Source organism: Moschus berezovskii, chromosome 4 (genome assembly GCF_049115385.1).
Source record: "Moschus berezovskii isolate FMDL1 chromosome 4, NW_MosBer_1.0, whole genome shotgun sequence".
Taxonomy (NCBI): domain Eukaryota; kingdom Metazoa; phylum Chordata; class Mammalia; order Artiodactyla; family Moschidae; genus Moschus; species Moschus berezovskii.
The window spans coordinates 14,635,917-14,696,864 of record NC_142463.1 but is presented as its reverse complement, the minus strand read 5'-3'; the positions used below and the strand labels follow the sequence as shown (position 1 = coordinate 14,696,864).

The window sequence follows — 60,948 nt, the reverse complement described above, 5'->3', positions numbered from 1 at the left end:
TTTGCCTCCTGAATTCCTTCCTACTTATCTGAAACTGGTTTGATTTTCCTAAGGAACAGTAATTTGAGGCTGTTATTTTTCTATGACTTATAAGCTGGTTTGAAGGAGAGGAGGGGGCAGAACCCCGGGGAGGTAGGCTGCAGTCTTTGTTAGAATACAAATATTCTGCAATCACTTCTGAGGTTTCAAGGGTCTATTTCAGAATTCACTCTACGATGGGAAAGAGCCTCCCCTGATTCACTAGGCTTTCCTGAAGTCTTCACTGCCACCTAAAGACTTGGTCTATTCTTCACTTCTCACTCCACCTTCTTCTCCCCAGCAACCATTTTCACATCTCCGGAGAGAAGAGATAAAAGATCAGGAAGCCGCTTACTTTTCTCTCAGGATATATGTGCATAGGACTTTGAGCTTTAACAGTATGAGTATTGAGGAATGCTCCAGACCAGAATCTTCTACATCTTTCCTTGACTGCCACTTGCTGACATTTAAGATATTAAGCTGTTACTCTTTGTGGAAACAGAGTCTATGAGAAAGCTTTATTTCATTGCCTTACCCGAGAAATACAATAATTTTTAATGTACATATATCTTTTAGTGATTATAAAACTTACGTATCTATTATACATATTCATTATGTTGTATACCTCAAACTAATACAATATTATAGCTATATTTCAATAAAACTCGGGGGGAAATAAGTTATGTATCCTTCCTATAAAAGTTAAAATCAGAACGGCGAAGGGCAGAGCGACAACATGGCAGCACCCGGAGCTGGAGACCCCGTGGATGCCAAAAGCGGAAAGGCCCCCCTAGCTCAGCGCATCGACCCGACTCGGGAGAAGCTGGCTCCTGCACAACTACAATTCATGCGGCAGGCGCAGCTCACCCAGTGGCAGAAGATGCTGCCACAACGGCGGACCCGGAACATCGTGACTGGCCTGGGCATTGGGGCCCTGGTATTAGCAATTTATAGTTACACTTTCTACTGGGTGTCCCAGGAGCGTTTCCTGGATGAGCTGGAAGATGAGGCCAAAGCTGCTCGAGCCCGAGCTCTGGAAAGGGCATCAGGACACTGATCCAGATGGGCATGGTGCATCTCTAACCTGCTGGAGTCCCTTCACATGATGGATGATGCTCCATGATCCTGTAGAAATTGAAGCCTGCGTTGCTGGCCTTCTTACTAACTTTGGACCATGATAGGGGTACAAGTAGTTGCGGGTTTGTGCATCTGGCAATTGTCAAGGCAACACCACCCACCTAGTGTTGATTGTGTGTGGCCACTGACCCCTTTTCCTAGTTGTTTCCTTGTTTGAAGTATTCACCTTGGCTTTTCCCAAGCTTTGACTTCATGGTTTAATCCTCTTTAACTCCCCTGGGGGCTGGTTTGGAGGGTGGAGGACAAGAGGTGGGCTATTATGGGGTTGGATGTGGCAGCTCTGTGCAGTGTTGGAGCCTAAAGTGGGAAAGATGGGGTCAGCTTGAAAATAATAAACTGAATCATTTCTCTTCAAGTCCAAAAGAAAAAAAAAAGTTAAAATCATACAGAGGCGTATAAAACACAAAATGAAAGTGTCTTATAATTGGCAACTAAAAACTGTCGCTCGTCATGCGGTACTACAATAATGAAGTCACTAGCCACTGCAGTCGTTGACCTTCAACATCCCCTAAAGGGAGTTCAGGGTGGAGATCAGGAATGAAGCACTGTGGGCTCTGGAAACAACAGGCAGAACAGGCCTCCAGGTAGTCATGAAGAAGGAATTCATAGGGCCTGGACTCCATCTTAGGCCTGTTCATGCTGATCATGCTCAGCCACCTTTCCAATGGACTCTGAACTCTGTGTTTAGTGCCTATGAAAACGACAACAGAAGGATAAGACTCCCTCCAGACAGGGGAACCTTGAAGATCATATCTAGGTTACTCATCGCCTAAGAGAAAACATACACTAATCACCCCTTCCTCCAGACAGGCCGTAAATTTTTCTGTATCTATCGGAGTGTAACCTCGGGCTTATTGATTATTGGCTGTTTGACTGTTTGAGCACATGAGCATGTGAACGATGGGGTTACAGGGGTTGTATTTTCCTTGGTTTATGTAAGTCTCAAGGAATTTGGAGTGGTGGGTTCGGACACGTACACATGGGGTATAAAAGATTTTCACAAATGCTGGTCGGGGTCCTTGGCTCAGAGGAGACTCTGCCTTGGGCCCGCCGGTGTGATAAACTGCCCTTCACTATCTGCACTGTCCTTCTGAGTGAGTTTGTTTCCCGGAACACATGGCTACAACAGTCAGAGATTTTCAGAAGATTTTATGAGCCCAAATTCTTGCATCTTCTCACGCCCAGGAAAGCACTAAAATCATTAACAGAAGCATCTGCTCCTCCAGACTAGCAGCTACCTTATACTGATAAGCAGCGACGTACTTGACTGCAGGTCTCTCGCTTCACCAAAATCACATTATACACTGTCGTCCCCTCCTTAACCTCTTTGGAGCAGACCCTCAGAGCTCTCTGAGAGGTTATCTCTGGGCTACAGTCCTCACTTTGCCCCAAAGAAAACTTACATCACATTTCTCATGTTGTGCACTTTTTTTCGGTTGACATAATAACACAGTCCCCCAAATGTCACTTTTAACAGCTTCCTGATCTTTTTATATATTTATTTTCTTTCTTTTTGCTCGCCAATGCTTCAGCCTTTCAGTCAAAATCAGTAGAAATATGTGAATATACAGATGTAGAAAGAACAGCTTTATTAAGCTAGGTTTTACATACCATAAAATTCACCAATTTCATGTGGACAACCCAATAATTTTCAGTAAACATAGAGTGGTATATCCATCACAATATATATACTTCTTTTAAAAAAAAACTTACTATTTATTTATTTTTGACTGCACTGGGTCTTCGTTGCTGCTGGTGGCTTTCTCTATTTGCCCTGAGTGTTCCCACGGCTTCTCTGGTTGCAGAGCATGGGACTCAGTAGTTGCCCCTCAGAACAACATACATATTTCCTGTAAAAATACAGTTCCTAGTTTTTCCTTTAAAATAGATGAAAAACATTTTCCCAAGTCACTATATACAACTTTGGGTTTCCCAGGTGGTGCTAGTTGTAAAGAACCTTCCTGCCAATGCAAGAGAGGTCGGTTCGCTGAGTGGGGAAGATCCCCTGGAGGAGGGTATGGCAACCCACTCCCCTATTCCTGCCTGGAGAACCCCATGGACAGAGGAGGCTGGCAGGCTGCAGTCCATAGGGTCGCAAAATAGTCAGACATGACTTAAGAGACTAAACAACCACCACCAAATTTACCTATCCTTTATAAAATCCACCTCACAATCTTCCATTATATAATGGATACACTTTAATTCGCTTAAACTCTCCATTTAAACAATTTCAATGTTTTGCTGAAAAAAATCATGTTTTTCTTTTGCGGGCAAGGATTGAGATTATTAACCTGGAGGCAAATGAAAAGCTGGAAATGGTGGATGAGAGGTTCCTACCATAATTCAGCTTTTAAATTATACCAGAAAGTGGCAGTGACTTTTTCCACCATGCTTACACCCATCAGACGCTTTTGTCAGTCTGGAAGCTGTGACACTTCTAGAAAACATGTACCTTCCCTATCTATCTTAGCTTACACCAGTCCTTCTCTGGCATTTTATCTTTACCTTTTGAAGTTCTATCTTTCCTTCACGATAGCGAATACCACACTGCCATGATTAGCCCTGATTAGGAGAATAGGGCTGAATAGTCCTCCTGCCATGATTAGGAGAGGAAATTATAACTCTCCTTCAATTTCGGATAAACAGCTGAGTCAGCTCTCTTTCCCTTCCTCCTTCCCTCTTGCTTCTCTTCCACAAAGTACTTTTCTTCCAACGGCAGGGCGATGCAAGGGTAAGAGCAAAGCCTTTGGATCCCTGAGACCTTGGTTCCTAACCCACATTCTCAGTGCCAAGTGTCCTGACCTGTAAAATGGGGAGAAGTGTATTCGGGCGTGACGGGGATTAAAGCAGTTAACAGATGCAAAGCGCTTAGAACAGTGCTTGATGCACAGGAAGCACGGAGTCTATGTTGGCACGCGTTTGATTTCCGGTGGCGCGCAGTCTACTGGGGCAACGAGCCGGAGAGACGCCGGTCGGCCGGGCAGCCCAGGCGGCGGGGCTGCGGCGGCGAGGCGCCCACGCCGGCACACAGGCCGGGGCCGGGCAGCGCGGTCACGTGACAGAGGCAAGATGGCGCCGTCCAGCTGCGGGTGGCTCTCGGCTCTCGCTCTCCTGCTGGGTTCCTGCACTTCCCTGGCGCTGGGACATCTCGACCCGCCGGCTCCCCTGCCGCTGGTGATCTGGCATGGGATGGGTGAGTGAAGGAGGGAGTGAGAAGACAGTCAAAAGGGTTCGGCGACCCTTTCCCTCTCCAAGCCTGGGTTCGCGTCTGCAAAGTGCAAGTGTGGAGGGCGAGGACCGTGGTCACACAGCACCGGACTGGCTCCACGTTTTAGGATTTAGGGGTTACCCTGCATTGGAAAGGGAGATGATGAGGAAGGAGCTGTCTCTTGGTAAGCGCTCACAGAGGGCTGTGCACTGCGGTAGGGTTTTACGCGGTGTCCTGGTTTAATCTCATTACGGCAGTGGCGTCAGGGTGCAGCATCCGCCTCTCGCTCAGGAAGGCAGGGTTGTGCCTGCGTGACCGCGGCGTCTCCATCCTTTTGTTCATTCGTGCATTGAACAGAGATTTCTTAGGCACCTGTAATTCGTTTATATTTTTGACGCGTGGCTATTGACTACTACTGGATCCTGAGGATACAGTAAACTAAACAGACTAAATTCTTTGCTCTTTTAGAACTTCCCAGTGGAAGAGACAATCGATAAATAAATAAAACGTATGTCAAATGGTGATTCTTGCAATGGAGGAAAATAAAGCAGGGGAGGGGGAGGATAGAGAGTGTAAGTGGGGGCTTGCAGTTTCATAGAGCAAAGTCAGGATTTACTGAAAAAGTGATTATCTGAGCAAAGGCCTGAAGTCCATGAGAGAAGATGTCATTTGAGTATATGGTGGAAAGATCAGCAAATGCAAAGCCATGAGGCAGAAGTATATCTAGTATGTCTGCTGTGTTCAAGGAGCGACACTCAGGTCAGTGGAGCTGAAAGGGAGTGAGTCAGAAGAAAATAGGGGCAGGAGGATGGCCTGTATATGTTGTTGGGGCTGCTAAGGCTACTGGAGGAACTTTGGCTAGAAGAGATGGGACATTGTTGTGAGTTTTGAGCAAATGAGTGACATGATCTGATTTGCATTTTAAAAGCACTCTAGTTCCTATATTCCCTGCTCCTGGGAAAGATTGAAGGCAGGAGGAGAAGGAGACGACAGGGTGAGATGGTTGGATGGCATCACTGACTCAATGGACATGAGTTTGAACAAGCTCCGGGAGGTGGTGAAGGATAGGGAAGCCTGGCATGCTGCAGTCCATGGGGTCAAAAAGAGTCGGACACAACTGAGTGACTGAACGACAAGTTGCTATATTGAGACTAGATTGTAGGAGGTCATGGACCTTTGCAGGGAAAAAAGTTAGAAAGCTTTTGCGATAATCTAAACAAGATGCTGGGAAAGATCGAAGGTGGGAGAAGGGGACGACAGAGGATGAGATGGTTGGATGGCATCACTGACTCAATGGACGCGAGTTTGAGTAAACTCCAGGAGTTGGTGATGGACAGGGACGCCTGGTGTGCTGCAGTCCATGGGGTCACAAAGAGTCAGACACGAATGAGCCACTGAACTGAAACAAGGTGACGGTGACTTGAAAAAGTATAGTAAAAGGGGAGATGTTGAGAAGTAGTCAACATTTGGATACAGTTTGAAGATAGAACCAGTAGGATTTGCTAACAAATTATATATGGGATGAGAAAGGAGTCAAGGATAATTCCATGGTTTTTGGCCTGGACAATGAGAAGGATGAGGTTGTCATTTTACCAAAATGGGGAAGCCTGTAGGGTGAACAAATTTGGGGTGAAAATCAAGAATGTGTTTTGGGACTTACTAAATTTGAGATGTTTGTTACGTATTCAGGAGATGTAGAGGCATTTGGAGTGCGGAGTCTTGAGACAGATACAGGCTGGAGGGTTAAGTTGGGAACCTTTGGCTTATGGCTAGTATTTAAAGCTGTGAGACTGAACAAGATCACCTAGGGAGTGACGATTTATATAAGAGGAAAGAGGTCTAAAGACCAAGCTCTGAGGCATTCCCAGCATCTGGAGGATGAAGAGATGGAATGCATGTGTGCTAAGTCGCCTCAGTCATGTCTGACTCTTTTGAGCCTGTGGACTGTAGCCCGCCATGCTCCTCTGTCCATGGGATTCTCCAGGCAAGAATACTGGAGTGGGTTGCCATTTCCTTCTCCAGGGGTTCTTCCCAACCCAGGGATCAAACCCAGTGTCACAGATTCTTTACCCTTAAGCCACCAGGGAAGCCCCTGAGGGAGAGGAATTACAAAGGAGACAGAGATAGAACAGCTAGGGAGAAGGTGGAGTCAGCAGAGTGCAATGTCCTGGAAACCATGTGAAAATGTTTCAAGAGGAAGGGGTAGCAAACTGTGAAATGTTGGTGATAGGTCAACTAAGATGAGGGCTAAGAATTGGTTATTGGATTTAGCAATGGGAAGATCACTGATGACCTTGATTAAATCACTTTTAGGGGAGTGGTGAGAGAGAACTTTATTGGAATAGGTGAAAGGAAAATGTTCAGAGAGAAATTAGAGTCAGCAGGTAGATATGGTTCTCTCAAGGGTCTGTGCCAGGGCCTCGGGCTTCTGCAGCGGAGTTAAAAGAGAACATGAGAGCTCCGTGTCCTCCCAGAGCACAGTCAGTCTATTTGGAAGCCACCTAAGCAACCCATGACTATAGTTCAGTGCGAGAAATAGAACATGCTCGAGCTCTTTTCCTTCTTTAAAAACGAATTTTTAAGTTTAACTCTCAGGTTGAAAATGGAATGACTAAGTTCAAAATGGAAAATGATCTTAGCCCACTTATCCTACTCAGCAGTCAGCCACTCTGCTTCCTGTTCTTAGTTCTTGGTTCCTTGAAACAGGAAGAAAAAAAAAGTGCAGAATGTAAGTTCAATGTCAGCACTTACATGAGCTTTCTTTACTTGTCTTGCTCTACTCCTGGCCCTAAAGAGAGATAGGATTTCAAGGTGCTTTGGGGCCTGTGAACCGCAGATGTTCTAGATGATAAGAGAACATGCACCTCTGCTTGTTTTCAATTGTGAATTTGGGGCCCCCATGGTACCGTGTTGGGCTTTTGAAGTTATTACTTGTTAACATGAGCTGAGCAAAAACTGTTGTTCTTTTTGTTGTTGTTGAGGTGAAATTCATGTAACATACACTTAACAATGTTAAAGTACACACTTCAGTGGCCTTAAGTGTATCCATGTTGTGCAACCACCACTTCTCTCCAGTTTCAAAACTTTTTCATCACCGCAGAAAATATGTGTACCCCATTTGAAGGAATCACTCTTCACCCCGTCTTCCCATCACCCCAGGAAATGTTCAGTCTGCTTTCTGTTTCAATGGATTTGCCTATTCTGGATGTGTCATATAAAAGGAACTATACAGTATGTAACCTTTCATTTCTGGCTTATTTCACTTAAAACAACGTTTTTGAGGTTCATCCATGTTGTAGCATGTTTCAATACTTTGTTCCTTTTTATGGCGGAATAATATTTTCCTGTATATATCTACCCTAATTTGTTTATCCAGTCATCCACTGATGGACTTTTGAGTGTTTTCCACCTTGTAGCTATTACAGATAACGCTGCTTTAGATAGTCTTGTACAGGTCTCTGTAGGGACATATGTTTTCACTTTTCTTGGTTATGTATTTAGAATTGAAATTAATGGGTCAAATGGTCATTGCGTCTTTAACTTTTTGAGGAACCATCAAGTTTTTTCACAGTGGCTGCACCATATTACATTTCCACCAGCAATGTCAAGGGTTCCTGTTTCTCCCTATCTTTGCCAACGCTTGTGATTTTCTCTTGAAAATTTTTTAAATTCATTTTTTATGTTTGCGCTAGGTCTTCGTTGCTGTGTGCGGGCTTTCTCTAGTTGCAGTGCGTGGGCCTCTCGGGGAGGTGGCTTCTCCTGTGGTGGTACACGGGCTCTAGGGCGAGTGGGCTCAGTAGTTGTGGCACACAGGCTTAGTTGCCCTGTGGCATGTGGAATCTTCTAGGACCACATCCCCTGCTTTGGCAGGAGGATTCTTAACTACTGGACCACCAGGTAAGTCTGTTATTTTACATTTTTAAATAAGTTGATTTAAAAAAAATTGAAGGCTTTAAAGGCATCTTAGTAGGTTTGCATTGGTACCTCATTGTGATTTTGATTTGCATTTCCTTAATGACAAGTGATGTTGAACATAGTTTCGTGTGCTTGTTGGCCATTTGTATATCTTCTTTGAAGACATATCTGTTCAAGTCCTTTTCCCATTTTAATTAGATTATCTTCTTGCTGACTCGTAGAGTTCTTTGCATATTCCAGATATTAAACTCTTATTAAGTATGTTTTGCAAATATTTTCTTCTGTGTGTTGTCTTTGCATATTTTCATTAATGCCTTTGAAGTACAAAGTTTTAAAAAGTTAAATAATGTTGTTTTCACTCATAAGTTTCCATGATTGTCTTTGTTGTCTAGGAGACAGCTGTTGTAATCCCTTAAGTATGGGTGCTATTAAAAAAATGGTTGAGAAGAAAATACCTGGAATTCACGTCTTATCTTTAGAGATTGGGAAGACTCTCAGAGAGGTGAGGCGCTTCACAGTTCTGTTCCTTTGAAGGTTTGCTGACTGATTTCATAGAATGTACTATTAAAATGCTTTACCTTGCATTTTTAGCAGAAGACCATACAATGGTACTTAAGTTCTTGAGTGGCTTATGAGGGTACCAACCTAAACAAGTTTGCCTCTTAGAGGAGGTGCCAGAGCTTGTGTTCAGCCCCGTCCTTTGATTTCTCTATGGCTTCTCTTTTAGGATGTGGAGAACAGCTTCTTTTTGAATGTCAACTCCCAGGTAACAACAGTGTGTCAGATTCTTGCTAAGGATCCTAAATTGCAGCAAGGCTACAATGCTATGGGATTCTCCCAGGGAGGCCAATTTCTGTAAGTCCCTTTCTGTTACATCATACCACTTATATATTGTATCACATGAAACTGACTCTTTGCCCTTTGATGCAGACAGATCTATCCGTTTAGTGTTTTTGGAATCTTCACCTACCTTGGATGGGAAACTTCTAAAATAGCCCCTTGGAAGAAGCTCTGTGGAACTTAATTTATTTTCTATGAAGGAATAAAGATTTGTGTTTGGCTGTATCAGAGGAAAATAAATCCTGAGACTTTGTGGCTTTGGGGAACCACACATTAAATAACTTAATCTGGGAATTTTGTTTTTTAATTTTAATTTTGTATTGAGGTATAGTTGATTAGCAGATAATGTTGTGAGTTTCAGGTGAACAGTGAAGGGAGTCAGCCATACATATATATGTACCCATTCTCCTCCAGACTCCCCTGGGAAGTTGATTATTGATGATCTGTTTCCATCTGACAGTGGAAACTGGTAATACTTTTTTTTCCTCCAGGCGGGCAGTGGCTCAGAGATGCCCATCACCTCCCATGGTCAATCTCATCTCAGTTGGGGGACAACACCAAGGTAATTTTGTCCTCTTTACCTAAAATATTTTAGCATCTCTATTTGTACAAGAAGTCAGCCATCCTCCCCAAAATCCTGTTTTTCTAAGTTATAACAAATTAGCCAGCAGTGATGACAAAATAGGATTCCAGAGACCTGGAACACAGGGGAGTCATTACATTACCACATACTTTTCTCTAATATAATTGACATGATTTCCTGCAGTTGACATGGTTGCAGCCATGTAGCAGGCAGCGGTTGAGGAATTTGAAAAGTCCAACAACCTTTCCTGAACTGAACTGAACTGAACTGAGGCTTTTTTTGTCTGTAAAATTAACAGCAGAGATTAAATCTTTCAAAAAAAAACCTGACAGGTTTACTATTTAGACAGAATTATTAACCTTTGGGGAAGATGTGTCTTGGGGTAGAATTTTATTTCTGTTCTGATGGATTTAGCTGTTAAGCTGGTTGAGTGTAGGAGCAGGATTCCCTTTATAATCAGGAAATTGGATTCATCTAATTAAGTGTTAATTGGGCAAGTAATTTGGTATCCTAGGATCCCTTTCACAGAGAGAAGCTAAAATAAGACACGGCCCATCTTACGGGAATTTTTCAGAGGATGAAATAAAATAATAGGAAAATACTTTTTAAAAGTATATGTCTTATTCAGATGCAAATTGGTAGAAACAGCTTCATTGATTCCACGAATGTTTATTGAAAACCTCAAAACAAGACAGATAAGGTTTCTGCCTTCATGAAACTTCCATCCTAGTAGGGGGACACTAGACACAAAACAAGTAAGCAAACAAAATAAATGCAGATAGTAGTAACTATGATAAAGAAAAAATATGGTAATGGAAGAATAGTGGTTATATTTGTGAAAGGCGTGGGCACTGGAACCAAACTGCTCATGTTCATATCTTGGCTCCATCACTTACTGTCTAACCTCAACAAAGTATCTAACCTCTCTATTTAAAAGTTTCCTATCTGTAATATGGTGTAAATAATGATTTCTACTCTGCAGGGTGGTTGTAAGGATTAAATTAATTATTGCCAATATATGCTTAGAATTGGTATGTCTGGTACCCCCCAAAATGTTATTGATGAGGACGCAGGTATAACTGGGTGGGGGGAGGAACAGGGGTTGAGCACTGCTTGAGTTAGGGTTCTCAGATATGAATTCTCTAAACCAAGACCCAAGAGATGAGAATGAGGCCCCCCACTGAAGCAGTAAGAGAAGTACAGCCTCCGGAGGCAATAGGTACAAAGGGCCTGAGGCAGAAAAGAAAAGGCACACTAGGAGGAAGCTGGTTAAAGTATTAATTCCAAATACGTTATTTCCTTAAGAAATGAATGAACGAAATCAGGATCTGTTGCTGGTTTTTGTTTCTCTCAATGCCCTGTACATAGTGGGTATTCAGGACATGATTATTAAAGGCATGGATATTTGTCTCCTACTGCTGTAGGTGTTTTTGGACTCCCTCGGTGCCCAGGAGAAAGCTCACACATCTGTGACTTCATCAGAAAAACACTGAATGCTGGGGCTTACAACAAAGCTATACAGGAACGGTACGTATGGTTAGCTGAAAAGGATGCAGAGCTGTCACTGCGTGATAATATCATGCGGACTTTGATGCCAACCGTGATTCTAGGAGTAGTTGCTAGTGATATGATATTCAAATGATTGTAAATATGTTTATACTATCTGCTTCATTTTATTGTAAACCTAAAACTGCTCTAATAGTAATTTAAAGAAAAGGAGGACATTTTTCTATATAAGAAGAATATAATTACAACAATACATTTTCATCTTTAAAAAACAAAAAAGCCTATAGAAATTACTCAGGCTAAGAAACTACTGTTAATATTTGAAGGACAGATTCTTTATATGGTCAGCAGCAAAGGGTTAACCTCTTACATCAGTGTCCTCAACTACATATGTTTGGGTATTTTAAAATATTCAGAATTACTTGTGGAGTATGTTGTCCTTCAGTTGTTCCCAAACCTAAATTATATGTCAGACCCCCTGGGAAATTCATTAAAAATGAATTTAGAAATTTGGATTTAGTAGGTCTGGAATATTCTGGGTGATAGCTGAGATTTGGGATCAACTGGTATGGTTATGGGGCATCCCAGGTGGCGCTAGTGGTAAAGAGCCTGCCTGCCAATTCAGGAGACAGACTGGGTTTGATCCCTGGGTCAGGGAGATTCCCCTGGAGGAGGGCATGGCAACCCACTCCAGTATTCTTGCCTGGAGAATCCCTTGGACAGAGGAGCCTGGCAGGCTGTAGTCCATGGGGTCACAAAAGAATCGGACATGACTTAGCAACTGAACAACAACAAAGCAAAAGAATAAACTCTGATAAACTCACAAGGACAGAGAGAACAGGAGAGGAGAGAAGAGACAATAAAAAAGACGCCAACATGTTTTTTGAAAGAAAGCAGATGAATGAGTGATAATTGTTTTAGCAGCGCAGAAAATTCTGAAACCTTTATGTCTGTTGAAGGAAACACTGACAAGAAGGGACCAGTTCACTTTTTATAATCTCAGAAAGACTCAGGAATTTAACGTCTAAGATACTTTGGTAGAGTAAGTGCATGAGACTCTTCATTGAAAATCTGTAGAAACGATGATCAGACTCCCCGAATCCCTTAAGTGTACGTCCAAGTGACTGCTCATCCCCAACCCTAACAAGAGAAGCCAAATTTATTTTCTGGAGCAGTTTAACTCAAGAAGTACCAGACTTTGGGATAATAAGCACAGGATGGTGATAAGACATCGTATTGAAAATCTACCCTCTCCTGTTTGATTCCCAGAATGATAGCAGCCAGGTTATTACCTCCTTGGCAGAAGTTTGATGGATCCCTCCCTGAAAAAATTGATTGGTCCCAGAGATCTGCAGGTTGATGTTTTGCAATCCTCCAGCAAATCAGGACTCCTTCTGACTACCACATAGTGAAAACACCAGGAGATGAGCTGTGTCTAAATTAAAAGATGCCTACTCCTTGGAAGGAAAGTTATGACCAACCTAGATAGCATATTAAAAAGAGGAGACATTACTTTGTCAACAAAGGTCCATCTAGTCAAGACTATGGTTTTTCCAGTAGTCATGTATAGATGTGAGAGTTGGACTATAAGGAAAGCTGAGCACCGAAGAATTGATACTTTTGAACTGTGGTGTTGGAAAAAACTCTTGAGAGTCCTTTGGACAGCAAGGAGATCCAACCAGTCCATCCTAAAGGAGATCAGTCCTGAATGTTCATTGGAAGGACTGATGTTGAAGCTGAAACTCCAGTACTTTGGCCACCTGATGCGAAGAGCTGACTCATTTGAAAAGACCCTGATGCTGGGAAAGATTGAGGGCAGGAGGAGAAGGAGACAACAGAGGACAAGATGGTTGGATGGCATCACCGACTCAATGGACATGGGTTTGGGTAGACTCTGGGAGTTGGTGATGGACAGGGAGGCCTGGCATGCTGCGGTTCATGGGGTCGCAAAGAGTAGGACACAACTGAGCGACTGAACTGAACTGTGTGAAGAACTTCCATTAAGCTCAGTGAAAGTGGCTCAGTTGTGTCCAACTCTTTGTGACCCCATGAACAATACAGTCCATGGAATTCTCCAGGCCAGAATACTGGAGTGGGTACCCTTTCCTGTCTCCAGGGGATCTTCCCAACCCAGGGATTGAACCTAGGTCTCCCGCATTGCAGGTGGATTCTTAACCAGCTGAACCACAAGGGAAGCCCAAGAAATCTGAAATGGGTAGTCTATCCCTTCTCCAGTGGATCTTCCCCACCCAGGAATTGAACCAGGGTCTCCTGCATTGCAGGCGGATTCTTTACCAACTGAGCTATCAGGGAAGCCCTTGTTTAAATATGAACAGTGAGCCAAGGACCGCCACCCCACCCCTCCATCAGACATCTGAGGAAAGCTTCTAAAATAGAAGACAGATCAAAAGAACAAAAAGTAAAAAGGGACTTGGAAGAAACAGATGGCAATTCAAGAAGCTGAAGGAAACCTTATAACAAAAAAAAAAAGCCTATATTATTATCTTCAGAGATAAAGAGATCTTCCATGACTCTAGAAAATAATTCAAATAAAACCAGTCATTAGAGAGGAAGAGAGAGATCCTGGAAGTTAAAAATAAGATAACCTGGGGACTTCCCTGGTGGTCTAGTGGTTAAGACTCTTGAGTTCCCAGTGCAGGGGAGCCTGGGTTCAATCCCTGATCAGGGAACTAAATCCCCCTTAGCACCAGCTAAGGCTGTGGCAGAAAGAAACAAGATGCAGTGATGGACAGTAATGGAGGAGGTGCCTAGTTTGGCCAGAATGGTCTTTGAAGAAAAGATATTTAAGCTAGGTCTCAAGGACAAGAAGGAAGGAGCATAGGAGATGCTAAGAAAAAAGGGATCAGGCAGCGGGAACAGAAGGCTCTGGTCTTTTGTCCCTTCGAAGTCTCTTGGTGACCTGTGCCCAGGGCCATGCCTCAGGCATACTGACTAATGTGCAGCTTGGTCACCTTCATTTCTTTTTCTCCCACAGCCTGGTGCAAGCAGAATACTGGCACGACCCCATCAAGGAGGACATATACCGCAACCACAGCATCTTCCTGGCAGATATTAATCAAGAGAGAGTAAGCACCCAACCCAGGCTACCATAATTGTGCATTCCCTTTCCTGTTAGGGACATTATAAACAGATGAGCAGTGACTGTCCAAAATATCCCAGGCAGAACCCAGGAAACTGGAAGTTCTATGTTGTGGGAGGTGGTGCTTATGAGGTTCAGTTCCTTCTAAAGAGGCTGAAATTCATTTGCCTTTCTTCCTGTGGGTTCTTCCTGTTGCCTAGTGTTGAAGCAGTAGGGTGAGCTCAATAGGTGCTGGCTGGCAGGAACCTCAACTGCTGCCTTACTGAGGGAAGCCTTTCCAGTGGATGGCTTTGGGGTCACATTTTTTCAGAAGAGTGATTTACTTAAGAAGAGAGACTGTGCAGGGGATTGAGTGTCCCAGAGATGAACATGGGTTGGGAGATTCTGGCTCAATTTTTATTGGCTTATCTGGAGGTTTAAAACAAACAAACAAAAACAGAATTTGAAGAGGGGGGCGATGGGAACCGAATAGTATGGCAGAACCACTCAGAGTTTGCAGTTTCTTATTTTGCCTTGGCTTTCTCTGGCTAGAAGCCTTTAACCTATGTGATGGAGACCTGTGGAGTGCGGTGACAGGTTCATGGTGGCCATTCATGGTGGCCATCTGTATGCCATGGTTGCTGGGAGCATTGTCAATCAGATGGCATGTTAAGACTGTACCTGGTGTATTCTGGGCAGGAAGTGAGAAAAGCAGCCCATTATCATGGAGAAGAAACCCAGGGTCAGGGAGACCAGAGCACTGAAAGGTTTTAATTCCCTTGCTAGAATCTGATGGTCATGTCCCCAAGGTTCTTACTACTAACTTTTCCTCCAGGGTGTCAATGAGTCCTATAAGAAAAACCTGATGGCCCTCAAGAAGTTTGTGATGGTGAAATTTCTCAATGATTCCATTGTGGACCCTGTGGATTCTGAGGTGAGATGCTTCTTAGGCCACAACATGCCAGGAGACCGGCAGAGAAAATGGCATTAAAACACAGCTGCCTGGGGTCTTCCCTGGTGGTTCAGTGGTTAAAACTCTGTTCTCCCAATGCAGGGGACGCAGGTTCAGTCCCTGGTTAGGGAACTAAAATCCCACATGCTGCAACTAAGACCCAATGTAGCCAAATAAATAAATCAATTTAAAAAAACAAAAAACAAACCCCACAGCTGCCTGCTGGGAAAAATTGTCAGTCCCTTCCACCCACATTTGTGTAGAGCGGGGGTTCTGAGGTCTATAAATGGGACACTTAGGGTTGTAACCCCCCACCACCCAAAAGTGTTCGCAAACTTATATACAGTTGACCCTTGAATAGCATAGGGGTTACGGACACTGATGCTTTGCACAGTCAGAAATCTACATATAACTTATAGTTGTCCCTCAGCATCCAGTGTTGAAAAAAATCCACATATGGACACAGTGGACACAGTGGACTCGAGCAGTTCACACCCATGTTGTTCAAGGGTAAGCTGAAGTTGCATTGTCTGAGGAAGGGTCTAGACATTTTTTATCAGATTTTCAGAGATCTGTGATCCAGAAAAGGTTCAGCAGCACCAGTCCAAAATCTGTAACTCCCTGAGGTTCACATTCACGTTCAGCCTTGACTTGGCTTTGATTTCTTTCCAACCTAATCTTACTTCGTTGATCACTTCATCCCCTCTGACCAAGTCATATTGCACTGCTTGAAATGCCCTGGTCCTGGCACATGTTCCTTCTTTTGTGTTCCTTTGTTCATGCTTTAGTCTCTAAAATGCCCTTCCCTGGACTTCTCCACCTGACAAGCTCCTGTTCAGCTCAGATGTCATTTCCTCCATCCAGCAAGCCACCCCTCTTCTAGGCAGAATTTGCTCCCTCTTCAGAATCATCAGCCTCTGTCATATCACTGTTCATCACAGTCAGAGCACCAGGGAATAGCACACCACAGCCTGTGGGCCGAATCCACCCTGCACCTGCTTCTGTATGGCCCACAAAGGAAAATGGCTTTTGTTTTTAAATGGTAGGAAAAAGTAAAAAATGTTGATGATGTGAAAATTACATGAATTACCAATGTCAATGTCTATAAATAGTTTCATTAGAATGAGCCATATTGAGACTTTCCTGGCAGTCCAGTGGTTAAGACTCTGAGCTTCCACTGCAGGGGACGTGGGTTTGATCCCTGGTCAGGATCCCGCATGCAGTGCTGGGATGCAGCTGGGGGCTGGTGGGGAAAGACAGAGGAAAAAAAGAATGCAGCCATACTCATTTTAAAAAATATTGTCTCATGGCTTCTTTTGCATTACAATGTCAGTATTTAGTAGTTGCAACCACGTGGTCCCTTAAAGCCTAAATTATTTTGTGTTTATTATGGAAAAGTTTGCTGACCCCCATGCTAAACAATTAGTTGTGTCTCTGCATTGGACCAGAGCTGCTTACAGGGACTGTATACATAAATTCATCTTTGAATGTTTATACTGCACAAGGATTTTCACAGAGTAGGTGCTCAGTAACTGTAGGAAGCAGCAATTCTAGGGACTCGGAAAGCTCTTCGGAATGATTAACTCATACCTCAGGATCCACCCTTAAGAAGAAATGACTCAAGACATGCTTTGTTGTCCCTCGCTGCAGCGTTAGGGAGTCGTCTGTCAGTAATCTTAGCTACTAGCCAGTCTTGAAATAGTTTGGCAATGTGCGCCGTGTCTGATCTGACCTCCTTTCTTCCTCCTCTCCTGTAGTGGTTTGGATTTTACAGAAGTGGCCAAGCCAAGGAGACCATTCCCTTACAGGAGAGCACCCTATACACACAGGTAACTAGGGAGGAGGGGTACAGTCCTTGTCAGCTCAATTCTGGGAGCTGCTCGATGCTTTGGTGACATACCTGGGCCTGTACCCTGCAGCACAGCAGGTGCTGTGGGCAAGGCTCGTTAGGCAGCTGATTGTGGCACCAGCTTATCAGGCACTGGTTTACTGAAGGTTGAAGGACCTGTTCCTTGTGTTTTCAGGCCTGGGCAAGGGACATATCTCTAACTCCTTCTGATAACAGAGTTAGAACTGGCTTCCTTTGCTGAGGCGCAGTCCATCAGAAATCCAGAGCCCCCACATGACAAAAACATGGAGGGCTGTTACTTTAAAACACTAATATCAATAGATGCTGATGTCCTGTTTTTAAACCAGGCAGTGACAGGGGAAAGCTCCTCCTGCAGGAGACTGGGAGGAACAGAGCTATGAATTTTGTTGAGCAGTAGGCCTTTTTCTCAAGCAGCATTTCACCACTCCCAGTTCTGCAGTCTCGCACACTCAGGCTTTTACCTTGGAGATACTCTCCCTAAAGTGCAGAGACGGTGCATCTGAACCACTTGCCTTCCATTCAGATCCCAGGTAATTTCAGAGGCCAGTTGTCATCTCTTGGCTTTTCTCCTGCCTCTGGTGCCCCGCCGCGGGTGAGATAAAAGGAAGCTAGGGTCTGTTAAGAGTTTTGCAAGTTACAACTAAGAACTTGTCGTGAAACTCAAATTGGCGGTTTGATGCTTTTGAATTGTGGTGCTGGAGAAGACTCATGAGAGTTCCTTGGACAGCAAGGAGATCCAACCAGTCCATCCTAAAGATCAGTCCTGAGTGTTCATTGGAAGGACTGATATTGAAGCTGAAACTGCAATACTTTGGCCACCTGATGCGAAGAGCTGACTCATTTGAAAAGACCCTGATGTTGGAAAGGATAGAGTGCAGGAGGAGAAGGGGACAGAGGATGAGATGGCTGGATGGTATCACCGACTCAACGGACGAGTTTGGGTGGACTCCGGGAGTTGGTGATAAACAGGGAGGCCTGGCGTGCTGCAGTCCATGGGGTCGCAGAGTCGGACACGACTGAGCAACTGAACTGAACAGCAGGAGCAGCATCCTGGTGCCATCCTAACTGCTCATCTTCCCAACCACACTTGTTCTTCAGCACCTCCGTTGTCATGGCTTGTTCAGCTGCAGAATGTAGAAGTGTCTGTTTTGTTATCTAAGAGTTGGGTATGTTTTAAGTTCTCTAGCTAATGTTCTCCCATCTTTGGCTCAGTCCCACTTGACATTTTGAGGCAGTTTTGTCCATGGCTTGCCCACTTGTAGGTGGTCCTCCAGAAGCTCTGGGACTTTCCAGAAAGCAGAGTATAAAACTGTATAGAACAACCTCAATGGCACATAACTTTTTTTTTTCTAATTGTTTGACTCCATAAAAATCAGAAGACACTAATGGACCACCAACCCATCCCCATGGTATCCTAAGAGAAGACAAGTCAGCTTAGATATATGGTGGACTAAAACCCTACCACCTAAGGCTTCAGGCAATGAGAGGAACAGCTATCAAAAACACATTTTTAATATTTAGGGGAAAAAAATGGGAGGGAAGTATCCTTGCTGACATTTCATTTACCTAAATTTTAATACTCAAGAGAAAATACTGCATTTTTGAGACTGTCTCAAGTTAACATTATTTGTGATTTTACTGTGAAACCTTTAAGATTATGGCCTTTTTCTCTGCAGGACCGCCTGGGGCTAAAGGCAATGGACAAGGCCGGACAGCTGGTGTTCCTGGCTCTTGAAGGTGACCATCTTCAACTGTCTGAAGAATGGTTTTACGCCCACATCATACCCTTCCTTGAGTGAAACCCTTGTAGTCTGAACCAGCTCAGGGAACCCCTCCCACTTCCAAACCAGTTCCCTGTATGCCCAAGCCTGAGCTCAGATCCAGCTAGCAACTAATCCTTTTCGCTAGTCATCATCGAACATGCCCCGGTTGGAAAGATCCAAGATACGAATCTTATCCTTTGCCTCATCCTATCAGCAGATGGTGTTGAATGCCAGTTTAATTAGCTAATAGCCATGGAGCTTGTTTTACAACCTTTGACATGGTCAGACTTTTAGGAATCAGGAGTTTGCTGCAGGTCAGTGCCAGAGCTTTGCCCAGGCCTGGAAGAGACTGAACAAACTAAACCAATGAGATAGTCTAAGATGAATGACTTTCTCAGGAATATCTAGCCACATCTCAAGCCAAGGGGCCAGTACCTAGGCCTGAGGTATTCACATAAAATGCTTTCTTAACTGTTCTGGTGGTTTGACTAGTGCTTGGAAAAGTATTGCTTGGCTAACGCATCCATGTAATTTCTTTAAGGCTGCCCTCCTCTGAGTATGTTGCTTTCTGTGTGTCTTAGATATTATTTTACAAATTCTGGCAGCCCATGATCTTGCCTTGATAGCACTGTCTCCTTAGGTAGTGATGAATTAGTTGCTCTGTCACAAAAGGAGGGAAGTATCACCCAACTGGATTGCTTAAGGCAGGAAGTATACACATTGCTTAACTTGGATGGGGACGGGAGGGAGGTTTAAAGAAAAATGTAAAAATTTAAAAAGGAGGAGGTAGCTGGTTCTTTCCATTTCACCCTTGATAAACCTGTCTCTTCTGAAGATGACTGGTGGTCTGGATTCCAGTTACTCTATTGCTGGCATTAGTAAAGAATGGGAGGGGAAAAAATGTGAAGAGATCAGGCTAACTTCCATCTCAAAATTATGTGTATTACCAGCACACTCCGAACTGCTTCTGATGTGTTCTGTGAAGAAAAAAAAAAAAAGATTCCTCAAGAAAGCTTAGGGAACATTACATAACCCTTTTCTCGTGGAGATCAACCCACTTTAGAATATTAAGGACTCTTTTGAGAGTTTCTGCTAAAGACAACATCTTAGCCCCTGACTCCCTTACCCCATGAAATCCTAGCACCACTTTTGGAAGACTGTTCTGCAGAATGCCCCATCTGTGGAAATGGTTAGCTGTGTTTGAGGGAAGCACTTTATTAACTGCTACAAAGTTTACCTTCTGGTTTTCCTTCACCTCTTTCAAGACTTTTCAATTAAAACAAGGGGATGAAAGGCAAGAAGTGGGGATGGGCGAAAACAGTTTTATGAAGTTGTCTAAAATAAAGAGTAGTTTCTTATCCTTGGTGTTATTTTTCTTTTCAAAGTTCTTAACATCTCTGTTCGGCAAATATCATACATAAATACTAAGCGAGTTTGGTATTAATTTTATTCTATTTTCTGTATAACTTTAAGTACATAAAGGTTTATTTCCACAGGCCTCAGGAAATGGGTAGAAATCACAGGACAATCTCTCTTCCCACCAAAAAAAAGTTGCATATTTTGGTAAAGTGTTTGTCCTAGAGGAAAAACTGAAATTTGCATTAGCAAGGCTGTGCAAGATTTTTACACAAGACCTAAAAACAGCCTGCAGTGGAGATTTTAGTCCTTTGTTCAGGTGCCCAGACAGAAGCCAAAAGTGAGTATGACAGAGCCATGGAAGCAGTGAAGATGGACAGTGGGCACCTAGAATGGAAGGAGAAAGGGGAGCCAGATTTCTGGGGATGGTGTGGTTTTCCTTTTTTTTTTTTTCCACTCTTTTTAAGTCATCTCTGTAGGAAGGTGCTGGGCAGGGGCCCGAGAGAGAAAGGGTCCAAGACTCCTTGAGCTGGCCTGGGTGCAGGGCACCACCACAGCAGCTAACACAGGACAACCTACTGTCATGTTTGGGCAGGTGCAAGATGGAATGCAGAAGAGGAATGCTTGTAGGAAATCATTTTGCTAGGAATGCTAGATGGCCAAGCTTCAGCCTTTGGTCCCGTGCAACCCTTGCCTCACTTGTCAATAGTGAAAATTAGTTTAAGTTAGAAGAACTAACTAGGATCAGCTTCTGTTACCTGCACACTCGTTGTTAGAAAACGCTTAACTTGTGTGAACATTCTGACCTGTTAATTCCTGGGACTGCTACAGTCTTCCCAAAAGACTGTTTGTTGGTCAAATAACCCCAAAGGCTGAAAGCTAAAACACACCTGTCCTGGTTTGCAGTTGCTTAAGAATGGACTGGCGGTGTGGTTGAGCTGATATGAAAGAGCTGCACCTTCCTGCGGAAGATCAACTGACCTGCTGTCCCACCCCAAATCTCAGCCTGAGGTATATTTCAGTGAAGGCAGGTAGCTGTGCTTCTCAAAGCAGAGAAGCAGTTTAAGAGCAGAAAGGTAGAGGAAATCTAAAAAAGAACCATCTTGATACAGATTTAACCCATGGTGTGAGGGAGAGGGCAAGGAACCCAGTGGCACTTCGCTTATCCAGCAATTTCTGTCACTGTGGTGACCAACTTCTGCCCATTCCATAGGGTCTTGAACTGCTCAGGGACTGGGAACTCATTCTGCAAATAGAGAAACAAGAAGTTTAAACCTGAGCTAGGCAACATGGGGTTAATTAAATCTTAACACTTTTCTCCCAATGCCTGTTTGCACTAAACTGTGAGAGCAAGTAGGATGCAATGAGAGAAATGGAATCCACTTATGAAAGCATGGCTATGGGGGCTATGGAACTGGCAACACCACATCTTAGAGACCACCTCCCCCACCACTGACACAGTGAAGAAGCAGTGCAGTGCAGGAATGAGAAGAGCCTCCAAAGCTAGACAGAAGGAAGTCTGAGTCTGTTTCCTACTGACCGGTGACCTTGGACAGCTGTTAAGCCTGTGAGGTACAGATGGGAAGGTGAATGGCTTCATGGCACCAGTTCAGCAGGGTGCTATGACTCAACCCCAGTCCTTTCTACTACCCTGAGCATCTGTTCAGCCTAAGGAAGCCGGAAACCACCCTCCTTAGGGGGTCTACTTTGTGGGACCATCACAGGCTTCCATGTGCTGAGGTGTGCACAGCGGGGCTGGACCCCCTTGGTGCAGAACATCCATCAACTAGCTTTCTCCAACACTAGCCTTCAGGCCCTTCTGTTTTCACATCATACTGCTAAAGGGATCAAGAAACTTACGAAGTCCCCGCCTTCTGTAGGAATGAGGACATTCATCTCAGAAGATTTGGCACTGACTATCTCACAATCCAGGGAGTTCTTGCTCAGGTAAACGTGGCAGCCATCTGTTTTGTTGATGGAAATGGTTGGCACTTTACCCATTACCTGCAGAGGAAACCAAGAGCACCGAGTGCTGGCCTCGGAAGAACAACAGTTAACTGTGGGAGAAGCTTTCCCTGTCTCCGGCAGCACATGAACAACTCACAGGTGTGCAGCAGACACTGGACACTAGGGGTGGGCGGGGACGGTGCTGGAAAGAGCTCACGGTAAGGGCCAGCTCCTTTCCCGCCACATCCAGAGCAGCTCAGCTTACAGACCCTAGAGTCAGGTTTCTACCACGGCAGCATCTGTGGGTCGGCTGCGTCTCTTTCAATTAATTCCCCCCAGACCAAAGGAAGGAGCCAAGGTATTCAGTTACCTGAACTTTGACATCCTTACTATTGATTATCTCCACAATGCCCACCACATCATCAAACACCAGACCGAGTTTCTTACAGTTATCTAGGAGAAGAAGGGAGCAGGTTAACAGTATAACCTTAAAGGAAAGCATTCTATGAAGAATCTCTAGAAATAGGGAGGCAGGGTGCCAGCCCTCTTGAGCTTTAAAACACAGCTTCCCGGGGCCAAGAAGAACTCACCTACTGTAATGGAGTTAATTTTGCCCTTGATTTGCAATGTCGAATTCACACACTTGAATATGTAAGCCACCTGTTTCAGCTCTGTATCCTCTATCACCAGGTTGGAAACATTCTCCTGATTTTCCTGTTAAAGAGATCCCCTTTTTAGGAACCTCATCACTAAGCACACCCCAAAAACCAGACTATGCCAAACTTTCTTTCTTGTAATCAAAAGCCTGCACTCGATTGGCTGCGCCCCGTTTAGTCTCTTTGCCCCCACTTCTTGTTCCCCCACTCTGGGCATTTTTAACTCACCACTCTCCACTTCTTGCCCTCTAGTTCAAGTAGAGCTGGCTCCTTCTTTGTGACTGGTTTGGGGGGATCTGGTTTAGATGCAGAGAAGGGTTTGGGGCCAGTTCGTATCGGACCACTCTGAGACTTCAAGGCAGGGTTCTTGTGAGTCTTCATGTCATCGGATACGTGTTTCAGGGCTGTAAGAACAACAGCTGCTTTGTTCCTGTCCTACATACCAGGGCTTTGAGCTAAGGCAATAACCAACTTCTGTCATCAGAAGTTACACTGATCCTTAACCAAAAATTCAAAGCCAAAACCCAGAGGCTCTGAGATGTTCTCTCACACACCTTTGGAGAAGTACTTTTTTAATTTTCTTCTACCTCAAGGTTAAATTATAAAATTCCACTAAAAAATAAAATGCACAATGTGTATATATGGGGGGGATGGGTATAAAAACACAAGAAAAACATCTAGAAAGACACTATATACTCACAAAATATGTAGATTTTTTAAAGCAACAGAGGAAGAAAAAGTACTATGTGATAATAAAGAAAATTTGGTAAAAGGAAAAATAACCTCATTCACAGCTAACTTACTACCCACCCCCATATCAGTGCTGGCATTTGAAACTTCCCTTCCGATAATTTTCTATTCATAGTTGTTTTTTATTTAGATGTAAGCATACACACTTAGACCAAAAAAATTTGGTTTAACCAATTAACACAGTAAAATTTTTCTCAAGTTAGCCTACAGTTTCTAAAAATATCTTTATTTTTTCAAGGGAAAAAAATTCCATAATCACCCTCAATAGGCTGACACATGCCTTGCTTATGAACAGAGCCCAATCTACATAAGCAATACTAGCTTTTTAGCATCACCACTCCGTGTGGTTTTTTTTTTCTTTAAACACGGCATGGTTCATGGCAGAAAAAAGACTTAATGGTTGCATAATATTCCATCATGAGGAACAACATACCACAGTTAACTATTTCTCTTAAAGTTGGATATATAGATTGTTATACCATTCTTAGCTACTATAAATAATAATGTCTAAAACTTGTCCTTTCAATATTTTTATAGGTAGATTCCTAGGCTAGTGTTGTATAATTTAGACTTCAACCTACTGTATATAAGAGTGTCTACCTTTTCTATGCCAACATTAGGCCATTCTTATGCAAGTTTTCCGTATGACTATATACATCCTCAGAGGAAGTTAACCACCCCCTTCCATGATGACTTCCCAAAGAGACCATGTGGTAACATGGAAAAAGTTCTAGGGAAAATCAGTGGCACTATGCCTTGGCACAATACAGTAGGTACACTGTACATGCCCCTTAAATCACTTTCCAATGGGAAAAGAGATTCCCACAACTATAATGACCCATTTTCAATTTCCATTTAAGCCAGCTCTGCTGTCCCTTTAGGCAACCTGAAAGAATATAACACTCCAAATGAATCTTCCATAAACAAACCATGATTCTGGTTTACAGACTGCCAGGTTTCTAGCTGGTAAGTTCTTGCCAAAACAAGTTGTTTACTGACTCCTCTTGCCAAAGCGTTCACTTACCATGTGTGATGCTCTCCCCCTGATTAATCTGCGCAAACAGTGCTGAGCGTGAAGCAGAGTCATCTGAGCCTGAACTGGTGGGGACTGGCGGGGGAGGTGGGCCTGGTGGGGGAGGAGGAGGACCAGATCCAGCAGAGGGTCCAGATGGCAAGCCACTCAGTTCTTTTGCCACAGGCCCCTGGAACAGTAAGTGCAGGGAACACAGTCAACTTTTCTTCCCCTCAGTACCGGCCCCAACAGGGCCTTACATGTGTCCAAGATACATGGGATTTTCACTGTAGCCCTTGATGCAATTGATTAATGCTCCCGACCCACACCCAACTCAGCTCCATTTTTCCGCTCTAAACCTAGAGTTCTAAAAATCTTAGTGTATCAGCAATATACCTCAGACTTACAAAATCCAAGTCTGATTTCACCATCCCCTGCCTGCTCCCCTTCCTGTATAATCACCCCATTTCTATTTTAGTGAAAGGATTACCTTCCAAGCTTGACTGCTCAATCATCGTCTCATTAACTCATTCTATTATATCGGTTGTATCTCCCTAAGTTTGCATCAGCCCTTTGCACCATGAGTACTTACAGTCTGAGCATAAGCCCTTGCCCCTAATCTATAGAATAAGACTCTTTTAAAGACAAATCTGATCATTACCACTATTTTGCTCAAATACCTATTACAGTTTCTTATCCTCAATTAAAAAAAAAAATGTATTTATTTGGCTGTGCCAGGTCTTTGCTGTGGCATGTTGGGATCTAGTTCCCTGACAGGGCTTGAACCCAGGTCCCCTGCTTTAGAGTGCAGAGTCTTAGCCACTGAACCACCAAGGAAGTCCCCTTATCACTTGTTGCTGCTGCTGCTAAGTCACTTCAGTCGTGTCCGACGCTGTGTGACCCCATAGACGGAAGTCCACCAGGCTCCCCCATCCCTGGGATTCTCCAGGCAAGAACACTGGAGTGGGTTGCCATTTCCTTCTCCAATGTGTGAAAGTGAAAAGTGAAAGTGAAGTTGCTCAGTCGTATCCGACCCTTAGCGACCCCACGGACTGCAGCCTACCAGGCTAAAGTCTAAATGTCTCAACTACTTCCTTTTCAGCCTTTCCTCCTAAAAATTTGACTCTTTCTTCTTACTGAAGGCAGATGATCAATCTCTACATTTATTCTGCACTTACTTTAAGCTCTGCTGTTACCCATCTCTCCCACTTCCATCCTATACCTGAAAAGTCTCAGATGAGAATGACTCCTGAAAGTACAGTCTCTACCAGTTGAGAATCACTCTTTCTCATACTCTGTAGTGCGTACCTTTATAATAGCACTTGGCTTGGTGATTGGTACTGGGGTTTCGTATCTCTATTTTTAAGCTTCCTGAGGGTTGGGATGATGTTATTTATTCATCTATCTCCCCTCCAGCCCAACCGTGTCTCTGACCCATGTTTACCGACATTGAATAGATCTGAGTATTCTTTCCCTTACACTTGCTTTCTTTACTGTTTTACCCCTTTTCCTTCTCTACTTCCTGGAGGAATGACAGGAGGGTAGGAGAACTCACCGTTCTGCTCCAGGCCAGTCCCGTGGTATGGAATTCCTTAATGTAAGCCTGCAGCTCTGTCCATATACTCAAGTAAGCTTTGACCCAGTCCACGTGCTTTTTATCCCTGGGAGAATTAAAGAAAAACTCACTGCAGGCAGTCAAGGAACATTACAACAGTGATTCCAGATCCTTCCTATCTATCTATGAGCTCACATTTTCCTGCCTGTGATGCTCCTTAGACTCTGCTCAATGGCAGCTTTTCTATCATAACTGAGCTTCTCTTTTCTTTTTTTAAACCTATTCTCTTACCCTAATTAGACCAAAGTGCATACCGATAGGGACTCTATATCTCTACCTCTTATAGCAATATGCCTGAAGCTTTTTAAAGTAACAAACTGTTTTTTCAAAGCATAATAAGACCTTAGGCATAATCTTATATAAAAAACCGAAAAGAGCAAATATTCTGTGCCAGAGGAAATGGTCAAGAGGGCTCTCAAGCATCACTATGGATCTTCAGGACTCCAAGAAACTCAACTGCCTTGTAACACAATGCCTTAGGTCAAAAATATGCCTTCCTCCAAAAAATTAAAAATAAAACACTTCCCTCTAGGAGGAAATAATCAGTATTAAATTACAGAAATAGCAATGCACTGTAGTTCAAGTCTCCTCGCTTACATATTATTAGCTGGAAGACTTTATGATTATTGAGCGCCAAAGAATTGATGCTTTGAACTGTGGTGTTGGAGACTCTTGAGAGTCCCTTGGACTGCGAGGAGATCAACCCAGTCCATCCTAAAGGAAATCAGTCCTGAGTATTCAATGGAAGGTCTGATGTTGAAGCTTCCAAAACTCTGTCCACCTAATGCAAAGAACTGACTCACTGGAAAAGACCTTGACACTGGAGAAGACTGAAGGCAGGAGAAGGGGACGCCAGAGGATGGGATGGTCGGATGATATCACTGACCCAATGGAGATGAGTTTGAGTAAGCTCCGGGAGTTGGTGATAGACAGGGAAGCCGGGCGTGCTACAGACCATGGGGTCACAAAGAGTTGGACATGACTGAGCGACTGAACTGAACTGAGCATAAAACCCAATTTCCTCAACTGTAAATTGTAGAGTATAATAGTGGGATATAATCAAAACACTGTGATACTTAATTCCAGATTACTGGAAGGATCAAGGAGCTGCCTGGTGTTCTGGGAGATATTTCAGACCCACATGAAGGCTCACTCCTTCAGAGTAGTCACTCAACATATGCAGATTACTGAGGACAAACGGAGGGAAGAAAAGAAGGGTTTGCAGAGTTATGCAGCCAAGTAACAGGTGCCTGTAGTCACTCCCAGCTCAAAACCAGTAATGGAGAAGTTCACACTGGTGGACACACGTGGTTGGACGTACAATAACTCCCTTTATGCAATACCTGCAGTGGTCAGGCAGCCTTCCTCTCAGTTTACCTGACTATAAGAATAGTCAGGGTCACTTTATAGTAAATCTTGTAACTTTCGCCATTAGAAGCCAGTTAGACGTTTTCAACAAAGGAACAAAATCTTATCCACACAGGCAAAAAAAAGGGCATTAATTTGTTTTCATATCCAGCAAAAGCTCCAAAACCTGTAAGGGCAAGGATGAGAAAACTCAAAAGCCCTCTACAAACCCCGGAGAAAAAGCAGAAGAGGAAGAAGAAACACTTCCTGCTTGCAAATGCAGCTTCTATGAGTCAACATCTATCACACTTTCCAAAAAGCAGCCCTGAGATAAGAGAATCAACACAGCAGCCACGGCCAGCCTTAACTTAACCCAAAGCCCTGCTCTAGCAAGTCAAGTAACCAGCTGGGTTTGTTCTTTACCCCTTGAGGACAAGCTGGACTTACACATCTTTGTACTCCTTGAGGACTCGATTTGTATAAAACATGGCAGCATCATTCATTTCCTTCACATAAGGACCAGGCTTGGGAGACTAGAAAAAGAAAAAGCTGTCAGTGACTCAGGGCCTTTCCAGCCACATCTCCTGACCTCTGTTCCTTCCCTCCAATAGAAGCTGTGCAGCTCACCATAGCCACCCAGCCCAGGGCCTGGATACTTTCGCTGACAGCTGACAGGTGATTGAACAACTTGCTGCCTCGGTTCTTCTCCCGGAAGGTCACCACTTCTTGGATCTGCTCGGAGATGGGTGCCAACAAGTCAGAAAGCTTGTTCTAGAAATAAAAGGCAGGAAAAGACAGAGGTTAGAGTCCTTTTATGTTTTATCTTGCTCAACTCTGATACTGCAAGGCAAGAATTCTTCATGAACTACAATAAGCATGCAAATAAACTCTGTATTTATCTCCAAAGATTCACACTACTACTCAACACCTCACTCCTCAAGAGTTCAACTCCTCAGGCAGGATTTTGTGGTTCTTCATGATCAGGATCCATACCCCAGCTGTACCACAAAATTCTACCATTTCTGTCATTTGGCTCTTTTCGTCCCACTAACAAGAGCTCATAGCTCATTTCTGGGCCCTCACTCACGATGGGCTCTTCTCTTTCCATCTACCCACAGGCTCCTCTGCTTCATGAGGAACAGCCCTCCAGCCCCAGCCACACTGGCCTCCTACAGCATCTCTCATCAGCAGAGCTGGTTCTGGCACCCTACCACGCAACATTTATTAATGGACCCACGTGAACATGCGTTTCTTTCTCATTAATTCTTCAAACACATGGGCTTTGTTTTAGCCCTATTTTATCATCTGCACAGCCCTCAACACAGTGCTAGCCATATAGCAGCTGCTGAGAAGAGATTTGCTGAATTAAATGCAATTAGAGGACTTGGCATTTGAGCAGGAAGCTTAGCATAATGGACAAATCTTGTGTTTCTGTGTTTTCATCCTTCCCACAAAGCTTGGTTTCCTGAACATCTCGATTCTCAGATCTCAATATGAGAACAGTCTAAAGCAGGAGTTGGTAAACTTTCTGTAAAGAGCAGACTGTAAATATTTCAGTCTTTGCAGGCCATACGGGCTCTGTTGCTATTTCTTAACTCCGCTGTTGTAGTGCACAGAGCAACAACAGACAATACTTAAAAGAATGGACATGGCTGTGTTTCAAAAAAACTTCACTTAAAATAGGTGGTGGGCCAGATTTGGCCTGCAGACTACAGTCTGCCAATCCTTGATTTAAAGTAAGGGACATATAATAATGTCTCAGCTGCCTGAATTGTTGTGAAAAGTGTGGGGCTGGAAAAAAAGGTTTAGACAAAATGCTTTAACCTTTTGTCTTTTAATTTTTAAGATTAAAAATTAGAGCCTAACATAGTTAACATTACTTCTGCTACTTTTACATTATTTAGGCATGTTGAGGGTTCACAGGTTTTAATACAGCATTAGCATGAAAACTTATTTTATTACCCCTCTACCTAGGAGAGCCAAAAGCAAAAAAGAAACAAAACAAAACTAAAACGTGTGGCTCTGAGAAAAATCTAAGTTTTCTCTAATTTATTTTCATACTTTGGCAGCATAAAATGTTGAGGTAGGAATAAAGTTAAAGAGAGATGTCCAACCACTTAGGGTGAGGGGAGAAGCAATACTTTTACGATCTCCCCAGCAGTCTTATTAATTAGCACATCCACAGTGGAGCAAGAGAATCACTCTCTAGGGCCTAATGAACTTAGGAGACAATATGATGAATTTGGGCTAAGCCAAGAGGAGAAAAGACTGTCAAATGGCACATTCCCATAGTGGGGCTTAAAATCGGACTCTCCTGGGACTTGGTGCCTGGTAGGTCTATCTTAACATGTTGTGATAGCTCAGCAGAAAGTCCTCAACCTGTCCTGAGCATCAAACCATAACAAAACCAACTAGTAGTGAACTTACGCCTGCTGGCTGCTGGCACTGAGAGGCTGTAACCAGGAGAGCTCGCTCTAACTTCAGACCTGTATGGACCATCTCCGCCTGAAAACAGGAGGACAGGAGAAGAATCAGCTATCAGCAACACTTCACAACTGGACAGGTTATAAGAATAACCTGAAACCTCAACGTTCATGTATTCTGGCAGCAACCCAGGCACTTTATGTTGATTTCTTTAAGTAATCCAGATTTCAGGGACTGATAGCAGAATTACATACACCATTGCTTCTGTTGGAACTAGTCAGGGTTGTATATCCAGAGTTGGAAATGAAGATACTTAGGACTTTCAATGAAGTCAAGTTTGCAACTGTACATGTGTGATATGAAGTGCACTGAAAAATCTCTTCTACCTTTCATCACCAAAAAAAAATTGTTTTCAAAAACCAGAGGTAGGAGTAAGAGCAAAAGCCTAAGCTTATGCCTCAAATTCTCAAGGTATTTACTCCATAAGGTTAAAGCTATTTTCAAGTGTTGGACCATGACCTATCACAGATAATTAAATCAACTTTGTGACACATAATGAGCACTCTATTAAGTGAAGTATAGTAGAACAATGAATGCAATACATCAATTAGAAATTATTTTTTTTTAAAGGTGCAATACAAGTAGCATAAACATTATTTTGTGAAACATCTATCTTAACTGGTCTTCCCAGGTGGTGCTAGTGGTAAAGAACCTGCCTGCCAACAAAGGAGATGTAAGAGACATGGTTTCGATCCCTGGGTCGGGAAGATCCCTGGATGAGGGCATGGGCAACCCACTATAGTATCTAGTATCCTTGCCTGGAGAATTCCATGGACAGAGGAGCCTGGCGGGCTACAGTCCATAGGGTCGCAAAGAGTTGGACACAACTAAAGAGACTTAGCACACATGCATATCTTGGTTACAAATATGTACTTCTTACTGAGGGCCATGGACAAATGAATTTTACAAAGCATGAAGCTATAAGCACTACCACATACAAAAATTCAAAGTCAAGTCATATTTTTTTTCCTGGGTTTGTATTTTTTAAATGTAGAACTGATACGTTTTAAACTTTTTCAATGTTATCTACTGTATAAAGTGAAAATGCAAGCCCCAACTCCTAAGTCCCAGTCCCACTCTCTAGAGTTAACAACACTGCCAACAGATGGTATCTAAGAGGCTTCAAATAGATCTTCCAAAGATCAGGCAAACAGTTTTACTGAAGGGTCAGGCTGATCCTAAACATGGTTACTGCTTACAAAGGATCATTCAAAGACTAGCAGGAAGGTTCTGGGTCCCAAAGAGAAAGACAGAATGGGGGTGGTGGTGACAACGTGGGTAGCAGCACATGAAGGGAGGTGGGTGGAGAGGCACCTGTCATTGCCTACTTCATATTCTTACTGTGGGCTAAGTGTGAAAGTAACTCACATTAGCATAGTTTTAGCATAACTACCAAGCACAGTTTCATAAATGCTAAGTCATGCCGATGAGTCCTTTGAATAAGCCACCCCAGGCTTGGTTATATAACGTGGTGGGGTAGCATATTCTCACTACCAAGATGAGCAAAGCAAGCTATCTATATAAAAGAAGCCCATCAGAGCATGTGATAAAAGCAGAGGGCCTGAAAAAAATCTGAAAAACTGTTTCAGTGCATAGACTGAGTTCCTCAGGGCAGGTGGAAGAAGCCAGGAGCCTCTCAAGGAGCTCTTAAAGCAAGGATAACTAGGATTTGAAGAAAGCCACCAGTCCTTAAAAGACGGAAACAAGGGCCAAACCTCCGTACATGTTTCTGCACATCTCCCCCAATCTCTTTACTGATCTTGAGGTACTCTGCCACAGGACCGGCCAGCAGTGAGTCAAACGCTTGCACATATGGAGTTGTTCCTGCTGAAGACAGACACACCACCAAGAATGGTCACACATGAGAAAGAGGGTTTGTTAAAGGCACTTCCATATGAAAGGGGAGAGGCAAGGTAACACAGTAAATAAAAGGCTGGAGTATAAATCAGGAGCTTGCATTCCAGATCCAGAATCACCATTAACTTCTTGTGTGATCCTAGCTAAGTCCCCTTTCCTAACTAAGCTTGATTTTTTTAATCAACAGAATGAAAATAAACAAAATTACCGCCCACCAAAGTTCCTTTTAGCCTAACATTCTATAATTCAACGGGTACACATGCAAAATGGTCAATCTGCCAATAATTTGGAGAGAGGAAATTTTAATATCACTTGTCCTTTGACTTATACTAGAGTCATTTTGCTAAAAAAAAAAAAAAAAAAGAACAGGAAATAGCATGCAAGCAGGAAGTTCTCGTGTTAAAATAACTTAACCACAGGCCTCCCTGCATACAAGTCACTTCCTCCCTTATCTTACAGGCGATGAACTTTCTAGATCAAATGTTTCAGGAAGTTAGCTCCAAAGGAGGGAATATATCAAGACAGAAAATTTTCAGGCCAGGACACCAAGTTTCACTCAAAGCATTCTACTGGCAGGTATACCTCTTACCTTTTGCAGTGCTGTCTCCATACCCACAGTGCGTGTCAGAGGCATGGGAGACTGCCTCCAGGCGGCCCACCACCCTCTCCAATCTTTCTACCAGATTTCGCATGTCAGCCATAATGCACCACCTGCTGAAACAGACCAAATGTTGTTTGTTGCTTTAATATGACACAGAACGTAGGGAGGAAAAAGAAAAGAGAATGTCCTGGAGATGAAGAAGATGCAAATTCTGAGGAACAGAATCATTTTATAGTAAAATAAGACAGAAGATAGTCTAGCATATTTGCAGAAGCATAGAGACTTCATTAAGCAAAAGAACTACCCAGGAGACAGTGTTAACTGAAAGCAAATACTTACTCATCCAAATACTTACTGAATATTTACTATGATATCATCAACTAAGTATTTGTGTAAGAATTTAGAATTTACAAGGAACAATCACATACGTTCTCTCAGTTTATTAAGACGCTCAACAACTACTTATGAATGGAAAGATAATTACTATATTCTTAAAGATAGGAAACAATTTCAATGAAGGTAAATGACTTGCCTGTAGTCACAAAGTTAGTTAGTTGGGAAGCCAGTACTCAAATCAAGTCTTCTGGCTCTAAGTTCAGTGTTTTTTCCTACAACATCCTGCTGCCTGCATGCAGAATGCCCAAGGCCAAGATGAACAGGATATTGATCCTATCCACAATAACTTATAATCTAACAGAGGACTATACACTGTGCATTTTACATGTGCACTAAAACTATTAAAAACAAATAGAAAAAAATTTAAGGTGACGTAAGTTGCAGGCAAAATAACATAGGATTTCAGAGAAGAGAAGACTATATCAGCTGGAAGGGTCAGATAAGGCTATCAAGGAGAAGCTGCCAATTGAGCCAGGCTTCAAAGGAGGATGTGCAGGATCTAGATATGCAGTAGAGAATAAAAACAAGACATATCCAGAAGGGCTTGTTATAGATCTTTTCACAAATACCAACTTACTGAACTAGCCTCATTCAATGTCTAATATCCTAAAGAAAGGAAGCTCCTTTCTTCTCAAAAGAGAAGGGGCATTTTCTGGTTTGTTTCCTAAACAAGTTTATCCTCTACCATCTAGACCACTACCTGGCAGGTAGAAAGTGTTCAATAAATATTTATGAAGTCAATGAACCTGAAGTATAGAATCTCAGAACTCCAGAGGGACAAGGGTTCTGAAAGTTGCCCACAAACACATAAAAGTAAGTGTTAACGTTATCAATATACAGCAATATAAAGTGACTGAGACTGTAAGTGATCTTGTAAAAACGAATGAACTCAACTCCCTTGAAGCCACCTAAAATGACAGTAGAATCACAATTCCTTCAAAGATGACGACATGACAGAATACCTCAATTTAACACATTGTCTTCCCTGTGGAAGAGAGAAGCAACTCACAAGATAAACTAAGATCATCCCTGCCCACTCTTTACTGTGTACAGGCTCTGATCTCTCAGAGGCTGGTGATTTGTCAAAGCGTGTTGTTTAAAAGCTAATCAAAAAGAAAGATGAGAATGTAAACCAAATAAATCTTTCCATTCCCTGGCTTGGAGAGGCAGCAGAAGCCTCCAAATCCTTACTGAAAATGAACAGACTATGGAGCAGACTAGAAGCATCCATAACTCTCCCTTATGTTACAGCATGATCACTGAGTATCCCAATTGCTGCCCTGTTTGTTCTGGGTACTAACCAGGGACAGACTGATATATAATCCATCACACTATGTAAATACCATGGGGAAAGGCAGTGAATGCAATAAACTCCCAAGTTTCCTTCCATTAATAGATACCACTCATTCTGTTATAAAACATGATCCTGCATACATAATGGATGCTACAGGTTGAGGCCATTGTTAACATGGTAACAAAGTACAAATGTCTCTACAGGCTGCCAGGGTTGAACACTTACCAGTCTTAACAGCTGAATAATACAGCTTCATGGGATTTTGGTTTCTTCTTTTCCATTTTTCATTTGTACTTGTAAGTTTTTAATTCTAAACAAGCTATCGTTCTGCTGTTTAACTTTAGCAGAATGAGAAAGGGCAAAACGGCTACCATTAAAGCTAATCTCATTCCACCACTAATCAAATATAGGAAAACAGTACCTAGTTTTTTGTTTTTGGTAGGGGTGGACTGAAATTTGACATGTCACGGGAAAGAATCTTTAGAATTGAAGGAACCAAAAGACATACCTTGTCTTATGCTCTATGATGTATATATACCAATCTTTAGGTGCTCATGTCCACTCCAAAGCTGTCAACTAGTATTATCATAATACTATTCAGTCCACTCACCAAGTGATACCACCACAACCACCTACAGACTAACAATTCCCAGAGCAGTGTATCCAGCTCAGGCCATCCTTCTGGAATTTAGAATTTTAGATCAAGCTCCCACCTAGACATCAACTAGATGCCCTAAAGGAAATGTCCAAAACAGAACTCATCATTTTCCCTAACACTGCTCCTCCAGACCCCACCCTCACTGTTTCAGTAATACAGCACTTACAGCACAGCCACCACTTGAGATAATCAAGATAGTAACCTGCACCCCAATACTCACTGCAGCACTATTTACAACAGCCAGGACATGGACGCAACCTATATGTCCATCAAGAGAGGAATGGATAAAGACAATATAACATACACACAACGAAATATTATTCAGCCATAAAAAGGAATAAAAACAGTGCCATCTGAAGACACGGACAGACCTAGAGACTATAATACAGAGTGAAGTCAGAAAAACAAGCATCATACAATATCATTTATATGTGGAATCTAGAAAAATCGTACAGAAGAACTTATCTGCAAAGCAGAAATAGAGACACAGATGTAGAGAATAAACTTATGGATACCGGGGAGGGGGGGCAGGAAGGGGGATGGGATGAATTTGGAGACTGGGATTCATATACATACACTGCTGCTGCTGCTGCTAAGTCACTTCAGTCGTGTCCGACTCTGTGTGACCCCATAGACGGAAGCCCACCAGGATCCCCCATCCCTGGGATTCTCCAGGCAAGAACACTGGAGTGGGTTGCCATTTCCTTCTCCAATGTGTGAAAGTGAAAAGTGAAAATGAAGTCGCTCAGTCGTGTCCGACCCTTAGCGACCCCACGGACTGCAGCCTACCAGGCTCCTCCATCCATGGGATTTTCTAGGCAATAGTACTGGAGTGGCTTGCCATTGCCTTCTCCAATACATACACTACTATATATAAAACACATAGGCTGTATATTGTTAACCTGCTTCTTTAACTTATATCCAGAGTTCAGTTCAGTTCAGTTCAGTCGCTCAGTAGTGTCCGACTCTCCACGACCCCATGGCACGCCAGGCCTCCCTGTCCATCACCAACTCCCGGAGTATACTCAAACTCATGTCCACAGAGTCGGTGATGCCATCCAGCCATCTCATTCTCCGTCGTCCCCTTCTCCTCCCGCCCCCAACCTTTCCCAGCATCAGAGTCTTTTCCAGTGAGTCAACTCGTCGCATGAGGTGGCCAAAGTATTGCAGTTTCAGCTTTAGCATCAGTCCCTCCAATGAACATCCAGGATTGATCTCCTTTAGAATGGACTGGTTGGATCTCCTTGCAGTATAAGGGACTCTCAAGAGTCTTCTCCAACACCACAGTTCAAAAGCATCGATTCTTCGGCGATCAGCTTTCTTCACAGTCCAACTCTCACATCCATACATGACCACGGGAAAAACCATTGCCTTGACTAGACGGACCTTGGTTGGCAAAGTAATGTCTCTGCTTTTTAATATACTATCAAGGTTGGTCATAACTTTCCTTCCAAGGAGCAAGCGTCTTTTAATTTCATGGCTGCAATCAGCATCTGCAGTGATTTTGGAGCCCAAAAAAATAAAGTCTGACACTGTTTCCACTGTTTTTCCATCTATTTCCCATGAAGTGATGGGACCAGATGCCATGATCTTTGTTTTCTGAATGTTGAGCTTCAAACCAACCTTTTCACTCTCCTCCTTCACCTTCATCAAGAGGCTTTTGAGTTCCTCTTCACTTTCTGCCATAAGGGTAGTGTCATCTGCATATCTGAGGTTATTGATATTTCTCCCAGCAATCTTGATTCCAGCTTGTGCTTCTTCCAGCCCAGCGTTCCTCATGATGTACTCTGCATATAAGTTAAATAAGCAAGGTGACAATATACAACCTTGACGTACACCTTTTCCTATTTGGAACCAGTCTGTTGTTCCATGTCCAGTTCTAACTGTTGCTTCCTGACCTGCATACAGGTTTCTCAAGAGGCAGGTCAGGTGGTCTGGGATTCCCATCTCTTTCAGAATGTTCCACAGTTTATTGTGATCCACACAGTCAATATGCAGAGTACATCATGAGAAATGCTGGACTGGATGAAGCACAAGCTGGAATCAAGATTGCCGGGAGAAATATCAATAACCTCAGATATGCAGATGACACCACACTTATGCCAGAAAATGAAGAACTAAAGAGTCTCTTGATGAAAATGAAAAAGGAGAGTGAAAAAGCTGGCTTGAAATTCAACATTCAGAAAGCCAAGATCATGGAATCTGGTCCCATCACTTCATGGCAAATAGATGGGGAAACAATGAAACAGTGACAGACTTTATTTTGGGGGGCTCCAAAATCACCACAGACAATGACTGCAGCTGTGAAATTAAAAGGGCTTACTCCTTGGAAGGAAAGTTATGACCAACCTAGACAGCATATTGAAAAGCAGAGACATTACTTTGCCAACAAAGGTCCATCTAGACAAAGCTTTGGTTTTTCCAGTAGTCATGTATGGATGTGAGAGTTGGGACTATAAAGAAAGCTGAGCACTGAAGAATTGATGCTTTTAAACTGTGGTGTTGGAGGAGACTCTTGAGAGTCCCTTGGACTGCAAGGAGATGCAACCAGTCCATCCCAAAGCAAATCAGTCCTAAATATTCATTGGAAGGACTGATGCTGAAGCTGAAACTCCAATACTTTGGCCACTTGATGCGAAGAACTGAACTGACTCATTTGAAAAGACCCTGATGCTGGGAATGATTGAAGGCAGGAGGAGAAGGGGACGACGGAAGATGAGATGGTTGGATGGCATCACTGACTCAATGGACATGAGTTTGAGCAAGCTCCGGGAGTTGGTGATGGACAGGGAGGCCCTGTGTACTGCAGTCCACGGGGTCGCAATGACTCAGACACAACTGAGCTGATGTATAAACTGATGAATAAAACAGGTAACTAATGAGAACCTACTGTATAGCACAGGAAACTCTACTCAATGCCCTGCGGTGACCTAAATGGGAAGGAAATCTAAAAAAGAGGGGATATGTGTATACATATAACTGATTCACTCTGCTGTACAGCAGAAACTAATACAACATTGTAAAGTAGCCATACGCCAATAAAAATTTAAAAAAAAAAAAGATAGTAACCTGGAAACTGTTAAGCAGTATAATAATTAAGAGCATTATTCTTTAGAGAAGTCAGATAGATTGAGAGTCTCTGTGTCTGAGTGTTACCAAACTTTTTGAAACTCAGCTTCCTTATTTGTAAAATAGGACCAACAGCATAAAATGCAAAGGGCTGGAGAAAGAATACGTAAGGAAATGTGTGGAATTGCTTGACTGGCTCAGTCCTGAAACATGGCTAGGATTCCATAAACATTAACTAAATTGTCTTCTTACTTACATCGGTCATCAAAATCCATAGGCTCTATTTTGTGTATCATAAATAGATGCCCCTTGTCTTCATCCTGATTTATAAAAATTCAGCCATCATGACTTTGCCTAGATTACTGCAATAACCTCTTCATTGCTGCTGCTGCTGCTAAGTCACGTCAGTTGTGTCTGACTCTGTGTGACCCCATAGACAGCAGCCCACCACACTCCCGTCCCTGGGATTCTCTAGGCAAAAATACTGGAGTGGGTTGCCATTTCCTTCTCCAGTGCATGAAAGTGAAAAGTGAACGTGAAGGCGCTCAGTCGTGTCTGACTCTTCGTGACTGCATGGACTGTAGCCCACCAGGCTCCTCTGTCCGTGGGACTTTCCAGGCAAGAGTACTGGAGTGGGGTGCCACTGCCTTCTCCGAACCTCTTCACTAGTGTCCTCTAATTTCAGTAACACACCCTCTAATCCATTCTCCTTATTACTACAGTGACTCAGAGTAAAGTCCAAACAAGGGTTTCCACAATCTGGCCCTGTTTTATTTCCCACCACTCCGCCAGTTTTATCTCCTGCCACACCTTTCCTCAACATTCCACAGCAACCCAAACTACTGGCATTTTCCAGAAAGAGTTATGCTTTCTCTCACTTCTAAGACTTTTCAATGCTATCCACTCTGCTTGGTTGCTTTCCCTTCCCAACCTGTTCCTTATCTCATAACTCCTACTGCCTTTTTCAGATTCAGCTACGGTTTCACCTCTTCTCGGAAGTTTTTACCACTTTGGTATATTTTCCCTTCTCAATCTGCCCCTAGAGTTCCTACCGTCCATTAAATCTCAGCCAAGGTATCATCTCACCAAGAAGCATTTCCAGTATGTCTCCCACAATATTTCATTGTGTACTTATTTCTACCATACATTTCACACACAGCTTTAAAATCATTTAATAGTCAACAAGCAATTAGTCACCCTACAGAAGAGACCCATGTCTTGCCTTTGTAATTCCAGTACTATAAATGTGGTAGGCACTATAAACACAACAGGTTAATACAGGTCCTTGAAAAAAGTGATAATAATAAGGGCCTTTACCCTCTCTCCCCTCAACACAAGTCTGGCTGTCTCCTCTCTGTGTCAAGTCTGAGGGTAAGTGTGGGGTGTTTTTCCCCCTTTCTTAAAAAAAATTTCTCCCCCTAATTGTAGAATCTAACAAACACTGTCTTTCAAATAAACACGGCCTTCTTGGGCACAAATTACACTGATATGGAGGTTGTCAAATCAAATTCCTTAAGGAAGATAACCTTGTTAAATGATATAATATCAATTAAAAACAAAATTCCCCGACTTCCCTGACAGTCCAGTGGTTGCTGCTGCTGCTGCTAAGTCACTTCAGTCGTGTCCGACTCTGTGTGACCCCATAGACAGAAGCCCACCAGGCTCCCCCGTCCCTGGGACTCTCCAGGCAAGAACACTGGAGTGGGTTGCCATTTCCTTCTCCAATGTGTGAAAGTGAAAAGTGAAAGTGAAGTCGCTCAGTCGTGTCTGACCCTTAGCGACCCCACGGACTACAGCCTACCAGGCTCCTCCAGGCAAGAGTACTGGAGTGGCTTGCCATTGCCTTCTCCGTCCAGTGGTTAGGACTCCACAATCCCAATGCAAGGGGCCAGGTTCAGTCCTTGGTCGGGGAACTAAGACCCCGCATGCCCCAAGGTGTAGCCAACAAAACAAACAAAAAGTTTATAAAGAAAAAAACAAAAAACAAAACTCCCTTATAGTTGTGCTTTACATCTTCAAACTACTGCTTCTTTTGTCTAGTAATTCTATGATATATGTTACAAAGATACTGATCCCCATCTTAGAGGAAAGAAACTGACAGAGGTTAAAGTGGGGAGAACACAAATTCTCAAGATCTTCCAACCACTCCACATGGCTTTCAAGCGCTTAAGGGACTAACAGGTTCATCACAGCATCCAGCCCCAGCTGTTTGCTGAGCACAGCACTGTGGCTTCAAGGTCTCTTTATGGTATCCTGAGTCACATTATTAGCACTCTTCAATTTCTCTGCTCTCAATTTCCTCCATGGAGGCCAAGATTTTTTTCACCTTCAGTACAGATGACACATATTGGAAGGTAAATATTTAAAATAAGATTTTTCCCAATACAGAATTGCCAAAGCAGAGAACTACAGCTATGCCTAATCTTGTTCCCTGCCATTTTTGGTTGCCAACAGCCAAGAACTGTATGTAAGTTTCCATAAACGAATATACAAATTCCCAACTATTTAAGCGTTCATCATAAAAGCCTCAGAAGGCGAGGCAGTCTTAGTAAAACTAGGATTCAGGAGACCAAGGTTTGAGTCCCAACTCTGTCATGTATTAAGCTGTGGAACTTCAGGACAGTCATTTAATGGATCATCACCTAGCCCACCTGGGGTTTCCCAGGTGGTGCTAGTGGTAAAGAACAAGCCTGCCTATGCAAGAGACCTAAGAGATAGGGATTCAATCCCTGGGTTGAAGGAAATGGCAACCCACTCCAGTATACTTGCCTGGAGAATCCCATGGACAGAGGAACCTGGCAGGCTACAGTCCAGGGGGTCACACGGAGTCGAACATGACTGAAGTGACTTAGCATGCATGCACCTAGCACACAGAGATGTAAGGATCAAAGGAGTTGGTTTTATAGATAAGTAGCTCAGCTGATAGTAAAGAATATGCCTGCAATGTAGGAGACCCCAGTTTGATTCCCAGGTGGGGAAGATCCCCTGGAGAAGGGATAGGCTACCCACTTCAGTATTCATGGGATTCCCTGGTGGCTCAAACTGTAAAGAATCCACCTGCAATGCAGGAGACCTGGGTTTGATCCCTGAGTTAGGAAGACCCCCGGGAGGAGGGCATGGGAACCTACTCTAGTATTCTTGCCTGGAGAATCCCCATGGACAGAGAAGTCAGGTGGGTTACAGTCACAAAGAGTCAGACACAACTGAGCGACTAAGCACAGTCTCTCTGGGAACCTTAAAATGCAGTTCAAATGTAAAATGTTATCACTGCCTACCAGGTACTAGAATATAGGCTCCAGAAGCATGGGAAATTTCTTCATTCTCCCTGTCCCTGTTCCCCTAACTGCTCCCCCCACCAAATTTCCAGCATCTAGAAAACCTGGCACATAGAAGATGCTCATAATGTGAAAGTGCTTAGCATTGTCATAGCTACTGAAGAAATGGCAGACCCACAGTCTCTGCCATCTAGAAGCTTTCATTCTTATTGAGAAGGACAACACAAATGCCAATGAAATAAATACTGAAGGCTGTATTTTTTAAAGTTCTGTTAAGAGATTAACTAATTTCATTTGGATTGGGAAAAGTTAAAGTATCAGCCAATACACTGGAGCTTTTTCTTTGTAAGATGTTGTACGGTCCTAAATTACAGAGTATAAATGACTATATGCTTGGAGTTCAGAAGAAATCAATGAGGACTAGAGTTAGTCTCAGGGGTTTCAGGAGAGTAGTGGGGCAGAAAAAGTAAAAGAAAAAAGAGAAGACATTCTACAGCAATCAAAAGCAAATAGAGACCAAGGAGGCACAGTACAGAGTGTGAGAAGATAGTCTACATAGTATTATGGGAAATAAGCAAGGTGGGCTAAGTTATGGAGGGCACTGAGGGCCAGGCAGAATTTGAATTTGGTGTTGTGATAAATGTGAAGCCTTTCAAGGATTTTGAATGAAGGAATAATACAATGAAAGCAAAATTTTTAAAAATACTGAAAATCAGTTTTGAGGGGGGAAAGGACGATACTAGGGTCTAGGTTAGGTTGAAAGCTGTTCAACTAGCTGCAAAATAAAAGTGCTACTGCAAAAAAACATTTTTGATATTGCAAAGAAAAAGAAAAATCACTTTTAGGCCACTAAGTGACCAGCACCTGAATTAACAGTAAAATAGCTTTTCTGCTGTGAGGCAGTCTCGCAGGAGTGACAAAGCTGTCTTTCACCGAATCCTGGCTCTCAGGATCAGGAAGGAGTCTAGAAAGCATAATCAGATGCAAGAACAAATCTTTCAACATCCTCAGCAATTAGTCAGGTAGCCTCTGTTCAAACGCCCTCAGTGTGGAGAACCCAAGGCTTCTGGAGGCAGCCTATTCCATTCACACAGCTCAAAGTATTTAAAAGTTCTTCCTTATATGGAGGCAAAACCAGTCTCCCTGCAACTTCCACCCACTGATCTTGGTTCTGCCCTCTGAGGTCACACAAAACAAGTGAGCATTAAACACAGAACAAGTATTAACTGTCTGGTACTGTTGAGTATAGTAGCACTCAGAGAAGGGAGTCAAAGATGACTCCAGAGTGGCAAATCCCGGGAAGTAAGAGAATGATGATGCTATAGGCAAAAACAAGTTTCTGGCATGTTCTAGCTAAGGCAAGAACATGAGGTCAATCTTGGATACACAGTTTGAACAGAAGATGAAGTTTCCAAGTAGGAATATCCAATAAATAGTTAGAAATAAGCCTGGGGAAGGATCAAGGCTGGAGATCAATGTTTACAAGTCATCAGCAAGGAAACATCATTAAGTAATGAGAATGCATAGGCTTTTGGAGGGATATTATGCAGAACGAAAAAAAACAAGGAGCTTGATTCTCCAGCAATTTCTTTTGTGGTTTGAAACCAAGTGAAATCAGAAATGGTCAGTGAGTCCTGCCAAAGCTGCTTCATATTCTCCTCATTCTAACAATTCAAACAACCCAATTCCTTCTACCTGTCATTCAGAAGTAAATGGAACCAGGTTACTCCTGCTTTCTTGCCTCTTTTCACTAGGCAATTAAGGCAGTGGAATGAATTTCTACTTACAAAAAGCTGCTATGATCAAAATGTTTTCTATTTTGTCTGGTAGTTGTTCCTGTAGGTCATACCCTTAAGTAGAATTGAAAATAAAGCAACTATACAAGTCACCCTGTATATTCTTGTAGCCCACCTGATCTGCTTCAAAATGCTTCTCTTGGCCTTTACTTTGGAATTCTGTTCCCAAGATGTTATCCTAAGGAAGTAATACTAATATGGGAAAAGTGATAGGCATGAAGATGTTCACTGCAGTGTTAGCTTAGACTTCTAATTACAGGGAAATAGCTACATGCACTGTAGAAAAAGTCTTGAACACAAAATTTAAAATCTTTGTCAAGTTAGAGTGATGGATTTTTGGACAATTTTCCCTTCTGTTTTCCAAACTTTTTTTTTTTTAAAAAAGAAAACATAGTTATATAATTTCTTTTAAACAAAAGACAACAAAACAGTTCCACTTGGATATCTCTTCTAAGCTACCACTAAACCATAAGGCACTAGTTTAGTTCTAATCCTAACAATATAGAAATTCTCATCACTAGGCTCTAATATGTTACAGAGCAAAACCTACACATGCTAACAGGATACTTGCAAGTTGGCTTGTAACCCAGAAACCAAAGAACAGACAGCACTTTGCCCCAGTAAAGATGCTATCTAAATCTAACCCAAATCAGGAGCCACTGTTCTTCCCCAAGCATTTGGTTTCTCTGATGAAACCAATGACATTTAGTGCCCGAGTCACTGCCACCTGAGGTTTAGATTAAAACAGAAAGAAAGGTCTGTCTTCTAGGGAGGGAAAGAATTCTGCCCAATATCAGCACTTGTCTCCTGTTCCCTCAATAAACATGTCCTCTATCTAAAGCTCCAGGAGTGAGTAAAGTTAGTAACAGTGTACAAGCTGAAGTCAGACTTACAAACTAGCTGTTTCAATGCTTTGGGACAATGAGATAACTTTGTGTGGTCATGGGTTACCTTCTCTCTTACATTCAATGAACATTCATTCATATTATGAAGACTAACAACATAAAAGCATTCAGTAGGTATCTTTTACATTATATAAAGAAAAACCACATTGGTTGATTTCAACTGGTAGTTGCTTTAAACAGGACAGCATTTCCCACTCTCATGCATAAAGATAGATTCAAGGATGTCATTTGTCCCTAGCCACAATTCAGCTACAGCTACAGATATGAAAAGATCTGTTACTGTACCTCTATAATTAACTTAAGTACAGGAATTTTTTTTTTTAAGTACAGGAATTTTAATAACCCCTGGAGGGAAAACAACAACAACAACAAAAAAAGCTCACTCTTTCCATTAAACATTTCAACTATGTTTTGCAGTGGAATGGAAAAATGTGACACAACAGGTCTGGTAATATAAGGCAAACAAAGCTGCATTGTAGCTGAGGAGTATTTTTAGAGCTTTGATAGTTTTTATTATGTTTACGTGATGGTATATCAAGAACAAATAGTTTCATGGTGAATGCTAGAGCTGCATTAACTTTATGGTCATGAAACTACAGTCGACCCTTGAACTACTTAGAGGTATGAGCACAGGCCCTCTGTGCGGCAGGAACTCCTCGAATAACTTTATAGCCAGCCCTCCATATCCAACGGGGTAAGTGAACTCTTGAAAATCCATGTTGTATGAGGATCAACTATATAACAATTTTATCAGTCAAAATAAATGTTGAGTAAGAACATCATAAACTGCATACAATTTAAACTAAATGATAGGGACTTTCCTGGTGGATAAGAATCCAGAAGATAATACAGAGGATAAGAATCCACCTTCCAATACAGGGGACACTGGCTCGATCCCTGGTCCAGGAGGATTCCACATGCCTCAGAGCAACTAAGCCCATTCAACACAACTACTGAGTCTGAGCTCTAGAGCCCGCAACTACTGAGTCTGAGTACTGCAACTGCTGAAGCCCATGCACTAGAGCCCATGCGCTGCAACAAGAGAAGCCACTTCAATGAGAAGCCCATGCACTGCAACCAAGAGGAACCCCCCGTCGCCGCAACCAGAGAAAGCCTGTGCGCACCAACGAAGATCCAGCACAACCAAAAAGTAAAATGAGAATCCCTGTTTGCTCAAGAAAGCTGTCTAAGTGCAGGCAAAGAAAACAGGAATTAAAAAAAAAAAAAGAAAACAGGAATTTATATACCTCCAATATAGGAGAAATATAAATCGGCTGACTTGCGCTGTCAACTAATACAAATCTCATTTCTAGTAAGTGCCTAAACAATGGCTTTCTTCATTAAGATCACATTCTCTGAGGGGAAAAAACCACAAAACAGCCAGTCCTTCAAAGCCCACCAGAAATTCCTTGAATAAACAACGATTCTTGACACTTCAATGAAACCCATGATCCATTTCTTGCAAAGTACCCTGCACTTATCATGTGCCATACACTGTGTTAATCACGGCAATGGAGCCTGCCCTCAGAGAACTGAAGATAAGACACCACACAATCAGAGCTAAGATATTTTCTCATGCACTATTCTCCATCCGGAGACATCTGGCAATATCCGAAGACATTTTTGGTTATCACAGTTGAAGGACTCCCCAAGCATCTTATAGGTAGAGGCCAGGGATACTGCTGAAATCCTACAATGCACAGCACAGCCCTGCAAAATGAAGAATTATTTGGCCCAAAATGTGAATTATGCTGAGGTTGAGAAACTCTGTTCTAATGTAATCATGAGCAAAAGGTAAGTGTAAAAAGTACAAATAAAATGCTAATAGTCGGGAACTCTCTAAATCAGAATGTCAATCTGTACCACCCAGTGAAAACTAAATTAAGGGTCTGACTCTGGAGAACTCTGTAAATTGGACCAAAGAGTTTAGACTTGATTCTCTGAGAAAATGAAGCCAGTGAAGGGGTAACAAGATGAAAATTGTTCTTTTCAAAAAAGCAGTCTGGTTTGGTTGAAAAGCTTAAGTATCGATATGAAAGCCAGCTTAATAGAAAATAAAGAAACTGATGAGGGTAAGGCAAAGAAATAATCAGTAGGATTGCCTAAGATATGGCTTGAGGATCCTCAGATTTCAAATCTCAGGATTAAATTTCAAACCAGAGGGTTCAACTTCCAATGACACTGCATTTGCTTAAGTAAAATGCATCTTTGATTCACCACGCCTCACAGAAAACTGAAAGAAGGAAGTCACTTTTTAAAGGCTCAGTTCCTAGTTGAAAAAATAACTGCAACTAAACAAAGGTATGTATAAGGAAGAAAAGGGATGAAAAAAAGGCTTCAATCTTTCAGGCTGGAAACATTTTACAAACAGCTAACCTCTGCGAATCAAAAATACACACACTGAAGCTCTGCAATACTACCACTTTTGATTTGCATGACAGGTTGTACTTGACAAAGTACTTTCACTGCTACCATTTTATTTAAACTCCTCCAAAACACCTGACTGATGAAGTATTTCTGGAGAAGGGGGAAGAAAATTCCACTGAAATTTCTTTATACTGAACAGCAGTAACTCAAACAATAAGCAAAATGGCAACCATAGAATAAATCCAAATGCATTCAAACAAGGCATCAAAAGCCCCTGACAACCTGGCAGCACCTACCTTTTCTTTCTGGTCTTATCTTCCCCTACAAACCCGAGGCCCCAGTACTTCACTCAACAATATAAACCCTTTCCTGCCTCCACATCTTTGTTCGTGCCATTTCTTCTAGCCGGGATACCTTATTAGACATCTTTGCCTAGATGTGCTGCAAACACCTCAAACTAAACACATCCAATATTTATTTTCTTTCCATGTCACCTCTCCAGTTAACCTTCCTCATAGAGTACCTATCTTGGTAAAGAGTACTACCACTTCCCTAAACCAGAAAAATCAGACAATTGTCCTAGGCTCCTTCTAGTTTTTCATTTCCATAAATAATCAGCCTTCAAATCTATGGATTCCATCTTTTTCATATTGCTCAAATTCGATCCCTCCACTTCTTTCCATTCTCACTGTCTTAGTTCAAGCCATTGTTCAACCTTCTGAACACCCATCTACTTCCCCATTAAAGTCCTTCCCCTCCCCCCCACAGACAAATTATTAATAAAACATCAATCTGACCACATCATTTTCCTACGTAAGAGCATTCAAAGCCTCCCCACAGCTTTCAGGGTAAGCTCCAAATTCCTTAGCAGGGTTGACAAGGGCCTTCATATTTGATCCCACCACTGCCCACTTCCTCCACTTCTGAGCTTTACTGGAATTCCAGGCATGGTCTTTCAACATCCAGTCTCCATTTCTTGCGTTGGACTCTCTGGCTGGAAATTCCTTTTTCAGATTCACCATATGGCTAAATAAATCCTGCAAGACTTACTCTCTCCCACTTCCTCCCCAAAGCCTGGAAACCTGGCTCAGGTAGTCTTTCTCTCAGAGCCCTGTGCTCACACAACACTGTAAGCTACCCACGATTTACTTGTCTGCTTTCTCCTCCACTTCAAGAGAACTACTGTATTCTTGGTCACCAGGGCCAAGTGCCTCATTTCATATGTGCCTCACACATATTAAGAGCTCAGTAAATGACTAGTGAATGATTAATGTGCTGGGCTCCCCACCCCCGTTTTTCACTTGACCAGGGATCCCTATAAAGAGCTTCAACTGACACAGTTCTGATACTAACCTCTGCTTTAAGTTTCTCATTCTGTCTTTATCGAGCTCTTCGTTGTTTAAAACTCATCTTAAACCCTGCTTCTGCAGAAGCGATTTTCCTGAGCCCCTTGTGACATACTGCCATAGTACCCTGTTCTTTCCTAACACGCATCACATTTACAATATTAAATTCCCTGCGAACAATGTCAGATCCATGAGGGCAGGGTCTACCTTATTTTGTTTCTGCAACCCCTGGATATGGCAGAGTGCCTAACAAAGAATAAACATAATTTGTTACACTGACTTTAATCCTGTGAGGTGAGCATAGATCTTCACTTAAAAGATGAGAAAAATTAGGCTCAAACAAATTAAATAAAGCACCTATGGCTACCGATGGTTTACACTGGAGCCAGACCAAACGTGAGCCAACAGATTTCATGACCATAAGTATGAGATACCTTCAATAAAGTTTACTTGGGTTTTCAAGATAAGAACTACAGACTAAGAGAAAGGGGAGGCTCTCAGATTGCAAACACAAAGACCTGCTCTCTAAAAAAAAACAACAGAAAAACTCCCCAGGCATTCCAAACAGGCTGTATTTTTAAATAAAAGTGCCGCGCAGCGGGTAGCCTTTAAACCTGCAACTGCCTGAGAGACACCTACCGGAAGACCACCCCAAGGTACAGAAGGGTCCCTGGGAAATGAACGGGGGAAGGATCTGGGGCTGGTAAACTAAGAAACTGAGGTCTAGATTCTGATTCTTTCCCTGTTAGATTGTTTCCGATTGTTTCGCAGTAAGACCTTAGACAAGCCTCGTCTATTCGGGAATCAGTTTACCCATCCAAGCAACGGGGGCGAGACCAGGAATAGTGAAGACTCTAAGGTCTCGGAGGTTTCTTTCAGTCAGAGCTCCTTAGGAGGACTGACCTCCAGAACCTCTAAGTCCAGCGGAGGGAGGGCCTCCACAGGAGAGCCCGGCTCAGTTGGTCACCCCGGCCCCACCTCAAGAGACCGCGCCCAGGATCCGGGGTCCGCGTAAGGGCCCCACCGCGCCGGCCCCCTCAGGTGGGCTCACCGCACGCATCTAGGCCAGAAAGGCCGTTAATAACGCCAAAGGCCAATGGGCCAAGGAGGGGACCCCAGTCACTCCCCACCGCGCACACTCACCTCACACTTGTGTCTCACCTCGGGACTGCGATCAGCCGCTCTCCACTTCCGGCAAGAACCGCCCAGCAACCTTCGCGCGACCCACTTCCGGGCCCTCACTGGGCGCGGCACCCCCACCGGAAATGAAGGGCCGGCTTTAGCCGGCCCAGTGGAGGGACCCGGGAGGAAGTCTGGCCGCCCGGCTCGTGACTCCGCCCCTTATCCACCACGCCCAGGGAAAGAATTCCCCTCTAGCTTGGGGAAAGAGCCCCGCCCACGAGGAGGGCGCGATGGGGGCGTGTCTAAGGCTAGACCACGCCCTCAGCTAGTAGTAGACCAAGCTAAGCTCCGCCTCCCTTTGGGCGTGGCTACCTCGGTTTCCCGGTTTGTGACGTGGGGAGGCCATCGGTTTGGGCAGTGTTTCGGGAGGACCTGCCGAGGCTGGGTGTGGGGAGGGGTCGGCGTGGGCTCTCAGGCATAGCCCAGGGTTTCTGGGGGTGCCCGCCGCCGCCGCCCCGCTTGCTCTGGCCGGGGCTGGGAAGGTGGAAGCGCAACCCACTTCCTGTCAGTTCGGTACGCTCTGTGACCATAGATGGTCAGGTCTGGGGCCGCGCGGAAGCCTCCGCCCCGCGGTTTAGGAGTCCTTCTTCCCCGCACTCAGGGTGTGGTCCCCGAGAATAAGATGATCGAGAGGGGAAAAAAAGATGAGCAGAATTAGAAGAGATCTGCTTCACTCTGCTAAAACCTGGCTTCTGAGGCATCTTTGCAACGGGCTGGGCGTTCCCAGCCGGCTGCCACTCAGTCCGAGGGAGGTTCAGCACGGTGGCCGCTAAGCGCAAGGAAGATTTCGCTTCCGTGCTCCTTGGGCCTGGGGATCTGAGCTTTGTTCCCTCAAGGCTCGCGCTTTCCAACCAGTGATTATCCTCCCACAAAGATTTTATTTCCAGAAAAAAATTGGCAAGTTGCCACCCCTTTAGTTGAACGCCTCTGACAGCTCCAAGCTTCAAGTTCAATGCAAGCGTTATATGCCAGAGTCATTCATTCATCAAATACAATTCTTAAAATAACGACTACATTTACTGCGCGCTGAGTACATGCCAGGCCTCTGCTGAAACCTTCAAGCTCATTTTCACTTAATTCTAATAGGAACTCTCCGCGGTAGGTACCATTATGGCCTCCAATTTTCAAGCGAGGATGCTGAATTACTTACCAAGTTCACAAAGTGTCGGAATTTTAGAGGAAACACATCTATGTGACTAAACCCCAGAACGTAACCCCTGTGATAGACCATACTGGAATCATATGCTGCAATTTGGAGTTAGTGATGCCCCTGGAAGGAAAACATCCGGGGATCCAGTCATGGCTTAGGTGCTTTACCAGGGGTCAGAATTTGGTCAGGTTACCTAAGTTCTCTAAACCTGGGCCTCTTCTCAATTTTATGACTCCCGGAATATTTAAAAGAAAGTGATCACGTGACAAAATATGGAACAAAAATTGGAGTATATTTTAAATACATTTAACAAGAACAGTGTCTCACACATAAACTTCATTCAGGCATAATATCAAAAGTTGGAAAACTCAGCAGTGGTCACAGGTCTGGGAAAGGTCAGTTTTCATTCCAATCCCAAAGCAAGGCAACGCCAAACTACCACACAATTGCACTCATCTCATAGGGTAGCAAAGTATTGCTCAAAATTCTCCAAGCCAGGCTTCAACAGTCTGTGAGCTGTGAACTTTCAGATATTCAAGCTGGATTTAGAAAGGGTAGAGGAACCAGAGATCAAATTGCCAATGTGTGCTGGATCATCGAAAAAGCAAGAGATTTCTAGAAAAACATCTATTTCTGCTTTATTGACTATGCAAACGCCTTTGACTGTATGGATCACTACAAACTGTGGAAAATTCTTAAAGAGATGGGAATACCAGAATTCCTGACCTGCCTCTTAAGAAATCTGTATGCAGGTCAGGAAGCAGCAGTTAGAACTGGACATGGAACCACAGACTGGTTCCAAATAGGGAAAGGAGTACATCAAGGCTGTATATTGTCACCCTGCTTATTTAACTTATATGCAGAGTACATCATGAGGAATGCTGGGCTGGAAGAAGCACAGGGTGGAATCAGGATTGCTGGGAAAAATATCAATAACCTCGGATATGCAGATGACACCACCCTTATGGCAGAAAGTGAAGAAGAACTAAAGAGTATCTTGATGAAAGTGAAAGAGGAGAGTGAAAAAGCTGGCTTGAAACTCAACATTCAGAAAGCCAAGATCATGGAATCTGGTCCCATCACTTCATGGCAAATAGATGGGGAAACAGTAGAAACAGAGACAGACTTTATTTTGGGGGGGCTCCAAAATCACCACAGACGATGACTGCAGAAATTAAAATATGCTTGCTCCTTGGAAGAAAAGTTAAGACCAACCTAGACAGCATATTAAAAAGCAGAGATATTACTTTACCAACAAAGGTCCATCTGGCCAAAGCTTTGGTTTTTCCAGTAGTCATGTATGGATATGAGAGTTGGACTATAAAGAAAGCTGAGCACTGAAGAATTGATGCTTTTGAACTGTGGTGTTGGAGAAGACTCTTGAGAGTCCCTTGGACTGCAAGGAGATCCAACCAGTCCATCCTCAAGGAAATCAGTCCTAAATATTCATTGGAAGGACTGATGCTGAAGCTGAAACTCCCATACTTTGGCCACCTGATTCAAAGAACTGATTCATTTTTTTTTTTTTAGAACTGATTCATTTGAAAAGACCCTGATGCTGGGAATGATTGAAAGCAGGAGGAGAAGGGGACGGCAGAGAATGAGATGGTTGGATGGCATCACCGACTCAATGGACATGAGTTTGAGTAAACTCTGGAAGTTGGTGATGGACAGGGAGGCCTGGCATGCTGCAATACATGGGGTTGTAACGAGTCGAACATGACTGAGTGACTGAACTGAACATCAAAAGATTATATTTGAGTGCTTCGTGTGTGTGTGTGCACGCACGCGCATGGATGGATGCTAAGTTGCTTCAGACTCTGAGACCCTCTGGACTCTATCCTGCCAGGCTCCTCTGTCCATGGGATTCTCCAGGCAAGAATACTGGAGTGTGTTGCCACGCCCTTCTCCAGGGGATCTTCCTGACTCAGGGTTGGAACCCAGGTTTCCCACATTGCAGGCAGATTGTTTACCATGTGAGTCAACAGGGAAACCAGCCTGTGTGGGTAGCCCAGGGCAAGTAGCCTGCCTGGCCCTCATTGTAATCAGCTCTACATTTAGCCTTCTAAGTCTCTTTCTGGATTAGAGACAGGAAATGCTTAAACCATACATGCATCCTAAAGGAAGGGGGGAGAAAGGAGGAAACAGAAAGAAGAAGGAAGAAAATAAGGAACAAATCTTCCCCCAACTATAAATTGAGGATAGTAATTCATGTGGTTGTAATGAGACACAGAACCAATAACCTATGTAAAACCATTTGGTAAAGTGATTCTTTGTAAAGAGTGTACACGTGAGTACATCACCATGTCTGCCCTTCAGGAACTTCTAATCTTTTAAGGAGTCTGAACACAGGCACCTGTGACTCCAGTGCAAGACAGTTTAAGAATTTTTAAAAATCTGTGACTTTTATTTTTTTCGTTTATTTATACACTGAAAAAAAATATTGAATTCTGTGCTGAGCTCCACACTACTTTGTACCAGGCACAACTAGGAGTACAGCAGTAGACAAGTCAGACCCTGTCACTGCTCTTATGGACCTTTCACAATGTATTGTGGAAACCAGTATCACCACTGGGGGATATTATCAGAAGATGTGCTGACTACTGGTCCCAGCTTTTCCTCCTCACTGGTATAGTTCAGTGCCCAGTACTCAGTGCCTCATCTGTGCTGGACTCTCATCAAGCCCATGTTCAGTGAGCCCCTTGAATTCAGAATAATCTTTCCCTGGGCTGAGATAAATTCATTGCAGGGCAAGCATGAATAAACAGTAGGGGAGATGGGAATCTGTGCTGGGATGAGGTGAGAGTTTCCTGGAGGAGAGGGATAGGAGATAAGCCTGAAAAAAAGAGGCTAAGTAAGTTGTACCAGGCAGGAGATGTGAAACCCTAATGTGAAAGTGAGAAGGGAGCAGGTTAGATCACATTTTAGAAATACAACTCTATGGTGTAGAGCATGGGCTCGAGTGAGTGAAAAAAGAGGCAGGGAGACCTGTTAGAAAATAGCTATAAAGATGTCGTGAGGTCTGAATAAAGGCTTTAGCATGGGGATGCAGCAAAGAAGACAGTGCAGGAGACAGCATTTATATAAAGGGATTAGTGAAGAGGAGGCAAACAGGAGGAAAGAGGATGATTGGAATAGGAACCTTCAGACTAGATCTAGTTCCCCAGGGGTCTACTCCCATTGAATACTACTTTTCCTTTTTGGCAGAGAGCACAGTCTTAATTAAATAATTATTTGTGTGATTGTCTTTTAGTATCTTGTAAGTACCTTGAGGTTAGAGTCCTTGCTTCTCTGGCACAAAATTGATACTCAATAGATATTTATAGAGAATGTGACTAAATGAAAAGGGTGAGAAGGGTCAAGGTGGCTCTGAGACTTGGAGATGGGTGAATAGGAGGTGGGTGAATAGGAGGTGAGTGGAAGACTGGATTTGGGGGGTTTCAGCCTCAGATCTTCAAAATCTAGCCTGGGAAGAGAAAGGGAGAAAGGAGTGCAGTTATTTCTCAAGCAAGAATTGTCATCAGAGAGTTGATTGATTCTCACACATGCCCCCTCTTCATGTATTTTGCCACTTATTTTGCCTGGATTTCAGCAAAATTCTAAACCTGGAGGATTGCTTTGTCTCTGAGGGTGCCACACAAGATTCTTCCTTATCACTCAGAGTTTCAGACACAGAAGTCTGCTGGTTCATCTGGAGTGTTTCCCAGCCTGGCTCAGAGGAGTGTCTGCATCTGTGCTGCCTGGCCCAGAGCCTGTCTGTGTTTGGGCAGATCCTATATCCCCCTGCCAGAAGGGGCTGACAGACAACAATCTATGTGAGCCCATCTTTCTTCTCCTCCTAGGATAGAGTCCCTGAGTTAAGCTCTCAGGTCCAAACATTACAAGTTGGCAAAAGAGATGTTGGTGATATGATAATACAGTGGTTAAGATCTGGCTTTGGCGCCACTCTCATCTGAACCTGAACTACAACACTGCCACTTAATGTGTAATCTTGGTCAAGGTAGTTAACCTCAGGAAAAGATATTAAAATCCAGGAACTTCCCTGTTGGTCCAGTGGTTAAGACTTTGTGCTTCTACTTCAGGGGTTGTAGGTTTGGTCTCTGGTCAGGAATCTAAGATCCCACATGCTGCAGCCAAAAAAATTTTAAATATATTTGTATGTTAAAATTCATCTAAGATCCCACATGCTGCGGTCAAAAAATTTTAACCTATATGTTAAAATTCATCTCAAATTGTCGACATGACAATTAGAACAAATTTATAAAAACATTTGGCTCACTAAATATTCAATGAGTAGTAATAATTATTATTTGATTCTGAACGTCTATTGTCTCTGTCCCTGGTAAAGGTAACTAGGAGGCAAAATAAGATCTGAAGGGTCAACATTCTGGATGGTGCCATTAGAAGCACGGCCACTACTGGCCCATCATCAAAGAGCATCTACTTTTTTAAAATTTTTATTTGTTATTTTATTTTTGGCCACACTGGGTCTTCGTTGTTGCACACACGCTTTTCTCTCGTTGCCGTGTGCAGGCTTCTCATAGTGGTGACTTCTCGTTGCGTTGCGGAGCACAGAGCACGTGGGCTCAGTAGTTGTGGCTCACTGGCTTAGTTGCTCTGAGGCTTGTGGGATCTTCCCAGACCGGGGATTGAACTCATGTCCCCTGCATTGGCAGGTGGATTCTTAACCACTGGACCACCAGGAAAGTCCCAAGCATCTGCTTCTTTATATCACTAACTTTTTTTTTTTACTTCACCTTGTGGGATCTTAGTTCTCCAGTCAGGGAATGAGCTCAGCCATTGAAAGTCCCAAGTCCTAAACACTGGACCACCAGTAAATTTCTTTTATATCACTAACTTTTGATTCAAAGTCTGGGCCTGTGTGCCCTTGGCTGCAAGACTAGATAAGTCAGGAATATGAATGTTTTTGGCTGCAGATAAGAGAAAAATTGACTATAACATTTTTTTTAAAGTATGTTTTGCTTACAAGAATAATGTAGGTGGGCACTTTTACTGGCTCGCTAGTGTCCGAGCTGATATCTCTGTGATTCAGTTTGACTTACTTTTAAAGTTGCAAGTTCACTGCTGTAGCCCAAGCCATCACGTCATATGTAAGTAAAGAGAAAAGGGAAGTTGCAACTTCTGAGACTGGAAAGCTAGAATTTGCTAAAGAACTCCACAAAGCCTACTCTGCTTTCTATCTCAAAGCCAGAACCATCAGTCAACAAATATCTCAGCTTCCTTGTCCCTTAGAGGGACATTTTCAGGTGTGTGTTTCACAGTGTTTTTGAGGGTCCCCAGAAGGACTGAGCTCCAGCTGTCCACAGTAGGAACCCACTCATTAATGAACTTTTATTGGCTTTTCTCCTTTCCCCAAATCACTTGTCTCAGGGAACTCAAACTAAAGAGAATGGAATTGGCTGGGTCAGCTATACAAGGACAGTGAGCTCTGTCAGCTTTGATGATAAAAGGTGCACTCTCTTTGTTGGGGATAGTATTGCCCAGATATATGAAGGGCATGCTGATGCTGAGTGCCCAATAAGTGATAGATGTCATGATAATAAACCCTGGATAGCCCAAGAGCAATATATCCTCTTCTTTCTATATTAACACTTTAATAAATGAAACAAATGAAAACTCCTAACAACCCTCCCTTTTATAACCAAATTGTCATCACTATACTTATCCCCCTACCACCCCCCACCCCACAAAGGAATCAATCCAAGTCTCATCAATTACCTCATCCAGCTCCAAGTCCAGGATTTTGGAATAATGTTCATCTTCCTCCATTTCCACAGTGACCCTTCATCAATGTTTATCAGCCTATGAATTGAACTTCAAAGAGCAACCACCACAACATGCCTTGCCCTATATCTGTTGGAAGACGGGGAGAAGAAAATTAGATGCAGCGTGTAGCTACTGAGAGTTTCCCAAGGGGCACAAGTGGTAAAGAATCTGCCTGCCAATGCAGGAGACATGAGAGACGTGGGTTTGATCCCTGGGTCGGGAAGATCCCCTGGAGGAGGGCATGGCAACCCACTCCAGTATTCTTGCCTAAAGGATCCCATGGACAGAGGAGCCTTCCGGGCTACAGTTTATAGGGTCACAAAGAGTCAGATACAACAGAAGCAACTTAGCTTGCACACACACATACCTATTGAGCTGACATGACACAATCTTTCTGGAACTGATCACAAGGCCTTAGTTGATAATTTTGACTTCACATATCCACTACACATTCCATATTCTCTTTGTTTTCAACCAACACCTACGTTCATCAGGATCATAGTGATGGAAAAAGAGATAGGGCGTGAAGGAAAAGTCCTGATCCAGAAATGGCAGATATCACTTCCATCACTGCATTAACTTTAACTCAATCGTATAGCCTCTAGATGGAGCCATAACTGATTTTCTGTAGGTCACCCAAAACTTTTTTCTTAAGGGATTGAAGACCTTTCTGCTCCTGCCCATATAAAATCCCCACAATTTTTTGCACTAAGCATGGCAGAACTAGGAGGTGCCCTAGGTGTCCTCTGGATTATATCATAATTCTAATGGCTCTGCACCTCAACAAACCATCAGGACCAGAGGTATGCAGTAAGACTTTAACAGTATGTGTTCCACAAGGGAAATACCTGATTTGTAGCATTTGCCAATTTCTGTATTGTAAATACTCCTATCATGTCCAGTTTTAAGCTACCAATGTTATATTACTGAAGAAAAATGCACTGTGGTATGTGGGATAATGACTCTCCAAAGATGTCCACGTTCAAATCTTTGGAACCTGTGAATATGCTACCTCACATGGCAAAAGGGATTTTGAAGATGTGATTAAATTAAGGATCTTGAGATGGGGAGGTGATCCTGGGTTATTTGGGTAGGCCAAATACAATCACATGGAGCCTTATAAGAGAAAAGAGGAAACAGGAGAGTCAGTCAGAAAAAGCGATGTGGGACTTCCCTGGTGGTCCAGTGATTATGACTTTGCGCTTCCAATGCAGGGGTTGTAGGTTCCATCCACCAGGGAACTAAGATCCCACATGCTGCGTGGTGCTGCCAAAGAATTAAAAAAAGAGAGAGAGAGATGTGACCATGAACGTTTTACTTCAGATGTGTCAAGTGACACTGTTCCGTGTGTCAGTAAATTGCCACAAGATGGCAGCCTTGCTAACTTTGCCTGCACTAAATATGCTCCTTCAAGTTATAGTGGGTAGGAGGGACTTCTAACAAGACTTTAATCTTATTTGTTAAGCATTTGTTGAAAACCTGCTTAATACTGATCCTTTTAATATATTAATATTGTTTTTTTAATACTTGCAAAAGTTCAGCTCTGTTTGCAGATGAGAAAACTGAGTTGAAAATGATTATTTGCCTGAAGTCAAGACATGGATTTAAAAACAGTTTTCTGACTCCAAACACAGTTCTCTTTCCATTACATAAATGAATTTCAAGTTGCAACAGTATTATTTAAGATGTTTTTGTTTTTGAAAATTACAAGTAACAGAAAACCAACTTGAGTCAGCATAACAACGACACAACAAAGTATTTGGGAGTGTCTCATGGAAACCCAAACAGAAATGATGTCCTGACTTGAAAAGAGAGAATAGAGTCAGGAACTGGAACACCTTCAAGACCTGTAGGAGAAAGGATGGAAAGTGGGGGAGGGGAGAGAAAGGGAAAACTGGGAAGGCCTAAAAGATGAAGCTCTGCCCCCTCCCATGTTCACCAGAATAGCCAAATTTTAATGCATCTTATGTTGGGGCCCTATGTGAGATTCTATCTGAAAAACAAGGCTTAGATATATTAGGCAGTTATTTTAAACCACTGGTTAATGTATGAAGTCATTCCCATATTGCTGGACATTTAGGGGCTATTGACTTTTTTTGATTTTTCACTCTAATAAGTAAAATTGTGATGAATACTCTTTCATATTGTACTAGACAGTGCATGAAGTCACCCAGTACTTTTATTTCCTCTGGTCATTATAACTTCCCTTAAGAGAGGAAAGGGTGGGGGTTATAGCCTCAGGCAAGTCTAGTCTGTGCCCAAGCAAGACCAGTGCTACTTGGGCCTTCCCCCAACTGTCGGCCAGTCCAGAAATACTCAGTGAGTATCTAACTACATGCTTATCTACGATGGTGAATAAAATAAGCAGGGTCTGTTGTAACGGAGCTAATACTCTGGTGGGGAAAGCGGACATGAAACAGATACTCTACTAACTGATTAGAAGAATCACAAGCAAAGGGCTGCCAAGCAGAAGTTCAAAAGGTTAAGAAAACACACAACAGAGTGAACTGACGTAATCTGGGGGCTAGGGTCAACTGCCCTGAGGAAGTGTTATTAAGCTGAGGCTTGAAGGATGAGAGAGAGTCAGAGAGAATGGAGAAGAGCTATTTGAGCAGAGGGCAAGTGTGAAGGTCCAACAGTGAGAAAGTCTTGGCACGTTCAAGGGATTGAGAGCAGATCATTGTGATGGGCTCCAGGAAAGAAAGGAAAATGATATGAAGTTGAGGTGAAAGAGACAGCGCAATCCAGATTATGCAAAGTCTTATGAGCTATCTTAAGCAATTTGTAGTAAATTCCAAGGATGCAGGAGGTCATTGACAGACTCTAAACTGAGGGAATGCACTGTCCTGTTTGTACCTAAACAAGCAAATAGCACGGAGAGCTAAAGTGAATACAAGGAGGCTGCTGGATAGAGGCAGGGGGCTGAAATAAAAGTCCAGGCAAGGGATGATGATGGCTTGGCCTACATCGTGCTTGGCAGCAGTAGATAAAAAGAAATAGGTTTGAGAGTGAGTGATCCAAGATGTAGAATTACAGGAACTAATGATTGATTGTCTATGTGTAAGAGAGGGTAAGTAGCCAAGACTATTAGCTTTCTGGCTTGAGCAGTTGGGTAGATGGTATTTCCTTATAGAGACTGGGGACACTGGAAGAAGAGTAAGTTTGTTGGGGAAAGTGATGACTGCTACACTCACACGTTCAGCTTGATTTATCTGTGGGATTCTTGAATATGCAAGTAGACATATAGAACTGGAGTTCAGAAGACAAGTCTAGGCAGGAGGTGTTGGTTTAGAAATCCTAGGATTGACAGAGTATAGAAAAGAGTCATTCAGAGATACTGATCTACATTAATAGTGTACTAGAAAAGAAGCCAGAAGAGAATGAGAAAGGGCTACCCCTGGTTAGAGGGGTAGAAGAAAATCAGAAGTACATGGCTCAAGAAAGCCAAGGGAAAAAAAAAAAAAAAAGAAAGCCAAGGGAAGAAAATACTTCAAAAAGGCAGTGTACCTGCACTAAATGCAATAGAGTGACCAAATAAAAAGAAAACGGGTTGCTTCCATGTTCTGGCTATTTTCATTAGTGCTGCAGTGAGTACTGGAGTGCATGTGTCTTTTTGAATTCTGGTTGTCTCAGGGTATATGCCCAGGAGTACGGATTGCTGGATAATATGGTAGCTCTTTTTTGAGTTTTTTAAGGAACTTCCATACTGTGTTCTATCGTAGCTGTACCAGTTTCCATTCCCATCAACAAGGAGGGTTCCCTTTTCTCCACATCCTCTCCAACATTCATTGTTTACAATAGCCAGAACATTGAACAACCTAAATGTCCATCACCAGAGGAATGGATACAGAAGGGGTGGTACATATGTACAATGGAATATTAGTCAGTCATCAGTTCAATTCAGTTCAGTTGCTCAGTCATGTCTGACTCTTTGTGACCCCATGAACCACAACACGCCAGGCCTCCCTGTCCATCACCAACTCCTGGAGTTCACCCAACTCATGTCCATTGAGTCAGTGATGCCATCCAATCATCTCATCCTCCGTCATCCCCTTTTCCTCCTGCCTTCAGTCTTTCCCAGCATCAGGGTCTTTTCAAATGAGTCAGCCCTTCAGATCAGGTGGCCAAAGTATTGGAGTCTCAGCTTCAACATCAGTCCTTCCAACGAACACCCAGGATTGATCTCCTTTAGAATGAACTGGTTGGACCTCCTTGCAGTCCAAGGGACTCTCAAGAGTCTTCTCCAACACCACAGTTCAAAAGCATCAATTCTTCGGTGCTTAGCTTTCTTTATAGTCCAACTCTCACATCCATACATGACTACTGGAAAAACCATCAATTCAGTTCAGTTCGGTCGCTCAGTTGTGTCCAACTCTTTTTGACCCCATGAACCGCAGCACACCAGGCCTCCCTGTCCATCACCAACTCCCAGTTTACCCAAACTCATGGAAAACCCATAGACTTGACTAGATGGACCTTTGTTGACAAACTAATGTCTCTGCTTTTTAATATGCAGTCTAGGTTGGTCATAACTTTGCTTCCAAGGAGTAAGCGTCTTTTAATTTCATGGCTGCAATCAGCATCTGCAGTGATTTTGGAGCCCCCCAAAATAAAGTCAGCCACTGTTTCCACTGTTTCCCCATCTATTTGCCATGAAGTAATGGGGCCGGATGCCATGATCTTCGTTTTCTGAATGTTGAGCTTTAAGCCAGCTTTTTCAGTCTCCTCCTTCACTTTCATCAAGAGGCTCTTTAGTTCTTCAATTTTTGCCTTAAGGGTGGTGTCATCTGCATATCTGAGGTTACTGATATTTCTCCCGGCAATCTTGATTCCAGCTTGTGTTTCTTCCAGCCCAACGTTCCTCATGATGTACTCTGCATATAAGTTAAATAAGCAGGGTGACAATATACAGCCTTGACGTACTCCTTTCCCTATTTGGAACCAGTCTGTTGTTCCATGTCCAGTTCTGACTGTTGCTTCCTGACCTGCATACAGGTTTCTCAAGAGGCAGGTCAGGTGGTCTGGTCTTCCCATCTCTTTCAGAATGTTCCACAGTTTATTGTGATCCACACAGTCAAAGGCGTTGGCACAAATAAAGCAGAAATAGATGTTTTTCTGGAACTCTCTTGCTTTTTTGATGATCCAGCGAATGTTGGCAATTTGGTCTCTGGTGCCTCTGCCTTTTCTAAAACCAGCTTGAACATCTGGAAGTTCACGGTTCACATAT

The 60,948-nt window shown here is 43.1% G+C and overlaps 2 protein-coding genes, 1 non-coding gene and 1 pseudogene across 8 annotated transcripts; 2 read left to right on the top strand and 2 right to left on the bottom strand.

Moving 5' to 3' along the window:
* Positions 1 to 754: 754 nt before the first annotated feature.
* On the top strand, positions 755 to 1,205 carry LOC129541443 (cytochrome c oxidase assembly factor 3 homolog, mitochondrial pseudogene; annotated as a pseudogene).
* A 2,867-nt stretch (positions 1,206 to 4,072) lies between these two features.
* PPT1 (palmitoyl-protein thioesterase 1) lies at positions 4,073 to 20,229 on the top strand. The gene is made up of 9 exons (XM_055401822.2): positions 4,073 to 4,348; positions 8,671 to 8,780; positions 9,006 to 9,133; positions 9,610 to 9,680; positions 11,126 to 11,228; positions 14,203 to 14,293; positions 15,122 to 15,220; positions 16,996 to 17,067; positions 18,785 to 20,229. The coding sequence occupies exons 1-9, from the start codon at positions 4,225 to 4,227 to the stop codon at positions 18,905 to 18,907; spliced, it is 921 nt and encodes a 306-aa protein (XP_055257797.2). The 5' UTR covers positions 4,073 to 4,224; the 3' UTR covers positions 18,908 to 20,229.
* LOC129541900 (small nucleolar RNA SNORA79) lies at positions 18,460 to 18,607 on the bottom strand. Its single transcript, XR_008682953.1, has one exon. It is a non-coding gene; the product is annotated as a small nucleolar RNA SNORA79 (small nucleolar RNA).
* A 67-nt stretch (positions 20,230 to 20,296) lies between the features above and the next one.
* CAP1 (cyclase associated actin cytoskeleton regulatory protein 1) lies at positions 20,297 to 48,909 on the bottom strand. Of its 6 annotated transcripts, none has more exons than XM_055401820.2 (13): positions 48,764 to 48,909; positions 32,485 to 32,606; positions 31,762 to 31,862; positions 29,982 to 30,059; positions 28,182 to 28,325; positions 28,002 to 28,087; positions 26,148 to 26,253; positions 24,605 to 24,782; positions 23,059 to 23,234; positions 22,765 to 22,888; positions 22,545 to 22,627; positions 22,088 to 22,231; positions 20,297 to 21,473 (listed from the first exon to the last, which is right to left on the bottom strand). In XM_055401820.2, exons 2-13 carry the CDS (start codon positions 32,594 to 32,596, stop codon positions 21,390 to 21,392), a joined length of 1,416 nt encoding a protein of 471 aa, XP_055257795.1. In that variant the 5' UTR covers positions 32,597 to 32,606; positions 48,764 to 48,909; the 3' UTR covers positions 20,297 to 21,389. The 6 variants fall into 6 exon arrangements, with proteins under 6 accessions (XP_055257795.1, XP_055257792.1, XP_055257793.1 ...); XM_055401817.2 differs by having other exon boundaries at positions 31,762 to 31,865; positions 48,764 to 48,907; XM_055401818.2 differs by having other exon boundaries at positions 48,746 to 48,902.
* Between the last annotated feature and the right edge of the window lie 12,039 nt (positions 48,910 to 60,948).

Coding starts and splice junctions, on each gene's coding strand:
- PPT1 (XM_055401822.2), top strand. CDS start 4,225: ATGGCGCCGTCCAGCTGCGGGTGGCTCTCGGCTCTCGCTCTCCTGCTG. Junction 14,294..15,121: donor CAGATATTAATCAAGAGAGA/GTAAGCACCCAA, acceptor CTTTTCCTCCAG/GGTGTCAATGAGTCCTATAA. Junction 15,221..16,995: donor TGGACCCTGTGGATTCTGAG/GTGAGATGCTTC, acceptor CCTCTCCTGTAG/TGGTTTGGATTTTACAGAAG.
- CAP1 (XM_055401817.2), bottom strand. CDS start 32,596: ATGGCTGACATGCGAAATCTGGTAGAAAGATTGGAGAGGGTGGTGGGC. Junction 31,866..32,484: donor TGGAGACAGCACTGCAAAAG/GTAAGAGGTATA, acceptor GTCTGTCTTCAG/CAGGAACAACTCCATATGTG. Junction 22,889..23,058: donor AGGGCAAGAAGTGGAGAGTG/GTGAGTTAAAAA, acceptor TCTCTTTAACAG/GAAAATCAGGAGAATGTTTC.